The following is a 71,801-nucleotide window of genomic DNA, read 5'->3' as shown; positions in this document are numbered from 1 at the left end:
TCGGCTCCACCGACCCGATGCTAGTCGACTCCGACACGGCATCGCTTGACGCCTTCCCCACCAACATGGTGATCATCGACGACCCTCTTCCTCGAGCCGACAGCGGCAGCAGCGCTGTCACTGAGGTGCTAGTCATCAGCCACGGCGCCGTATCCGGCGAGAACGCCCACGACGCCCTACAAGCGGCACTGCACGACTTGTCCATCCCCATCCCGGCAGACGCCGACGCCGAGACACTGGAGGCACGCCGCCTCGCCCTCGTCACGGAAGGCAAGAAGATAGCATCCATGAGACGAGTCACTGAGGCTCACCAGCGCGAAGTCGACCGCGCCGCCTTCGGCACGCCGCCTCCTGGCGGGCTGAGCCGAGACGGCTTCGTCAAGAAGCGCGGCGCAGCCATCGCCAGCATGCTAGGAGCAGACCGCCCAGTCTACGCCACGTCGCTCGAGAACCTGCGTGGCGCCCAGGCGGCCGCAGACGAGCTGAACGGGCTGGGGGCCGACGAGCTTCCCTACATGACTAGACGCATCCAGCAGCTGATCGACGCGGCCGCAGAGCGGCATGAAGCCAGCGCCCGCGCCGAAAGTCCTCCCCAACGCAGAGAGCACGACGCGACATCCCGGACGCCAACTGCGGACGACGCCCGCGCAAGAAAAGACAAGGAACCGGCTGCTAGCCGCAGCCGGACTCGGCTCACCATCGAGCGCGACGCAGAAGGCCGCCCCCGAGCTGTGGAACGACGAGGCGATCCGCCTCCTCCCCTGCCTCGTGGGGAGAGATATCCCACCCCGCCACCTGTCACGCATCCGACTCTCGGCGGCCGACTAGGCCACCGCGAAGGAGTCGGCGAGAATGACGCCCGCCACCGGATCGACCGCCTAGCGCGATCCCTGGCGCTAGAGGAAGAAGATGATGTTGGCCCGCCTTGCTTTGGCCCCCGCATCCGCGATGAACCCTTCCCCAAAGGGTTCTCGCTCCCAAGAGACACGCCAAAATACAACGGCTCCGTGAAGCCGGAAGACTGGTTGATCGACTACTCCACCGCAGTCCGCATAGCAAACGACAATAGGCACGTTGCCGTGAAGTACGTCTCGCTCATGCTTCAAGGCACGGCACGCACTTGGCTGAACAGTCTCAAGCCCCACGGCAACAACAGCTGGCTAGACTTCACGGAAGTCTTCATCCGCAACTTCACCAGCACGTACAAGCGGCCTCCCAAGCCCCGCCAGCTCTCCTTGTGCGTCCAAGGGCCCAACGAATCAACTCGCGACTACCTCACGCGTTGGGCCGAGCTCCGCAACTCCTGCGAAGGGGTGCACGAGGTTCAAGCCATAGAGTACTTCACCACCGGGTGTCGAGAGGGCACCTCCTCAAGCACCGACTCCTCTGCGACGAGCCGACTACCCTCGACGAGCTGCTGATCATAGCAGACAAGTACGCCACGGCCGACTCTTCAATGAAGACCGAGCTTCGAGTGGATGCCTGTGGAAAGGTGCTCGCTCCGGCTACCAAGACGCCAGCTGGTGACTCCAACCGACGCCCTTACCAGAACGACAACAAGCGCAAGGCCCCTATGCCGCCTTCCACCAGTCGGCAAGTAGCCACAGTCGAAGACGAACAACCTGAAGAGCAGCCCGTGCCCAAGAAGCAGAAGGGCGGCAGGCCAGCAAGTTCCACAGTGGCGCAAAGCTGTCCAACCACACGACCCGGAAATGCTATTGGCTCACGCGGATCTCCAAAGGTGAGGGGCTGGTGCCGCCTCCGCCTGCTGGCCCGCCGCCTCCCGCCCCTCAGCAGCCGGCTGTTCGACCAGCAGTCGGAGCCATTCAACATGAGTTCCTAGATGAGCACGCCGCCTACGTCGTCTTCACAAGCCAAATTGAAGACAGGCGAAGTCGGCGCCGACAGCACCAAGAAGTCAACGCGGTCGCCTCCAACAACCCCGAGTTTATGCATTGGTCTGAGAAGCCCATCAGCTGGAGCCGGGCCGATCACCCAGAGGCCATGCCGTCTCCCGGCTCTTATGCATTGGTGTTGGACGCCACCCTCGCGACAGAAAAGCGAGCTGCCCATTTCTCCCGTGTGCTGATTGACGGTGGAAGCAGCATCAACATACTGTACTGCAACACCATGGAGAAGTTGAACCTCAAGACGAAGCAACTCATGCCAAGCCGGACTGTGTTCCATGGCATCGTACCCGGCCTGTCCTGTTCCCCAATCGGCAAGATCAAGATGGATGTTCTCTTCGGAGACAAGGATCACTTCCGCCGAGAAGCGATCTGGTTTGAAGTAGTGGATCTAGAGAGCCCTTACCACGCATTGCTTGGCCGACCAGCCCTGGCCAAGTTCATGGCTGTCCCTCACTACGCCTACCTCAAGATGAAGATGCCGAGTTCGAAGGGGATCATCACCATAGCCGGAGACTACAAGAAATCCTCCGAGTGTGTTGCAGCCAGCAGCCGGCTAGCCAAGTTCCTCGTGATTGCTGAAGAGAAGAAGATGCTGGACCGAGTCGTGGCCATGGCCGGCAAGCAGCCGGCCCTGTCCCCTGACCCCAAGGAATATGACGCTCAAGGCTCCTTCCAGCCAGCCAAGGAAACAAAGAAGATACCGCTGGACCCGGAGAACCCGGAGAGGTTTGCTGTCATGGGGGCAAACCTGGACAACAAATAGGAAGGTGAGCTCGTCGACTTCCTCCGTGAGAATCGGGACATCTTTGCATGGTCCCCAAAGGACATGCCATGTGTTCCGAAGGATTTCGCCGAGCACAAGCTACACGTCCGAGCGGACGCAAAACCAGTCAAGCAACCTCTCCGCCGACTGTCGGAGGAGAAGAGAAGGATCGTAGGGGAAGAGATAGCCCGGCTCCTGGCAGCCGGCTTCATTATGGAGGTGTTTTTTCCAGAATGGCTTGCCAACCCGGTCCTGGTGTTGAAGAAAAACAATAAATGGCGCATGTGCATAGATTACACCAGCCTCAATAAAGCCTGCCCCAAAGATCCGTTTGCCTTACCACGAATTGATCAAGTGATAGACTCCACAGCCGAATGCGAGCTGTTGAGTTTCTTGGATGCTTATTCAGGCTACCACCAGATCAAGTTGGATCCAGCCGACCGCCTGAGGACTGCCTTCATCACACCATTCGGAGCTTCCTGCTACCTGACTATGACATTCGGCTTGAGAAATGCCGGTGCCACCATTCAGCGTTGCATGCAGAAATGCCTCCTCAAGCAACTCGGCAGAAATGCCCACGTCTATGTAGACGATATTGTGGTGAAGACGGAGAAGCGCGGCACCCTGCTGGAAGACCTCAGAGAAACATTTGCCAACTTACACCGGTTTCAGATCAAGCTCAACCCTGAGAAATGCGTGTTTGGAGTATCAACCGGCCAGCTTCTAGGCTTTTTGGTCCCCGAACGCGGCATCGAGTGCAACCCAGTGAAGATCAAGGCCATAGAGAGAATGGAGATTCCTACCAAGCTACGAGACGTTCAGAAGTTTACCGGGTGGCTGGCCTCCCTAAACCGCTTCATCAGCCGGCTAGGAGAGAAGGCTCTCCCCTTGTACCGACTCATGAAGAAGTCCACCCACTTCGAGTGGAACGACCAAGCATACCAAGCTTTCCACGAGTTGAAGAAGATGCTGACCACACCACCTGTCCTGGCAGCGCCGACTGAGAAAGAGCCCATGCTCCTTTACGTCGCCGCGACTAGCCGAGTGATCAGTACAGTTATCATGGTCCAACGCCCAGAAGAAGGCCGGGCTCAGTTAGTCCAGAGGCCGGTATATTATTTGAGCGAAGTACTGTCCACCTCGAAGCAAAACTACCCGCACTACCAGAAGATGTGCTATGGAGTATACTTTGCCGCCAAGAAGCTGAAGCCCTACTTTCAAGAGCGTCCCATCACGGTCGTATGCACTGCCCCGCTTGCCGAGATCATAGGCAGCCGGGATGCATCCGGCCGGGTGGCTAAGTGGGCCATTGCGCTGGCTCCTTACACGATCTTCTACCAGCCTCACACCGCCATCAAGTCCCAAGCATTGGCCGACTTCCTTGTCGACTGGGTCGAGACCCAGTACCTACCGCCGGCTCCCGACTCCACTCATTGGCGGATGCACTTCGATGTGTCCAAGATGCGCACCGGCTTGGGAGCCGGCATCGTCCTTACCTCTCCCAAGGGCGACAAACTCAGATACACACTGCAAATTCATTTTGCCGCCTCCAACAATGTGTCCAAGTATGAGGCGCTCATACACGTGCTCCGGCTAGCCAAAGAGCTCGGCATCCGCCGAATCTTGTGCTATGGCGACTCGGATCTGGTGGTCCAACAATCATCCGGCGACTGGGACGCCAAGGACGCAAACACGGCGAGCTACCGATTCCTTGTTCAGCAAATCAGCGGATACTTTGAAGGATGCGAGTTCCTCCACGTGCCACGGGCCGACAACGAGCAAGCAGATGCCCTGGCATGGATCGGCTCCACCAACAAGCTATACCAGCCGGCGTCTCTCTCCAACGCCTCCTCAAACCGTCTGTCAAGCCATCTCCAGAATCAGACTCCATCTTCGTACCGCCTGCCCCTGACACAGTCGGATCCGACTTGGGGAACCCAGCAGGCGGCTCGGGGACTTCGACAGGCGGCCCGGGGACTGCCGTAGTCGCACCCGTCCCGGGGACTTCAGAACCTGGCCCGGGGACTGCAATGACACAACAGGCGGTGGCCGACTCCAACTCTTCACCACCCAACCCACCCACCCGGGTCACAGTAGTCGTATTGGCAATAGAAGAAGTCACAGCTCCATCATGGGCCCAACCCATCCTCAACTTCTTGGTAAACAGAGAGCTGCCGATTGACGAGATCTCGATGAGACAAGTTCAACACCGAGCCGGAGCATACACAATAATAAACATAGAACTCGTTAAGCGCTGTGTCACTGGAGTCTTCCAGCACTACGTCGAGCCAGAGAAGGGCATAGCAATCCTCAAGGATATCCACCAAGGCGAATGAGGCCACCACACGGCCTCAAGATCACTTGTCGCCAAAGCTTTCCGCCATGGTTTCTTCTGGCCGACTGCTTTGGAAGATGCCAAGGAATTAGTCAAATGCTGCAAAGGGTGCCAAGTCTTCAGCTCCAAGCAACACCTGCCGGCTTCTGCACTCAAGACCACCCCCCTCACCTGGCCCTTTGCCATCTGGGGGTTGGACATGGTGGGCCCATTCAAGACGGCGCGCAACGGCATGACTCATCTGCTTGTCGTTGTGGACAAATTCACCAAGTGGGTTGAAGCGAAGCCAATCAAGAAGCTGAACGGGCCGACTGCCGTGACATTCATCGCAGATATCAGCACCCGGTATGGCATACCACACAGCATCATCACCGACAATGGCACGAATTTTGCCAAAGGAGCACTGGCACGTTTCTGCGCGACATAGGGCATCCGACTGGACTTTGCGTCCGTTGCCCACCCGCAGTCAAATGGCCAAGTCGAGCGAGCAAACAGCCTCATCCTCTCCGGCATCAAGCCCCGACTGGTCGTACCACTTGAGTGTTCGGCCGGCTGCTGGCTCGATGAGCTGTCGGCTGTCCTCTGGAGTCTGCGTATTACCCCGAACAAGTCAACCGGCTTCACCCCTTTCTTCCTTGTATATGGTGCCGAGGCTGTCATCCCAACTGACATCGAGTTCGACTCACCTCGGGTCACCATGTACACGGAGGTAGAGGCCAAGGAAGCGCGAGAAGACGGCGTTGACCTGCTGGAAGAGGGCCGGCTGTTAGCACTCAGCCGGTCCGCCATCTACTAGCAGGGTTGCGCCGTTACCACAACCGGAAGGTCAAGCCAAGATCCTTCCAAGAAGGCGATCTTGTGCTCCGGCTGATCCAGCGAACAGCCGGCCAACACAAGCTCTCGGCCCCTTGGGAAGGCCCCTTCGTCATCAGCAAGGCCCTAGGCAACGACTCCTACTACCTGATCGACGCACAGAAGCCGAAGGCACCCAAGAGAGATGATTCCGGCAAGGAGTCAGAATGACCATGGAACGCCAATCTCCTTTGAAGATTTTACAGTTAAAAAGCAGTATGTACCACGCTACCTTTTGTATTAAGCACAAGACAACGGGCCCCCCGAGGTGCACTCGGGGACTACCCTCTTTTATTTATGTATGACGAGTGTCATACCTATGAATGTATTATTACATTTGATTTTCTGTCCGGCACCGGGTTCGATCAGTCGGCCTGGGGACTCGCCGCCTTGAGTTATATTAAAGTTCTGCCTGCAGTCAGACAAGTAGTGTGCCGGCACCCGAGCCCTCTCTTGTTGAAAGTCGGAGCTCGAAGAACCGACTGTCCGACTAGCAAGAGCCAAAGGCAGGAAAGGACGCCCACACGAAAAACGGCTAAGGACTAACGAACTTATATAACACAAGCCGGCCTCCCACCCCGCCTACCGGCTGTCAGAACAGCCGGTTGGCCGGCTTCCCATTCCCTTTGCTACAATCCAAGAAAGCTAGAGTACTTGCACTCCCAACCGGCCAAGCACTTCTCCAGCCACAGACTGCAGAGCAGCTGTCCGGCTGGGAAGCCGGCGACCAAGGGAGGGCGGCAAAGGAAACAGCCAAAGGATGAAAAGCAAGGGAAATTGGAAGCCAAACACATGCATGGTTATATTTACACAAAAGGCTTTCAAAAGGCCGGCATTCAACATAGTTTGAATACACCCCCAGTGGGTGGAACTGCGCAAATTTAACAAAATATTGTTCAAAGAGTAATAAAGCAGGAAAGTAAAGGCGGCGGATTAGGCTAAGGGTGCAACAGGCGAGCCGGGCTGGTCGGTGGAGACGGCAGTGCCGGCTGGAGGAGTGGCCGGCTGGCGAGTCTCAGCTTGATCATCACCGGCTGCAGGCGGCACGCTCGCACGCGCCTCGTTGCTGGAGGCACGATCAAGCTGAGGCTAGCCGGTTGCTCCACCGTCTGGCACGGTGTCTTCACGATCCTCTCCCTCCTCCTCTTCGCCCTCGTCGCTGGAGTCGATCTCCTCCGCCGAGTCCTCACCATCCGCCGTGTTCAGCCCGAACCATTCCACCGGCTGAGCAATGCCGTCATCATCCACCTCAGGAGCAAAGGCGTTGGTGTCGGTGTAGTCGGCAATTGCCGAGGCGCGTTGGATGATATCTGGCCGCACCGCCTCCAGCTCCTCATCGGCCTCCTGCCGCCAGGTGGCCAGTTGGTCCAAGCTCAGCTCGGGATACCAAGCTTTGACGAACTCCAGAGCCCGCCTGGCGCCTGACCGAGCTGCAGAAGCCTTCCAGGCCTCGAAGCGGCCAACCGCTACCTCCAGCCAGTCGACAGTCCGACTAGGGGTACGGGGAACCACCTCGCCGGGCCAGAGGTCGGCCAGCACTTGCGCCCTAGCGCGCTGAAGACGGTGGAGCATGCGGTGAGCCGGCTGGAGGCGGGCTTGGATCGCCAGAAGCTGCTCCTCAAGCGACCGACGAGCATTCGGCGATATCTCAACACCAGCCTGCCTTTGCACCTCGCGGTGGGCCTCGATGACCTGGTTGGCAGCAGTAGAGTAACCAGGGAAGTACTCTGCTCAAGAAACAAAGGAAGAGAAAAAGAAAAAAATAAACACAAAGTCAGAGAATGGACCAAATGGCAAGCGGCAAGCGAAGGAGCGAAGAAGAAGAAGGCCTACCGTCAACCAAGTCTTCGATTTGGCCGTAGCCGTTGATCAGCGATTGCCTTGCCTCAGCCCAGCTCGCCGCCTCGGTCTCGTACTCGGCTTGGAGGGCGGCCTCACTGTCCTGCACCGCCTTCAGGGCCGCCTTGTGGCTCTCCTCCTGGTCGGCCAGCCTCTTGACCAAGCGGTCACGCTCCTAAACCAAGGCGTCGAACTCGGCTTCCTTGGCGCGAAGGGCGGTCTGGGTCCCGCCCAGCTGCTCCCTCAGGTTGGCATTGTCCTCTGCAGATATGGCAAAGAAGAAAAAAGCAATAAGAAAGAAGTCGCCAGGAAAGATCCGACCCGACTGCTCAGCAGTCGGCCCGAATCTCGGGGACTACACCCAGTGGGTGCGCTGACGCGCCCCCACGTGAGATAAAAGATGAAGCACTTACTCCGGCTCTCAGTTAGATCAGCGGTCTTCTGGGTCAGCTCCCGAGCCTAGGAGTTGAAGGCAGCCGCGCGGAGGTTATGGTAGTCCTACAAGTCGGACAGAGAAGCAAACAAGAGCAAGATAAGCAATCAAAGTCTACTAAGAAGTTCCTAGCCGCCTGCTCAGTAGCCGACTCGGAACTCGGGGACTAAACCCAGTGGGTGCGCTGACGCGCCCCCATGGAAGAAACCAAGATCAAGAAACAGAAAAGCGAGAAGACTCACCCGAATGGCCGTCCGTGTCGCGAGGAACTCTTGATTGTACTGCCTCAGCAGGCGGCCTGGGACTGAAGCCGGTTCCGGACTTCTTGCGCCGCCACGTTCACCACGGCCGTCCCACCACCCGGCGTCCACCCCGAGCTGGCGCTGGCCGTCCCTAGATCCTGGGTCGACGAGCTAGAGCCCGCGGCCTTCTGCGGGTCCGGCGCCGAAGTCGCCTTCCCCGCGCGTTGGCGCGATGGCGATCGGACCACCAGGTCCGTACTGGCAGTCGGCTCGCCTCCAGCCGGCTGCCTCGGTCCGCCACAGTCAGCGATGGCGGTGCCGCCTCCCTCTCCCGGACGACGATGTCGTCCTCCTCCCTCTCCATCCCCGGCAGGTCGCCACCGGCTTCCTCCGGCGGGGGCTCCGGGATCTCGGGCGCCACGGCGCGCAGGGGGATGACAAACAAGGCCCCGGCCGCTGTCTCTGCGGCTGCAGCCTCCGCCTGAGCCTTGGCCGCCGCGTCGGCTTGTGCCTTCGCCGACTCCTCCGCCATCTCCTGCGCCGCCTTGGCAGCGGCCGCCCTCAGCTCCTCCGCCTCCCGCTCCTCCCGCGCGTTCCGCTCCGTCGCCGCTTGAAGCTCGGCACGGGGGTCCACGCGGCGGGTGCTTGCGGATCCTCCCGCTGATCCAACCACGGAGGCGGCAGCGGTCCGCTCAAGAGAGAGTGGAGCCCTGTTTGATGAATCAAGACAAAGACTTAGAAGAAGAGTATCGACGAAAAAGAAGAAGGAATACGCGAGAGAATCGACACTTACGCCGAAACCTTTTGTGGCTGCTTCACCACCTTGCGGAAGCGGGCCGCCTTTGCGGCTGCCTCGTCCCGCTTGGTCGCCGCCGCCGTGCTCCCGGGCCTCTTCGGCCGACTGCCGAACAGGATCGGCGCGGCCCGGCGCTTCTGCGCGCCGCCTCGGGCAGCCGGCACGGTAGACGATCTCGCCCCATGGTCGGACGCCGGCTAGTGGCGCGGGACGATTTCCGCCTCGTCATCATCCGGCCAGTCGTCGAAGCTGGCTCCAAGCCCGGAGCCTCCTGCTTCGCCGCCTCCCCCCTCGGTGTTGTCGTCCATAGCGGCCGCCCCCAAGTCGGGGTCGTCCAAGTCATGCGTCACCCGGTCGGGGAGAAATTGGCGATCCGCCCCCGCTGCCCCGGCCGCCGGACGAAGGAGAGGGCTCTGCCGTGACAAACCGACTAGTCAGAGTCGCGAAGAGAAACTTGGTGACAAAAGTAAAGAAGAGAAGATAAAGAAAACTTACCATAGGCGGGGGATTGGCACGGGAGTACGGCTCCTTGCCAAACTGCCACTCGTCGGTGAGCTTGCAGTTCGCGAGGTAGTTCACCAAGAGAGCTACCTCGGAGTGAGGCATCTCCTTGGTGCACATCTGACTCGGATCGAGTTGGCCGCTCATTTGACAGATCAAATGAGGGCGGCTTTGGAGCAGGAGCACCCGGCGCACCACGAAGGCGGCCAGCAAGTCGGACCCAGTCAGGCCCTCCGACTGGATCATTACCCGGAGTCGGGCGACGGCGGCGGCTCCAGCCGGCGACAGCGTCCTGGCCCGATAGGACCACTGGGGCTTCCTCCCAGTCGGCGGGCCGGCTACGTAAGCCGGCAAGTTGACGTAGTCGCCTTGCGGGGCTACGTTCTTCACGTAGAAGTATGATTTCTGCCAGAGCTTCACCGACTGGATCAGCGTGATGGCAGCGAACGGGTTGTCAGCTACCGGCCTCCGCACCGCGATGAAGGCGCCGCTCTGAGCCAGCACGCCCTGCATGCGGGTGCCGAGCTTGGATTGGAAGAATTCCTCCCAGAGCTCGAGGGTGGGAAGGACGCCGAGGAAGCCCTCACACAGAGTGACGAAGGCGGACAACAGCACCACCGTGTTTGGAGTGAGGTGGTGCGGCTGGAGCTAGTAGAATTCAAGGAAGGAGCGGAAGAAGGCACTCGCGGGCAGGCCGAGGCCGCGCAGGAAGTGCGAGCGGAAGATTACCCGCTCACCTTCCTCCGGCGCCGGCGAGATCTCCTTCTTCGGCGCAAGATGGACCCGCACCTGGTCCTCGCCGAGCAACCGCCGCGTCTTGCGAAGGAAGTCGATGTGGTCCACGTGGACGTTGGAGCCGTCCCAGTCTCCGCTGTGCTGCATGACGACAAGAAGCTGATGAAGAAAGGGCGCTGCGACGACGAAACCACGGCCCCGCGGCGGCGAAGCTGCGGGGTAGTGCGAAGACTAGAGGGACAGCGCGACGGCGAGGGGCTACAGCGACGGAGAGAAAGAAGAAGAAGATGGCGGAGCGAGGGTGAGCGTGCGAGCGTCCGCCGCTCCCCCTCCTCCCCCTATTTATAGCCTCGTGCGGCGGAGCCGAGGGGGCGAGGAGTGGGGGAGAACGTGGGATTAACTGCGCCCACTCCCCCACGTCCCGCGATCATTGCGCCCTAAACGACGTGCGGAAACTGCCATCGGAAGGCGAGCGGCCCGCTTTGGGCCACAGAAAATCCACGCCTGGGCCTAGCCGTGGGAGTGGTGGGCCCGGACCTGCGGCGGCGTCCCGTCACGCGCGTGGCTGGCAGGCTTTTCCAGCCGGAGGGTGCCACGTGGCGCGCGGGCGGCAAGCGGCTGGCCCGCAACCCAGCGTGCGCACCAACCGGCTCCCGCTTTCAGACTTCGAAACCACGCCAAGACGGCGCACCTGACCAAAGCCGGCTCCTAGCTGCTGGCTCTTCAAGATAGGAAGCTGATTGAGCTTCTCGTCCTCCTTTCAGCCTCGAAGCCCAACCAGCTTTGGGGACTACTGTCGGAGTAAATGGCCACGAGTAGCCTAACCGACTCCCCCTGGCACTTCAAGAAATTATCAGCCGATCGAGCCTTCAAGCATCCAAAACACAGGGCCGCCTTCCCCTGGTCGGCTATCTCACTGGCCGACTACCGGAAGGCGACCCGACCTCAAAAACCTCCCCGAAGAGAAACACAAGATGGCCGACTCTAGGAAGCCGGCCCTAAGGGGACCAACTCCCAGAAGCCGGCCACGAGAAGACCGACTCCCAGAAGCCGGCCGCAAGAAGACCGACTCCCAGAAGCCGGCCAAGACTGCACCCTCAAGGGCTGCACCCACATAACGGTGATGAGACGGGGCATGGCTACAGTACAGCCTGCCACCCCCGAATCCCGGAGCGCGCGTGGCCACAGTGCGCCGTACGGGTCGGCCATCCCCCGTCCGGCGCAGCATTGTTGCCATGTTGACCATAACGCCACCCACGACAGGCATCAGCACGGCCCGCGGGCGGCGGGCCCCTTTAGCCAGAGAGATGCTCGAAGGCGGCCAAGCCTCCCCCAGTCGGCCTGGGGCTTAGCCAGCTCCCAATAGCCGGCCACCCCCTCCCTCAAAGTATGTGCATCATTAAGGAGACAAGACGAGGTAAGGCTACAGTGAGAGCCCGCCAGGCGGCGGCACTGTAGCCATGCTTACCTCGACAAAGCCCTCGTCATCAGGGGCGAGGCTACAGTAACCAGCCACCGACAAGACCCCCAGGCGGTGGGGTCGGCCTGTCGGCCAAGTGGCCGGCAGCCGGCGGGACCCACCAGTCGGCGGGCCCCAGTGGTCGGCGGAGAAGCCGGCGAATATAGGCACTGACAGCTAGGACCCGCGTCAGGACGGATTACCATTGTACCCCTGGGGGTAGGCCTATATAAACCCCTCAGGGCACCCATGCAAAGGGTTGATCTCTTAGAGTTTTAGACGCCACATAGAGAGAAAAGGAGAGCTAGCCTTGCCCTTCTTCTTCCTCTAGCAAAACAGCTCAAGGAGCCATTTGTAGCCACTTGTGTTGATCTAGTGAGCATGCGGAGACCCTGCAGAGCAGGACTAGGGGTGTTATCTCCACAGAGAGCCCCGAACCTGGGTAAGATTCCCCGGCGTGCATGTCTTCGCCTCATCCCGTTTCCAGGCACCGGCGATGTCTTACTGGCTCCCACAATGATAAGCCACCCGTTGGCATATGTCGCACCTACCACCCGACAAGTGTAACTTGGCTAAGAGAATCATTAGTGGAATCAAGAGAACTACTATATGCAACAACATTGGATTTAGCATGATTGTTGTTACTACTAGATGAATAATCTTTCTTGCTCTTGTTGCTAGATTTAACTTGTGGCATGTAAGTAGACAAGAGTAAACGCTTGGTAATGTAAGAAGAACTTTTCTTGCAAAGATCATCATTGATTGCCTTTAAATACTCATGTTCTTGCTCAAGGTTGAGCTTTTCAAAGCATAGCTTATCATGAGTCTTTAAAAGTTCACGATGATCTTCCAAGGTAGTTTCATGAGCTAACTTAAGAGTGTTTAGTTCTTTAGTTGGACGCTCAATCTCCTTCTTATCATCGTCATTCGTTTTATCTTGATTAGCATGATTAATTGACGTTTCATCATAGTTTTCATAACTAGAGTTGTCAACAAGTAAATCATCATCACCTAGCAAATCATCTTCATCACTATTGAAATCAACATACTCGGGGTGTGTTACCTTTGGACCTTTAGCCATGAAACATCTTCCAATTCCTTCATTTGGTGAGTCAAATATGTCGTAGGAGTTGGTTGTCACAAGTGCTAGTCCGGGCAACACCTTCATCTTGAGTATATTCGGAGTCGGAGTGATAACTTCTTTCGGAGTGATGGTCGGAGTCGGAACCAGATACCCATTCACCAACATGAGCTTGATGTCTTCCTTTTGTGTAGCTCATTGATGACTTGTTCTTCCTTTCCGAATCTTTGCTTCTCCGAGAGGGTCTTCGTTCATAACGATCATCTCTACTCCTTCTTTCTCTTGGTGGTGATTCTTCTCTTCTACTTCTTCTTTTGTGAGAATCTTCTCTTCTTTTGTAGGGAGCCGTACACTCATTGGAGTAGTGTCCGGGACTTCCACAATTGTAGCAATTAAGCTCACGACTAGAAGATCTTTTGTCATCGTAGGACCTTGACTTGGAACTTCTTTCCTTGCTTCTACTCTTGTTGAACTTGTTGAAGTTCTTCACCATTAGACTCAATTCTTCATTACAGGTTTGCTTCTCACTTGATGATGTGGGAGCATCACATGAGGCTTTGTAAGCACCACTTGACTTGTTGTGAAGCTCTTCCTTATCCTTGAGTGACATCTCATGAGCAACAATTCTTCCAATGACTTCCGTTGGCTTGAGATCTTTGTAGTTGGGCATCATTTGGATCAATGTGCATACGGTATCATATTTTCCATCCAAGGCTCTTAGGATCTTCTTGATGATGAATCTATCGGTCATCTCTTCACTTCCTAAGCCGGCAATCTCATTTGTGATGAGAGCAAGCCTAGAGTACATTTCAGCGACACCTTCGCCATCCTTCATTTTGAACTTGTCAAGTTGACTTTGAAGCACATCCAATTTGGATTCCTTGACGGAGTCGGTACCTTCGTGCATATCAATCAAAGTATCCCAAATTTCCTTTGCATTCTCAATACGGCTGATTTTGTTGAATTCTTCGGGGCACAATCCGTTGAAGAGAATATCACAAGATTGAGCATTGTATTGTAGCATCTTCAACTCTTCAGCGGTAGCTTGACGGTTTGGTTCTCTCCCATCGAAGAATTCATCTTGCAAGCCAATACACACAATAGCCCAAACGGCGGGGTTATGTCCAAGAATATGCATTTTCATCTTATGCTTCCAACTAGCAAAATTTGTACCATCAAAGTAAGGACCGCTACGGTGGTAATTTCCCTCGCTGGACGCCATACTCTCCTAGGTTATGAAAGCAAGGCTATGACCACCAAAAGCTGCGGAAATCAAGACAAATGGAGACCAAAGCTCTGATACCACTTGTAGGATCGAAAGTATGTCTAGAGGGGGGTGATTAGACTACTTGACCAAATAAAAATCTAGTCTTTTCCCAATTTTAGTTCTTGGCAGATTTTATCAACTTAGCACAAGTCAAGCAATCAACCTACACATGCAATTCTAAGAGTATAGCAGCGGAATGTAAAACAATCGTATATGAAGGTAAAGGGAGGAATTTAAGGGAGCAAACGGAATGTTGACACAGACATTTTTTATCCGTGGTTCCGATAGGTGGTGTTATCGTACATCCACGTTGATGGAGACTTCAACCCACGAAGGGTAACGGTTGCGCGAGTCCATAGAGGGCTCCACCCACGAAGGGTCCACGAAGAAGCAACCTTGTCTATCCCACCATGGCCATCGCCCACGAAGGACTTGCCTCACTAGAGTAGATCTTCACGAAGTAGGCGATCTCCTTGCCCTTACAAACTCCTTGGTTCAACTTCACAATCTTGACAGAGGCTCCCAAGTGACACCTAACCAATCTAGGATACACCACTCTCCAAGAAGTAACAAATGGTGTGTTGATGATGAACTCCTTGCTCTTGTGCTTCAAATGATAGTCTCCCCAACACTCAACTCTCTCTCACAGGATTTGGATTTGGTGAAAAGAAGATTTGAGTGGAAAGCAACTTGGGGAAGGCTAGAGATCAAGATTTATGTGGTTGGATTGAGATATCTTGACCTCAACACAAGTGTAGGTGGTTCTCTCTCAGAAAATATGTGTTGGAAGTGTAGGCATGTTCTGATGGCTCTCTCCATGAATGAAGAGTGGGTGGAGGGGTATATATAGCCTCCACACAAAATCTAACCGTTACACATAAATCACCAAACTCGGTGGGACCGATTCAAAGAACTCGGTGACCGACTTGGTTCATAATGTGACCGTTAGATGTTTCGGTGGGACCGACACGTCAACTCGGTGAGATCGATTTCGTTAGGGTTAGGGCATAACGTAATCTCGGTGAGACCGATTACACAAACTCGGTGAGACCGATTTTGGTAATAAACAAACAGAGAGTTGGTCAGGCAAACTCGGTGGGACCGATTCGCTCATCTCGTTTGGACCGAAACGTTACGAAAAGGAAACAGAGTGTTTGCATTGCAATCTCGGTGGGACTGGTCGCTTATCTCGGTTTGACCGAAACGTTACGAAGGGAAACAGAGAGATTACAATCCCATCTCGGTGAGACCGAGATCCCTATCGGTGAGACCGAAAAGACTAGGGTTTCTGGCAGCGGCTATGTCAACTGAACTCGGTGGCTCCGGATATGAAATTTCGGTGGGACCGAGTTGGAATTTTTGGTTTGGGACATATGTGGATGTGAGAAAGTAGTGGAGGGTTTTGGAGCATATCACTAAGCATTTTGAGCAAGAACCTCATTAAGCAACACCTCACCCCTTCTTAATAGTATTGACTTTTCCTATAGACTCAATGTGATCTTGGATCACTAAAATAGAAAATGTAGAGTCTTGTGCTTTGAGCTTAAGCCAATCTTCTGTCCTTAGCATTTCAAAGGGTCCACTTTCTAATCCATGCCATGCCAATCATTGAGCTTTCCTGAAATATTTATCTTGAAATAGTATTAGCTCAATGAGCTATATGTTGTTAGGAATTACCAAAACCGCTCAGGGATAGTTGCACTTTCAACCCGCCGGCTTAGCCTATGTGAACATCCGTGTATGTACTTTTTTTTCTAATAAAACTCGTCAATTCCTTGATGTTATGGCTAATGATGTTCTCCTAGCACCACAAGCACCATAAGTACACGGAGCAAGACACAAGTGGGCGCTTCAGCCACCTCTTATTTTGCATACATACCGTTGAAAATCAATGCACATCATATTGTCATGGGTTCTTGCTCACACATTTAACAGAAATGAATTTGTCACGAACTAACCACTATCAAGATTTCTTGTCAAAATTGTGGTTTGCATTGATTTTCGCATACCAAATACAATAACTTTTATAAGTCCCCCGAGTTCTTTCCATGGTGCCAGATCCCATGCGTGCGTTGTGAATTATTATCCTATGCGTTTACAAGGTTTCTCTGGGTTCATAAAATAGTCACCATTTCTGATGTGCTGAATTCAAAATAAATAATTTTTAAAAGAAAGAATAAAACGGTACTGGCTAGCTAAGCATAGCGAAGACTTCCATGAAAATTGATGCAAGTTTCTTGTCAAGTTCATAGAGTAAGAGACAGTAGAAAGCTAGTGTGGTCCAGATGGATGTTGGCTGGTATTAGCCGAAGACATCTCACGAAACCATGTGGAGACTCTGCACTACATGAGACACAAGTTGGAATGATTGTGCTACTCTTTTGTCTTTACTACACGTGTTGATTAATGACACTAATATTGTTCCGACAAAGTAAAGAGAAGTGAAGCCACTACTAGTATCATTTGTGTTACTAAGTTCTAGTACAATTTAGATTGGCTCATCCTATTGGCACACTCGTGAGATTTATTCATACTGGTCGCTTGTCTTAGATGAAATGGATAAAAAAATGCTAGCAGAGGAAGCCTAGCATTTTGTAGCATTTAGCCTTCGGTAAACCTATAGTGGTAGGAAGCATCCGAAAAATAAAATTTATCACCATTGTGAGTAACAATAGTTTAATACTATAAAAAGGAAAAATAATCTAAGACCATTTTAAGAAGTTTTTATTGGTTTTACAGGGCTACGGGGCTGGTAGATATGTTAGTTTAGGCAGCGGATTGCTCGAGCACTTATAGAAGTTCAAGGTGTCATATAAGTAAATGAAAGTTTCAAATCATTAATTCCATGATTGTTCAGTTGGTGAGGCACTTCGGATGCACAGCTATTCTCTCACACCTTCATGTATTGGTTGATAAATAGTCCTCACCTGTAGTGTTGAGAAATCAAAACAAACATATTTTTATAGATAGAGGTGCCAGTTATATGTTCATAGAAATTGATGCATGTTCTTCACTTGTGACAAAGAATACTTGGAATAGGAGGTAGTGGTAAACTAAGTCCGTGGGCAACATTTTATAGATAGTTCTTATCTAGGCAATATGTTTGAAGGATGCGTACACATAGAAATAGTCCCTTGGCATCCATTAGTACGTGTCCAAGAACGTGTTCATGCTCGTGTCCATCCTCTTCTCCGGCTGGACGTCCGACATCCTAGGCCGCCGTGCCACATTTGTGATCGCCAACGCCTTCCTCATGGCCGGCGCGCTCGCCTTGTTCCTCGGCGGCAACTACACTGGCCTGATGGCTGCACGCTTCGTCACCAGCATCGGCATGGGTTTCGCCCTCGTCGACGTCGCGCCGGTCTACAACGCCGAGATCTCTTCGCCGTCCACGCGCGGCGTGCTCTTGTCGCTGCTCGAGGTACGTATGTGCCGGCGTTTCGTGGACAAGATTGGATTTAACTTGTGGGCTTGGTTGGGCCTTGGCATTTTTACATAAGAAGCAAGCAGCGGGCTGGATCGGTTCGTTGCATCTCTATGAGCTCGCACCCTCAAAATACGTCAACAATCGTGTATTGATGACTAATCCTAGGTATTTCTAAAAACCAACACTACTGCCCTCTGTCATCATCTCCTTTACATACATATACCCAATACTATACACCCACCCAATGCTTCAGCCAAAATGTAAATTCAGAGGAAGATGGTTTTATTTGGTAAGCAAATAATTTATGTAGGGAATTCAGAAATTCATTCATGCATGCCGTCAAAATCAAGAATTATGCTCGATGGCTTGGGATTGCTCGGAATTTGGCAAGGGCGAAATCTCAGCAGCTTATGCCGGCAGCGGCGACATATACGGATGCCGTCTCCTTCTTGAAGGCGCTACCATGGCCATCTTCTGGGCCCCTCTTCGAGCTTCGGGGGAAACCCTAGGTCCGGTTTTCTGGACCGGACAACGCGGTGTCTCGGTGTCGTTCTCCTTCGTGAAGGTGCTGTCTTGTTTTGCTCGTGGCATCCTCGGTGCTACTTCTGGAGATGTGGGTAGTTTGGTTGTCAGTTGGATAGCTTCTCTCGTAGGAGAGTTTAGCTGTGTTCCTTTTTGCTTGGGTCGAGCATCTCTCTTCTTTCCGCTTTAGGCACCATGTCGGGTGGTAGGTGCGACATATGCCAACGGGTGGCTTATCATTGTGGGAGCCAGTAAGACGTCGCCGGTGCCTGGAAACGGGATGAGGCGAAGACATGCACGCCGGCGGATCTTACCCAGGTTTGGGGCTCTCCGTGGAGATAATACCCCTAGTTCTGCTCTGCGGGGTCTCCTCATGATCACTAGATCAATACAAGTAGCTAGAAGTGCTCTTTGAGCTGTCTGGCTAGAGGAAGAAGAAGGGCAAGGCTAGCTCTCATTTTCTCTCTATGTGGTGTGTGAAACTCTATTAGATCAACCCTTTGCATGGGTGCCCTGGGGGGTTTATATAGGCCTACCCCCAGGGGTACAACGGTAATCCGGCTGGGCGCGGGTCCCAGCCGTCAGTGTCTATGCTCGCCGGCTTCTCCGCCGGTCATTGGGGCCCGCCGACTGGTGGGTCCCGCCGGCTGCCGGCTTCTTGGCCGGCAGGCCGGCCCCACCGCTTGGGGGCTGTGTCGGCGGCTGGTTTCTGTTGCCTCGCCTCTGATGACGAGGGCTTTGTCAAGGTAAGCGTGGCTACAGTGTCGCCGCCTTGCAAGCTCTCACTGTAGCCTTACCTCGTCTTGTCTTCTTAATGAGGCACATGTTTCGAGGGAGGGAGGTAGCCGGCTATTGGGAGCCGGCCACACCCCTGACCGACTAAAGGAGGCCAGGCCGCCTTCGGACGTCTCTCTGGCAAAAGGGGCCCGCCGCCTGCGGGCCGTACTGGCACCTGTCGTGGGTGACATCAAGGCCAACACGGCTATAGTGCGGCGCCGGACGAGGGATGGCTGGCCCATACGGCGCCCTGTGGCCATGCCTGTCCCGGGATTCGGGGGTAGTGGGTGGTACTGCGGCCACGCCCCGTCCTATCGCCGTTATGTGGGTACAGTCTTAGTAAGCGCAGTCCTGGCCGGCTCATGGGAGCCGGCTTTCTTCATGGCCGGCTTCTGGGAGTCGGCTTTCTTCATGGCCGGCTTCTGGGAGTCGGTCCTCTTGGGGTCGGCTTCCTGGAGTCGGCTATCTCGTATCTTCCTTGATTGAGGTTTTACGAGGTAGGGTCGCCTTCTGGGAGTCGGCCCTGGGACAGCCGGTCGGGGCAAGGCGGCCCTATGCTTTGTATGCTTGAAGGCTTGAATGTCTTGATAATTCATCAGTGAGCCAGGGGGAGTCGGTTAGGCTACCCGTGGCCATTTACTCCGACAGTAGTCCCCGAAGCTGGTTGGGCTGCGAGGCTGAGAGGAGGTCGAGAAGCTCGGTCAGCTTCCCATCTTGACGAGCCAGCAGCTGGGGGCCGGCGTCGGTTGGGCGCGCCGTCTTGGCGAAATTTTTGAAGTCGGAAGGCGGGAGTCTGTTGGCGCGTGCGCCGAGCCGCGGGCCGGCCGCTCGCCGCCTGCGAACCACGTGGCGTCCCTTGGCTGAAAAGAGCTTGCCAACCCACGCGCGCGACAAAACGTCGCCGCAGGTCGAGGGCCCACCACTCCTACGCCCAGGCCCAGGCGCGGATTCATTGCGGCCCAAAGCCGTCCGCACGTCTTCCGGCGGCGGTTTCCGCACGCCGTTAGGGCGCAAAGATCGCGGGTCGTGGGGGAGTGGGCACAGTTAATCCCACGTTCCTCCCCACGCCTCGCCTCCTCGGCTTCGCCGCATGAGGCTATACGTAGGGGGTGGAGGGGAAGCGGCAGACGCTCGCACGCTCCTCTCTTCTCCGCCATCTTCTTCCTCCTGCTTTCCCTCGCAGCAGCGCCTCGCCGCCGCGCCATCCCACCATTCTTTTCTCCGCGGCCGCACCCATTCTTGCCGGCCTCACGCCGCTATGCAGTACGGCAGGTGTTGGAAATATGCCCTAGAGGCAATAATAAAATGGTTATTATTATATTTCCTTGTTCATGATAATTGTCTATTGTTCATGCTATAATTGTGTTATCCAGAAATCGTAATACATGTGTGATTACATAGACCACAACATGTCCCTAGTGAGCCTCTAGTTGACTAGCTCGTTGATCAACAGATAGTCATGGTTTCCTGACTATGGACATTGGATGTCATTGATAATGGGATCACATCATTAGGAGAATGATGTGATGGACAAGACCCAATCCTAAGCATAGCACAAAGATCGTGTAGTTCGTTTGCTAGAGCTTTTCCAAATGTCAAGTATCATTTCCTTAGACCATGTGATTGTGCAACTCCCGGATACCATAGGAGTGCTTTGGGTGTGCCAAACGTCATAACGTAACTGGGTGGCTATAAAGGTGCACTATGGGTATCTCCGAAAGTGTCTGTTGGGTTGGCACGAATCGAGACTGGGATTTGTCACTCCGTATGACGGAGACGTATCTCTGGGCCCACTCGGTAATGCATCATCATAATGAGCTCAATGTGACCAAGTGTTTGGTCACGGGATCATGCATTACGGTACGAGTAAAGTGACTTGCCGGTAACGAGATTGAACAAGGTATTGGGATACCGACGATCGAATCTCGGGCAAGTAACGCACCGATTGACAAAGGGAATTGTATACGGGATTGATTGAATCCTCGACATCGTGGTTCATCTGATGAGATCATCGTGGAACATGTGGGAGCCAACATGGGTATCCAGATCCCGCTGTTGGTTATTGGCCGGAGAGTCGTCTCGGTCATGTCTGCATGTCTCCCGAACCCGTAGGGTCTACACACTTAAGGTTCGGTGACGCTAGGGTTGTAGAGATCTTAGTATGCGGTAACCCGAAAGTTTTTCGGAGTCCCGGATGAGATCCCGGACGCCACGAGGAGTTCCGGAATGGTCCGGAGGTGAAGAATTATATATGGGAAGTCCAGTTTCGGCCACCGGGAAAGTTTCGGGGGTCACCGGTATTGTACTGGGGACCACCGGAAGGGTCCCGGGGGTCCACCGGGTTGGGCCACCTATCCCGGAGGGCCCCATGGGCTGAAGTGGGGAAGGGAACCAGCCCCTGGTGGGCTGGTGCGCCCCCCTTGGGCCTCCCCTGCGCCTAGGGTTGGAAACCCTAGGGGTGGGGGGGGGCCCCACTTGACTTGGGGGGCAAGTCCCCCCCCCCCTTGGCCGCCGCCCCCCCTTAAGATGGGATCTCTGGGGTCGGCGCCCCCTGGACCCCTATATAAAGAGGGGGGAGGGAGGGCAGCAGCACCCAAGCCCCTGGCGCCTCCCTCGCCCTCCCGTGACACCTCTCCCTCTCGCTGAGCTTGGCGAAGCCCTGCCGAGATCCCCGCTACTTCCACCACCACGCCGTCGTGCTGCTGGATCTCCATCAACCTCTCCTTCCGCCTTGCTGGATCAAGAAGGAGGAGACGTCTTCCCCAACCGTACGTGTGTTGAACGCGGAGGTGCCGTCCATTCGGCGCTCGGTCATCGGTGATTTGGATCACGACGAGTACGACTCCATCAACCCCGTTCACTTGAACGCTTCCGCTCGCGATCTACAAGGGTATGTAGATGCACTCCTCTCTCTCGTTGCTAGATGACTCCATAGATTGATCTTGGTGATGCGTAGAAATTTTTTAATTTCTGCTACGATCACCATCAGTGGCATCATGAGCTAGGTCTATGCGTAGTTTCTATGCACGAGTAGAACACAAACTTGTTGTGGGCGTAGATGTTGTCAATTTTCTTGCCACTACTAGTCTTATCTTGTTTCGGCGGCATCATGGGATGAAGCGGCCCGGACCGACCTTACACGTACGCTTACGTGAGACAGGTTCCACCGACTGACATGCACTAGTTGCATAAGGTGGCTAGCGGGTGTCTGTCTCTCCCACTTTTGTCGGATCGGATTCGATGAAAAGGGTCCTTATGAAGGGTAAATAGAAATTGGCATATCACGTTGTGGTTTTGGCGTAGGTAAGAAATGTTCTTGCTAAGAAACCTATAGCAGCCACGTAAAAACATGCAACAACAATTAGAGGACGTCTAACTTGTTTTTGCAGCATATGCCTTGTGATGTGATATGGCCAAAAGGATGTGATGAATGAAATATATGTGATGTATGAGATTGATCATGTTCTTGTAATAGGAATCACGACTTGCATGTCGATGAGTATGACAACCGGCAGGAGCCATAGGAGTTGTCTTTATTTTTTGTATGACCTGCGTGTCATTGAATAACGCCATGTAAATTACTTTACTTTATTGCTAAACACGTTAGCCATAGAAGTAGAAGTAATCGTTGGCGTGACAACTTCATGAAGACACGATGATGGAGATCATGATGATGGAGATCATGGTGTCATGCCGGTGACGAAGATGATCATGGCGCCCCGAAGATGGAGATCAAAGGAGCAATATGATACTGGCCATATCATGTCACTATTTGATTGCATGTGATGTTTATCATGTTTTACATCTTATTTGCTTAGAACGACGGTAGCTTAAATAAGATGATCCCTCGCAATAATTTCAAGAAAGTGTTCCCCCTAACTGTGCACCGTTGTGAAGGTTTGTTGTTTCGAAGCACCACGTGATGATCGGGTGTGATAGATTCTAACGTTCGAATACAACGGGTGTAAGCCAGATTTACACACGCAATACACTTAGGTTGACTTGACGAGCCTAGCATGTACAGACATGGCCTCGGAACACGGAAGACCGAAAGGTCGAGCATGAGTCATATAGAAGATACGATCAACATGAAGATGTTCACCGATGTTGACTAGTCCGTCTCACGTGATGATCGGACACGGCCTAGTTGACTCGGATCATGTTTCACTTAGATGACTAGAGGGATGTCTATCTGAGAGGGAGTTCATTGAATAATTTGATTAGATGAACTTAATTATCATGAACTTAGTCTAAAATCTTTACAATATGTCTTGTAGATCAAATGGCCCACGCTAATGTTGCCCTCAACTTCAACGCGTTCCTAGAGAAAACCAAGCTGAAAGATGATGGCAGCAACTATACGGACTGGGTCCGGAACCTGAGGATCATCCTCATAGCTGCCAAGAAAGATTATGTCCTAGAAGCACCGCTAGGTGACACACCCATCCCAGAGAACCAAGACGTTATGAACGCTTGGCAGCAGCGTGCTGATGATTACTCCCTCGTTCAGTGCGGCATGCTTTACAGCTTAGAACCGGGGCTCCAAAAGCGTTTTGAGCAACACGGAGCATATGAGATGTTCGAAGAGCTGAAAATGGTTTTCCAAGCTCATGCCCGGGTCGAGAGATATGAAGTCTCCGACAAGTTCTTCAGTTGTAAGATGGAGGAAAATAGTTCTGTCAGTGAGCACATACTCAAAATGTCTGGGTTACACAACCGCTTGACTCAGCTGGGAGTTAATCTCCCGGATGACACGGTCATTGACAGAATCCTTCAGTCGCTTCCACCGAGCTACAAGAGCTTTGTGATGAACTTCAATATGCAAGGGATGGAAAAGACCATTCCTGAGGTATATTCAATGCTGAAATCATCAGAGGTGGAGATCAAAAAGGAACATCAAGTGTTGATGGTGAATAAAACCACTAAGTTCAAGAAAGGTAAGGGTAAGAAGAACTTCAAGAAGGACGGAAAGGGAGTTGCCGCGCCCGGTAAGCCAGTTGTCGGGAAGAAGCCAAAGAATGGACCCAAGTCTGAGACTGAGTGCTTTTATTGCAAGGGAAGTGGTCACTGGAAGCGGAACTGCCCCAAGTACTTAGTGGACAAGAAGGCCGGCAACACAAAGGTATATCTGATATACATGTTATTGATGTGTACCTTACCAGCACTCGTAGTAGCTCCTGGGTATTTGATACCGGTGCGGTTGCTCATATTTGTAACTCAAAGCAGGAGCTGCGGAATAAACGGAGACTGGCAAAGGACGAGGTGACGATGCGCGTCGGGAATGGTTCCAAGGTCGATGTGATCGCCGTCGGCATGCTACCTCTACATTTACCTATGGGATTAGTTTTAAACCTCAATAATTGTTATTTAGTGCCAGCTTTGAGCATGAACATTGTATTAGGATCTCGTTTAATTCGAGATGGCTACTCATTTAAATCCGAGAATAATGGTTGTTCTATTTATATGAGAGATATGTTTTATGGTCATGCCCCGCTGGTTAATGGTTTATTCTTAATGAATCTCGAACGTAGTGTTACACATATTCATAGTGTGAATACCAAAAGATGTAAGGTTGATAATGATAGTCCCACATACTTGTGGCACTGCCGTCTTGGTCACATTGGTGTCAAACGCATGAAGAAGCTCCATGCAGATGGACTTTTGGAGTCTCTTGATTACGAATCATTTGACACGTGCGAACCATGCCTCATGGGTAAGATGACCAAGAATCCGTTCTCCGGAACAATGGAGCGAGCAACCAACTTATTGGAAATCATACATACTGATGTGTGCGGTCCAATGAGTGTTGAGGCTCGCGGTGGCTATCGTTATGTTCTCACTCTCACTGATGAATTGAGTAGATATGGGTATGTCTACCTAATGAAACACATGTCTGAGACCTTTGAAAAGTTCAAGGAATTTCAGAGTGAGGTTGAGAATCAACGTGACAGGAAAATAAAGTTCTTACGATCAGATCGTGGAGGGGAATATTTGAGTCACGAATTTGGCACACACTTAAGGAAATGTGGAATAGTTTCACAACTCACGCCGCCTGGAACACCTCAGCGAAATGGTGTGTCCGAACGTCGTAATCGCAGTCTATTGGATATGGTGCGATCTATGATGTCTCTTACCGATCTACCGCTCTCATTTCGGGGCTATACTTTAGAGACTGCCGCATTCACTTTAAATAGGGCTCCGTCGAAATCCGTTGAGACGACACCGTATGAATTATGGTTTGGGAAGAAACCTAAGAACTGTCATTTCTAAAAGTTTGGGGATGCGATGCTTATGTCAAGAAACATCAACCTGAAAAGCTCGAACCCAAGTCGGAAAAATGCGTCTTCATAGGATACCCTAAGGAAACCATTGGGTATACCTTCTACCTCAGATCCGAAAGCAAGATCTTTGTTGGCAAGAATGGGTCCTTTCTGGAGAAAGAGTTTCTCTTGAAAGAAGTAAGTGGGAGGAAAGTGGAACTTGATGAAGTACTACCTCTTGAACCGGAAAGTAGCGCAGCTCAGGAAGATGTTCCTGTGGTGCCTGCACTGACTAGAGAGGAAGCTAATGATGATGATCAAGGTACTTTGGATCAAGTTACTACTGAACTTCGTAGGTCCACGAGGACGCGTTCCACACCAGAGTGGTATGGCAACCCTGTCCTGGAAATCATGTTGTTAGACAACGGTGAACCTTCGAACTATGAAGAAGTAATGGCAGGCCCATATTCCAACAAATGGCTTGAAGCCATGCAATCCGAGATAGGATCCATGTATGAAAACAAAGTGTGGACTTTGACAGACTTGCCCGATGATCGGCGAGCGATAGAAAACAAATGGATCTTTAAGAAGAAGACGGACGCGGATGGAAATGTTACCATCTATAAAGCTTGACTTGTCGCTAAGGGTTATCGACAAGTTCAAGGAGTTGACTACGATGAGACCTTCTCACCCGTAGCGAAGCTGAAGTCCGTCCGAATCATGTTAGCAATTGCCGCATTCTACGATTATGAAATATGGCAAATGGACGTCAAAACGGCATTCCTTAACGGCTTCCTTAAGGAAGGATTGTATATGATGCAGCCGAAAGGTTTTGTCGATCCTAAGAATGCTGACAAAGTATGCAAGCTCCAACGCTCAATCTATGGGTTGGTGCAGGCATCTCGGAGTTGGAACATTCGCTTTGATGAGATGATAAAAGCGTTTGGGATTACACACACTTATGGAGAAGCCTGTGTTTACAAGAAAGTGAGTGGGAGCTCGGTAGCATAACTCATATTATATGTGGATGACATACTATTGATGGGAAATGATATAGAATTTTTGGAAAGTATAAAGGCCTACTTGAATAAGTGTTTTTCAATGAAGGACCTTGGAGAAGCTGCTTATATATTAGGCATCAAGATCTATAGAGATAGATCAAGACGCCTCATTGGTCTTTCACAAAGTACGTACCTTGACAAGATATTGAAGAAGTTCAATATGGATCAGTCCAAGAAGGGGTTCTTGCCTGTATTGCAAGGTGTGGAATTGAGCACGGCTCAATGCCCGACCACGGCAGAAGATAGAGAAAAGATGAGTGTCGTCCCCTATGCCTCGGCCATAGGGTCTATTATGTATGCCATGCTGTGTACCAGACCTGATGTAAACCCTGCCGTAAGTTTGGTAGGAAGGTACCAAAGTAATCCCGGCATGGAACACTGGACAGCGGTCAAGAATATCCTGAAGTACCTGAAGAGGACTAAGGATATGTTTCTCGTTTATGGAGGTGACGAAGAGCTCGTCGTAAAGGGTTACGTCGATGCTAGCTTCGACACAGATCTGGATGACTCTAAGTCACAAACCGGATACGTGTATATTTTGAATGGTGGGGCAGTAAGCTGGTGCAGTTGCAAGCAAAGCGTTGTGGCGGGATCTACATGTGAAGCGGAATACATGGCGGCCTCAGAGGCAGCACAAGAAGCAATCTGGGTGAAGGAGTTCATTACCGACCTAGGAGTTATTCCCAATGCGTCGGGCTTGATGACTCTCTTCTGTGACAACACTGGAGCTATTGCCCTTGCCAAGGAGCCCAGGTTTCATAGGAAGACCAGGCATATCAAGCGTCGCTTCAACTCCATTCGTGAAAATGTTCAAAATGGAGACATAGATATTTGTAAAGTACATACGGACCTGAATGTAGCAGATCCGTTGACTAAACCTCTCCCTAGAGCAAAACATGATCAACACCAGAAATCTATGGGTGTTCGATTCATCACAATGTAACTAGATTATTGATTCTAGTGCAAGTGGGAGACTGTTGGAAATATGCCCTAGAGGCAATAATAAAATGGTTATTATTATATTTCCTTGTTCATGATAATTGTCTATTGTTCATTCTATAATTGTGTTATCCGGAAATCGTAATACATGTGTGAATACATAGACCACAACATGTCCCTAGTGAGCCTCTAGTTGACTAACTCGTTGATCAACAGATAGTCATGGTTTCCTGACTATGGACATTGGATGTCATTGATAATGGGATCACATCATTAGGAGAATGATGTGATGGACAAGACCCAATCCTAAGCATAGCACAAAGATCGTGTAGTTCGTTTGCTAGAGCTTTTCCAAATGTCAAGTATCATTTCCTTAGAACATGAGATTGTGCAACTCCCGGATACCATAGGAGTGCTTTAGGTGTGCCAAGCGTCACAACGTAACTGGGTGGCTATAAAGGTGCACTACGGGTATCTCCGAAAGTGTCTGTTGGGTTGGCACGAATCGAGTCTGGGATTTGTCACTCCGTATGACGGAGAGGTATGTCTGGGCCCACTCGGTAATGCATCATCATAATGAGCTCAATGTGACCAAGTGTTTGGTCACGGGATCATGCATTACGGTACGAGTAAAGTGACTTGCCAGTAACGAGATTGAACAAGGTATTGGGATACCGACGATCGAATCTCGGGCAAGTAACGTACCGATTGACAAAGGGAATTGTATACGGGATTGATTGAATCCTCGACATCGTGGTTCATACGATGAGATCATCGTGGAACATGTGGGAGCCAACATGGGTATCCAGATCCCGCTGTTGGTTATTGGCCGGAGAGTCGTCTCGGTCATGTCTGCATGTCTCCCGAACCCGTAGGGTCTACACACTTAAGGTTCAGTGACGCTAGGGTTGTAGAGATACTAGTATGCGGTAACCCGAAAGTTGTTCGGAGTCCCGGATGAGATCCCGGACGTCACGAGGAGTTCCGGAATGGTTTGGAGGTGAAGAATTATATATAGGAAGTCCAGTTTCGGCCACCAGAAAAGTTTCGGGGGTCACCGATATTGTACCGGGACCACCGGAAGGGTCCCGGGGGTCCACCGGGTGGGGCCACCTATCCCGGAGGGCCCCATGGGCTGAAGTGGGGAAGGGAACCAGCCCCTGGTGGGCTGGTGCGCCCCCCTTGGGCCTCCCCTGCGCCTAGGGTTGGAAACCCTAGGGGTGGGTGGGCGCCCCACTTGACTTGGGGGGCAAGTCCCCCCCCCCCTTGGTCGCCCCCCCCCCCTTGAGATGGGATCTCTGGGGGCCGGCGCCCCCCTAGACCCCTATATAAAGAGGGGGGAGGGAGGGCAGCAGCACCCAAGCCCCTGGCGCCTCCCTCGCCCTCCCGTGACACCTCTCCCTCTCGCTGAGCTTGGCGAAGCCCTGCCGAGATCCCCGCTACTTCCACCACCACGCCGTCGTGCTGCTGGATCTCCATCAACCTCTCCTTCCCCCTTGCTGGATCAAGAAGGAGGAGACGTCTTCCCCAACCATACATGTGTTGAACGCGGAGGTGCCGTCCGTTCCGCGCTCGGTCATCGGAGATTTGGATCACGACGAGTACGACTCCATCAACCCCGTTCACTTGAACGCTTCCGCTCGCGATCTACAAGGGTATGTAGATGCACTCCTCTCTCTCGTTGCTAGATGACTCCATAGATTGATCTTGGTGATGCGTAGAATTTTTTTAATTTCTGCTACGATCACCAACAGCGGGGACTGGGACGGCTCCAACGTCCATATGGACCACGTCGAGTTCCTCCGCAAGACGCGGCGGCCGCCCGGCGCGGACAAGGTGCGGGTCCGCCTCGCGCCTGCAAAGGAGATCACTCCGGATCCGGCGGAAGGCGAGCGGGTAGTCTTCCGCTCGCATTTCCTGCGCGGCATCGGCCTGCCGGCGAGCGCTTTCTTCCGCTCCTTCCTCGAATTCTATCATCTCCAGCCGCACCACCTCACCCCGAACACGGTGGTGCTGCTGTCCGCCTTCGTCACCTTGTGCGAAGGCTATCTTGGCGTTCTCCCCACCCTCGAGCTCTGGGGGAGTTCTTCCAATCTAAGCTGGGCACCCGTATGCAGGGCGTGCCGGCCTAGAGTGGCGCCTTCATTGCGATGCGGAGGCCGGCAGCCGACAACCCCTTCCCCGTCATCACGTTAATCCAGTCGGTGAAGCTCTGGCAGAAGTCATATTTCTACGTGAAGAACGTCGCTCCGCAAGGCGACTACGTCAACTTGCCGGCTTCGTAGCCAGCCCGCCGGCTGGGAGGCGGCCCCAGGGGTCCTATCGGGCCGTGACGCTGTCGCAGGCTGGAGCCGCGGGCGTCGCCCGACTGCGGGTGATGATCCAGTCGGAGGGCCTGACTGGGTCCGATTTGCTGGCCGCCTTCGTCGCGCGCCGGGTGCTTCCGCTTCAGAGCCGCCCTCATCTGATCTGTAAGATGAGCGGCCAGCTCGATCCGAGTCGGATGTGCACCAAGGACATGCCGCACGACGAGGTGGCCCATATGGTGAATTACCTCGCGAACTACAAGCTCTCCGCAGAATGGCGGTTTGGCAAGGAGCCATATTCCCGGGCACATCCGCCGCCCACGGTATGTTCTCTTTTTCCCTTTCTTCTCTTGGTTTTGTCGCCGAGTTCCTTTTGGCCGACTCTAACCAGTCAGCTTGTCTCGGCAGAGACCTCTCCTTCGACCTGCAGCCGGGTCGGAGGCGGAGCGCCGATTCCTCCCCGACCGGGCGGAGCACGACTTGGGGGCGGCCGCCATGGACGACAACACCGAGGCGGGTGGCGGTGAAGCCGGCGGCGAGGCAGGCGGCTCCGGGCTTGGAGACAGCTTCGACGACTGGCCGGACGACGACGAGGCAGAAATCGTCCCACGCCGCCAGCCAGCGTCCGGCCACGGCACGGGTTCCTCCGCTACGCCGCCCGCTCAGGGCGGCGGGCAGAAGCGTCGTGCCGCGTCGGGCTTGTTCGGCAGTCGGCCGAAGAAGCCCCAGGGCGGGGCGGCGGCGACCAGGCGGGATGAGGCGGCCGCGAAGGCGGCCCGCTTCCGCAAGGTGGTGAAGCAGCCGCAGACGGTGTCGGCGTAAGCGTTTACTCCTTTGTACATTCTTTCTTCTCTTCTTTGCTGATTTCTGAATCCTTGTCCTTTCTCAAAAAATCAGGGCTCCGCTGTCGCTCGAGCGGGTTGCTGCCGCCACCGTCGTTGGATCGCCGGGAGGATCCGGGAGCACCACCCGCCGCGTAGATCCCCGTGCCGAGCTTCAGGCGGCGACGGAGCGAAACACGCGGGAGGCGCGGGAGGCGGAGGAGTTGAGGGCGGCTGCCGCCAAGGCGGCTCAGGAGGAGGCGGCGGCGAAGGCGCACGCCGACGCAGCGGCCAAGGCCCAAGTGGAGGCTGCGGCCGCGGCGATGGCGGAGGGGGCCTTGCTCGTCACCCCTCTGTGCGTCGCGGCGCCTGAGGCCCCAGAGCCCCCGCCAGAGGAAGCCGGCGGTGACCAGCCGGGATTGGAGAGGGAGGACGACGTCGTCGCCCCGGAGAGGGAGGCGGCACCGGCCCCGCTGACTAGGGCGACCCAAGGCGGCCGGCCTAACTTGCCGCCTGCGCAATCGGCCGGAGGCGAGCCGGCCGTGAGGACGGATCTGCTGGTCCAGTCGCCATCGCGCCAGCGCACGGGGAAGGCCGCATCGGAGCCGCAGAAGTCCGCGGGCTCCAGCTCGTCGGATCAGGACATGGAGGCGGCCAGCGCCAGCTCGGGGTGGACGCCGGGTGGAGGGACGGCCGTGGTGAACGTGGCAGCGCAGGACGTCCGGAACCGGCTTCAGTCCCAGGCTGCGGCGCTGAGGAAATATAATGACGAGTTCCTTGCGACGCGGGCGGCCATTCGGGTTAGTCTTCTTATTTTTGCTTCTTTTTTCTTGGTTTCTTCCGTGGGGGCGCGTCAGTGCACCCACTGGGTGTAGTCCCCGAGTTCCGAGCCGGCTGCAGAGCAGGCGGCTTGGAACTTCTTAGTGGGCCTTGTTTTGCTATTCTTGTTCTTATTCGCTCCTCTGCCTGACTTGCAGGACTACCACAACCTCCGCGCGGCTGCCTTCAACTCCCAGGCTAGGGAGCTGACCCAGAAGAACGCCGACCTATCTGAGAGCCGGGGTAAGTGCTTCGTCTTTTATCTCACGTGGGGGCGCGTCAGCGCACCCACTAGGTGTAGTCCTCGAGATTCGAGCCGACTGCTGAGCAGTCGGGTCGGATCTTCCTTGACGACTCCTTCCTTACTGCTTCTTTCTTTTCTGCCATCCCTGCAGCGGCCAACGCTGGCCTGAGGGAGCAACTGGGTGGGGCTCAGGCCGCCCTCCGTGCTAAGGAGGCCGAGTTTGTCGCCTTGGCACAGGAGCGTGACCGCCTGGCCAAGAGGTTGGCCGACCAGGAGAAGAGCCACAAGGCGGCCCTGAAGGTGGTGCAGGACAGCGAGGCCGCCCTCCAAGCCGAGTATGAGACAGAGGCGGCCAGCTGGGCCGAAGCGAAGCAGACGCTGATCAACGGCTATGGCCAGATCGAAGACTTGGTTGATGGTAGGAGGCCTTCTTCTTCGTCCTTGCTTGCCGCTTGCCGTTTAGCTCATTTTCTGACTTGGTGCTTTTCTCTTCTTTCTCTTTCTTCCTTGCGCAGAGTACTCCCCTGGCTACTCTACTGCCGCCAACCAGGTCGTCGAGGCCCACCGCGAGGCACAAAGGCAGGCTGGCGCCGAGATCGCGCCAAACGCTCGCCGGTCGCTGGAGGAGCAGCTCTTGGCGATTCAAGACCGCCTTCAGCCGGCTCACCGCATGCTCCACTGGCTTCAGCGTGTTGGGGCGCAGGTGTTGGCCGCCCTCTGGCCTGGTGAGGTGATTCCCCGCACCCCCAGTCAGACTGCCGACTGGCTGGAGGTGGCGGTCGGCCGCTTCGAGGCCTGGAAGGCTTCGGCGGCTCGGTCCGGCGCCAGGCGGGCGCTGGAGTTCGCCAAGGCTTGGTATCCCGAGCTGAGTCTAGACCAGCTGGCCACCTGGCGGCAGGAAGCTGACACGGAGCTGGAGCCGGCGCGGCCGGCTATCATCCAGCGGGTTTCGGCGATTGCCGACTACACCGACACCAGGGTCTTCGCTCCTAAGGTGGACGACAACGGCATTGCCCAGCCGGAGGAGTGGTTCGGGCTGAACTCGGCAGACGGCGAGGACTCGGCGGAGGAGACCGACTCCAGTGACGAGGGCGAGGAGGAGGAGGAGGAGGGTGAAGGCGCCGGGCCAGATGGTGGAGCGGCCGGTCAGCCTCAGCTTGACCGTGCCTCCAACAATAAGGCACGCGCGGGTGCACCGCCTGCAGCCGGCGATGATCAAGCCGAGACCCGTCAGCCGGCCACTCCTCCAGCCGGTGGCGCCGTCTCCACCGACCAGCCCGGCTCCCCTACTGCGCCCTTAGTCTAGTCTGCTGTTTCTACTTTCCTGTTTTACCACTCTTGGCACAGTATTTTGTTAAGTTTGCACAATTCCATCCACTGGGGGTGTATTCAAACTATATTGACTGCCGGCCTGTTTGGGGCCTTATGTGTAAATATAATTATGCATGCGTTTGGCTTTCCCTTGTTCTTTGCTTTTCATCCTTTGGTTGTTTCCTTTGCCGCCCTCCCTTGGTTGCCGCCTTCCCAGCCGGACAGTTGCTCTGCAATCTGTGGCTGGAGAAGGGCTTGGCCAGTTGGGAGGGCAAGTACTCTAGCTTTGTTGGATTATAGCGAAGTGACTAGGAGGCCGGCCGGCCGGCTGTTTTGACAGCCGGTAGGCGTGGTTGGAGGCCGTCTTTGCGTTATATAAGTTTGTTAGTCCTTAGCCGTTTTTTGTGTGGGTATCCTTTCTGCCTTTGGCTCTTGCCAGTCGGGCAGTCGGTTCTTCGAGCTGCGACTTTCAACAAGAGAGGGCTCTGGTGCCGGCACACTACTTGTCTGACTTCAGGTAGAACTTTTAATATAACTTAAGGCGGCTAGTCCCCGGGCCGACTAGTCAAACCCGGTGCCGGACAGAAAATCAAATGTAATAATACATTCATGAGTATGACGCTCCTCATTCATAGATAAAGGAGGGCAATCCCCGAGTGCTCCTCGGGGGGCCCGTTTGTCTCGTACTTAATACAAAAAAAGGGTAGCATGATACATACTGCTTTCAACTGTAAAATCTTCTCAAGAGGTTGGCGTTCCAGGGTCGTTCCGACTCCTTGCCGGAATCATCCCTCTTGCGTGCTCTTGGCTTCTGTGCATCGATCAGGTAGTAGGAGTCGTTGCCTAGCGCCTTGCTGATGATGAAAGGGCCTTCCCAAGGGGCCGAGAGCTTGTGCTGGCCGGGTATTCGCCGGATCAGCCGGAGCACAAGGTCGCCCTCTTGGAAGGATCTTGGCTTGACCTTCCGGTTGTGGTAATGGCGCAAACCCTGCTGGTAGATGGCGGACCGGCTGAGTGCTAACAGCCGGCCTTCTTCCATCAGGTTGACGCCGTCTTCTCGTGCTTCCTTGGCCTCCGCCTCCGTGTACATGGTGACCCGAGGCGAGTCGAACTCGATATCAGTTGGGATGACGGCCTCGCCGCCATATACAAGGAAGAACGGAGTGAAGCCGGTTGACTTGTTTGGGGTAGTACGCAGACTCCAGAGGACAGCCGGCAGCTCATCGAGCCAGCAACCAGCCGAACGCTCCAGAGGTACGACCAGTCGGGGCTTGATGCCGGAGAGGATGAGGCCGTTTGCTCGCTCGACCTGGCCGTTTGACTGCGGGTGGGCAACAAACGCTAAGTCCAGTCGGATGCCTTGTGTCGCGCAGAAACGTGCAAGTGCTCCCTTGGCGAAATTTGTGCCGTTGACGGTGATGATGCTGTGTGGCACACCATACCGAGTAGTGATGTCGGCGATGAATGTCACGGCAGTCGGCCCGTTCAGCTTCTTGATCGGCTTCGCTTCGATCCATTTGGTAAATTTGTCCACGGCGACAAGCAGATGTGTCAAGCCGCCGCGGGTTGTCTTGAATGGGCCCACCATGTCCAGCCCCCAGACGGCAAAGGGCCAGGTGAGGGGGATGGTCTTGAGTGCAGAAGCCGGCAGGTGTTGCTTGGAACTGAAGACTTGGCATCCTTTGCATCTTTTGACTATCTCTTTGGCATTTTCCAAAGCAGTCGGCCAGAAGAAACCATGGCGGAAAGCTTTGGCCACAAATGATCTTGAGGCTGCGTGGTGGCCGCATTCGCCTTGGTGGATATCCTTGAGGATTGCTACACCCTTCTCTGGCTCGACGCAGTGCTGGAAGATTCCAGTGACGCTGCGCTTGAAAAGTTCTCTGTTTATTATTGCATATGCTTCGGCTCGGTGTTGCACTAGTCTTGCCGAGATCTCATCAGTCGGCAGCTCTCTGTTGACTAGGAAGTTGAGGATGGGCTGGGCCCATGATGGAGCTGTGACTTCTTCTACTGTTAGTACGGCCACTGTGACTCGGGTGGGTGGGTTGGGTGGTGGAGAGTTGGAGTCGGCCACCGCTTCTTGTGTCGCTGCAGTCCCCGGGCCGACTGCTGCAGTCCCCGGGCCGGGTTCTGAAGTCCCCGAGCCGGGTGCGACTACGGCAGTCCCCGGGTCGCTTGTCGAAGTCCTCGAGCCGCCTGATGGGTTCCTCCAGTCGGATCCGATTGCATCAGGGGCAGGCGGTACGAAGATAGAGTCCGACTCTGGAGACGGCTTGATAGACGATTTGAGGAGGCGCTGGAGAGAGACACCGGTTGGTATAGCCTGTCGGGTGGAGCCGATCCGTGCCAGCGCATCTGCTTGGTCGTAGTCGGCCCGTGGCACGTGAAGGAACTCGCACCCTTCGAAGTACCCACTGATCTGCTGGACGAGGAATCGATAGCTCGCCATGTTTGCATCCTTGGCATCCCAGTCGCCAGATGACTGCTGGACCACCAAGTCTGAGTCGCCATAACACAGGATCCGGCGTATGTCGAGCTCTTTGGCTAGCCGGAGCCCATGTATGAGCGCCTCGTATTCAGCCACATTGTTGGAGGCGGCAAAGTGGATTTGCAGCGTGTATCTGAGCTTGTCGCCTTTGGGAGAGGTGAGGACGATGCCGGCTCCCAAGCCGGTGCGCATCTTGGACCCATTGAAGTGCATCCGCCAATGAGTAGAGTCGGGAGCCGGCGGTAGGTACTGGGTTTCGGCCCAGTCGACGAGGAAGTCGGCCAATGCTTGGGACTTGATGGCGGTGCGGGGCTGGTAGAAGATTGTGTAAGGCGCCAGCGCAATGGCCCATTTAGCCACCCGGCCGGATGCATCCCGGCTGCCTATGATCTTGGCAAGCGGGGCGGTGCATAGGACCGTGATGGGATGCTCTTGAAAGTAGGGCTTCAGCTTCTTGGCGGCGAAGTACACTCCATAGCACATCTTCTGGTAGTGCGGGTAGTTTTGCTTTGAGCTGGACAGTACTTCGCTTAGATAATATACCGGCCTCTGGACTAGCTGGGCTCGGCCTTCTTCTGGGCGCTGGACCACGATGACTGTACTGACCACTCGGCTAGTTGCGGCAATGTAGAGGAGCATGGGCTCCTTCTCAGTCGGCGCCGCCAGGACAGGTGGAGTGGTCAGCATCTTCTTCAACTCATGGAAGGCTTGGTCGGCTTGGTCATTCCACTCGAAATGAGTGGATTTCTTCATGAGTCGGTACAGTGGGAGAGCCTTCTCTTCTAGCCGGCTGATAAAGCGGTTTAGGGAGGCCAGGCACCCAGTGAACTTCTGTACGTCTCGCAACTTGGTGGGAATCTCCATTCTCTCAATGGCCTTGATCTTCACAGGGTTGCACTCAATGCCGCGTTCGGAGACCAGAAAGCCTAGAAGCTGGCCGGCTGGTACTCCGAACACGCATTTCTCGGGGTTGAGCTTGATCTGGAATCGGCGCAAGTTGGCAAATGTTTCTTTGAGGTCTTCCAGCAGGGTGCCGCGCTTCTCTGTCTTCACCACAATATTGTCTACGTAGACGTGGGCATTTCTGCCGAGTTTCTTGAGGAGGCATTTCTGCATGCAACGCTGAAAAGTGGCACCGGCATTCCTCAAGCCGAATGTCATAGTCAGGTAACAGAAAGCTTTGACTGGTGTGATGAAGGCGGTCTTCAGGCGGTCTGCTGGGTCCAACCTAATCTGGTGGTATCCTGAGTAGGCATCCAAAAAACTCAACAGATCGCATCCGGCTGTGGAGTCTATTACGTGATCAATCCGTGGCAGAGCAAACGGATCTTTGGGGCAGGCCTTTTTGAGGCTAGTGTAGTCTATACACATACGCCATTTGTTATTCTTCTTCAACACCAATACTGGGTTGGCAAGCCACTCTAGGAAAAACACTTCCATAATAAAGTCGGCGGCAAGGAGCCGGGCTATCTCTTCTCCTACGATTCTTCTCTGCTCTTCTGACAGTCGGCGGAGGGGCTGCTTGACCGGCTTCGTGTCCGCTCGGACATGTAATTTATGCTCGGCGAAATCCTTCAGAAGACCCGGCATGTCCTTTGGGGACCATGCAAAGATGTCTCGATTCTCACGGAGGAAGTCGACGAGCTCGCCTTCCTATTTACTGTCCAGGTTTGCACCAATGACTGCGAACCTCTCCGGGTTCTCTGGGTCCAGAGGTATCTTCTTCGTCTCCTTGGCTGGCTGGAAAGAGCCCTGCGCATCATATTCCTTGGGGTTGGGGGACAAGGCCGGCTGCTTGCCGGCCATGGCCACAACTCGATCCAGCATCTTCTTCTCTCCTGCCACTACGAGGGACTCGGCCAGTCGGCTGCTGGCTGCAGCGCACTCGATGGACTTCTTGTAGTCACCAGCCACTGTGATGATCCCCTTTGAGCTCGGCATCATCATCTTCATGTAGGCGTAGTGGGGCACAGCCATGAACTTGGCCAGAGCAGGTCGGACAAGCAAGGCGTGGTAAGGGCTTTCTAGATCCACCACCTCGAACCAGATTGCTTCTCGGCGAAAGTGATCCTTGTCTCCGAAGAGAACATCCATCTTGATCTTGCGGATCGGGGAACAGGACAGGCCGGGTACGATGCCATGGAACACGGTCCGGCTTGGCATGAGCTGCTTCGCCTTGAGGTTCAACTTTTCCATAGTGTCGTGGTACAGTATGTTGATACTGCTTCCGCCATCAATCAGAACGCAGGAGAATCGGGCAGCCCGCCTCTCTGTCGCGAGGGTGACATCCAACACCAATGCGTAGGAGCCAGGGGATGGCATCACCTTTGGGTGATCAGCCCGGCTCCAGTTGATAGGCCTTTTGGACCAATTCATGAACTCGGGGTTGCTGGAGGCGACTGCATTGACCTCTTGGTGCTATCGGCGCCGGCTGCGCTTGTCTTCAACTTGGCTCGTGAAGACGACATAGGCGGCATGCTCATCAGGGAACTCATCTTGAATGGCTCCGACTGCTGGTCGAGCAGCCGGTAGCTGGGGGGGCTGGAGGCGGCGGGCCGGGTGGCGGAGGCGGCGTCAGCCCCTCGCCCTTGGAGATCCGGGTGAGCCAGTGGCACTTTCGGGTCGTGTGGTTGGATGGCTTCGCGCCGCTGTGGAACTTGCAGGGGGCATCGAGAGTCTGCTCGTAGGGGAAGGCCGACTGCCAAGCCGGCCTGCCGCCCTTCTTCTTGGGAGCGGGCCGCTCTTTGGGCTGCTCGTCTTTGACCGTGGCCACCTGCCGACTGGTGGAAGGTGGCATTGGGGCCTTGCGCTTGTGGTCGTTCTGGTAGGGGCGCCGATTGGAGTCGCCAGCCGGCGTCTTAGGAGCCGGGGCGAGCACCTTCCCAGAGGCGCCTACTCGGAGCTCGGTCTTCATCAAGGAGTCAGCGGTGGCGTACTTGTCTGCAATGATCAGCAGCTCGTCGAGGGTAGCCGCCTCATCGCAGAGGAGTCGGTGCTTGAGGAGGGTGCCTTCTCGGTTCGCGCGGTGAAGTATTCGATGGCCTGCACCTCGTGCACCCCCTCGCAGGAGTTGCGGAGCTCGGCCCACCGCGTGAGGTAGTCGCGGGTCGACTCGTTGGGCCCTTGGACGCATAGGGAGAGCTGGCGGGGCTTGGGTGGCCGCTTGTACGTGCTGGTGAAGTTGCGGACGAAGACTTCCGGGAAGTCCAGCCAGCTGTTGACGCTGTAGGGCTTGAGGCTGTTGAGCCAGGTGCGTGTCGTGCCTTGCAGCATGAGAGGGACGTACTTCACGGCTACGCGCCTGTTGCCGTTCTCTATGCTGACAGCGGTGGAGTAGTCGGGGAGCCAATCCTCCGGCTTCACAGAGCCGTTGTACTTGGGTGTGTCTCTGGGGAGCGAAAACCCTTTGGGGAAGGGCTCGTCGCGGATGCGGGGGCCAAAGCATGGCGGGCCGACATCGTCTTCTTCTTCAAGCGCCAGGGATCGAGCTAGGCGGTCGATCCGGTGGCGGGCGTCGTTCTCGCCAACTCCTTCGCGGTGGCCGGCTCGGATGTGTGACAGGTTGCGGGGTGGGATATCTCTCCCCCCGAGGCGGGGGAGGAGGCGGATTGCCTTGGCGCTCCACTGCTCGAGGGCGGCCTTCCGCGTCGCGCTCGATGGTCAGCCGAGTCCGGCTGCGGCTAGCAGCCGGCTCCTTGTCTTTCCTCGCGCGGGTGCCGCTCGCAGTTGGCGATCGGGATGTCGCGGCGTGCTCGCGGCGTAGGGGAGGACTCTCGGCGCGGGCGCCGGCTTCATGCCGTTCTGCGGCCGCGTCGATCAGCTGCTGGATGTGCCTTGTCATGTAGGGGAGCTCATCAGCCCCCAGCCCATTTAGCTCTTCAGTGGCCGCCTGAGCGGCTCGCAGATTCTCGAGCAGTGTGGCGTAGACGGGGCGGTCTGCCCCCAGCATGCTGGCGATGGCCGCACCGCGCTTCTTGACGAGGCCGGCTCGGCTCAGCCAACCATGAGGCGGCGTACCGAACGCGGCGCGGTCGACTTCGTGCTGGGGAGCCTCGGTGAGGCGTCTCATGGAGGCTATCTTCTGGCCCTCCGCGATGAGGGCAAGGCGGCGTGCCTCCAGGGTCTCGTCGTCGGCGTCGGCCGGGATGGGGACGGACAAGTCATGCATCGCCGCTTGTAGGGCGTCGTGGGCGTTCTCGCCCGAGTCGGCGACGTGGCTGATAACCAGCACCTCAGTGACAGCGCTGCTGCCGCTGTCGGCTCGGGGGAGAGGGTCGTTGAAGACTACCACGTCGGAGGGGTAGGCGACGAGCGATGCCGTGTCGGAGTCAACAAGCATCGGGTCGGTGGAGCCGACCGACTCCAAGTCTACAGCAGGCTCACTGGAGACGTGAAGTTGGTCGAGGAGGCTGACGAGGCGACTCTCGGGGTAGTCCGTGCCCGCGTCGGACGCGGGCTCGTCGGAGATGTGAGTCTCGCCAAGAAGATTGGCGAGGCGGCTCGCCGCGCTGGCGTCGTCTACGCCTTGCAGCGCGTCGGGGCAAGCGCCATCGGGTGCAGCAGGCTGGCTGCGCTCGCGGGGAGGAAAAGGGTTCCAGTCCAGAACAGGTCTCCGAACGACGGTGCACCTGGCCCCACGGTGGGCGCCAAATGTCGGGTGGTAGGTGCGACATATGCCAACGGGTGGCTTATCATTGTGGGAGCCAGTAAGACGTCGCCGGTGCCTGGAAACGGGATGAGGCGAAGACATGCACGCCGGCGGATCTTACCCAGGTTCGGGGCTCTCCGTGGAGATAATACCCCTAGTCCTGCTCTGCGGGGTCTCCGTATGATCACTAGATCAATACAAGTAGCTACAAGTGCTCTTTGAGCTGTGTGGCTAGAGGAAGAAGAAGGGCAAGGCTAGTTCTCCTTTTCTCTCTATGTGGTGTGTGAAACTCTATTAGATCAACCCTTTGCATGGGTGCCCTGGGGGGTTTATATAGGCCTACCCCCAGGGGTACAACGGTAATCCGGCTGGGCGCGGGTCCCAGCCGTCAGTGTCTATGCTCGCCGGCTTCTCCGCCGGTCATTGGGGCCCACCGACTGGTGGGTCCCGCCGGCTGCCGGCTTCTTGGCCGGCAGCCGGCCCCACCGCTTGGGGGCTGTGTTGGCGGCTGGTTACTGTTGCCTCGCCTCTGATGACGAGGGCTTTGTCGAGGTAAGCGTGGCTACAGTGTCGCCGCCTTGCGAGCTCTCACTGTAGCCTTACCTCGTCTTGTCTTCTTAATGAGGCACATGTTTCGAGGGAGGGAGGTAGCCGGCTATTGGGAGCCGGCCACACCCCTGACCGACTAGAGGAGGCCAGGCCGCCTTCGGACGTCTCTCTGGCAAAAGGGGCCCGCCGCCTACGGGCCGTACTGACACCTGTCGTGGGTGACATCAAGGCAAACACGGGTACAGTGCGGCACCGGACAAGGGATGGCTGGCCCGTACGGCGCCCTGTGGCCATGCCTGTCCCGGGATTCGGGGGTAGTGGGCGGTACTGCGGCCACGCCCCATCCTATCGCCGTTACTTGGGTACAGTCTTAGTAAGCGCAGTCCTGGCTAGCTCATGGGAGCCGGCTTTCTTCATGGCCGGCTTCTGGGAGTCGGCTTTCTTCATGACCGGCTTCTGGGAGTCGGTCCTCTTGGGGCTGGCTTCCTGGAGTCGGCTATCTCGTATCTTCCTTGGGGGAGGTTTTACGAGGTAGGGTCGCCTTCTGGGAGTCGGCCTGGGACAGCCGGTCAGGGGAAGGCGGCCCTATGCTTTGTATGCTTGAAGGCTTGAATGTCTTGATAATTCTTCAGTGAGCGAGGGGGAGTCGGTTAGGCTACCCGTGGCCATTTAATCCGACACACCATGTTCACGCCTCTCGCGCTCGTGTCATGCGTTGTACCACCACATGATGTACTCAATCTATCTTCTTCTATCAATGATATGATACGCATGCTATGCGTATTCCCCAAAAAATAATCAAGAATTAACACCGGCTGTTTTCGAATATATTTTCTCTCATGCCATGCTTTGTAAAAGCTAACCCATTCCAAATCATCATGAAAAGAAGGCAAGAAACATGTTCCACAAAAAAAAACACGGCTATTCACGAGCATTCTGAAAATAAGAAGTTGTTGAATCTAAATCCGAGACGGCCAACTTCTGCTACTCGTCACCAGCAATGCACCCCATCATGATAGCCTCATTGTTCACCACACCATCCTTATTTAGGGGGGTCTAGTCTGGATGGTTACAGGTCATCGGTGCAACTCTCGTAAATAGCCTCGGTGTTCACCACGCCGGCCCACAGAAGAGTAATAAGATCTTGCATTGCAAATATATGACACTTGAATACAAAATTTCTACAGTGGGCAACAAAACAAGAACCCATCAGGCACTCGTCAGAACTGATCCACGCCACCATAACGACATCACATTCAACAGCAACCAAATGCAAGTAGCTCAGATTTACAGATGCTGGAAATATAAAGGAAACCAAGTGACGTGCAAGCTCCATCGTCCAGTCTTCTCACCCTCCATAAGATCGAAAATAACCTTAACTACTACTCCTCAATCTCTACAATTTAACAACAGGAGAAAGGCATGCACAGGAACACTACGCACTACAATTTATAGCAAAATCACAGCAACCTAAGTTTACATACGCACCACACTGATTGAGAAAATTATCAACAACGGACAACAACACTAGTTACTCCATCACAACAACCTAAATTCAGTACCAAGCGGAGCTACAAGTTCCATCGAGAGGTACTCGCCCTTCGTAAGATCAAAAAACCTTACCTACTATTCCACGACTCGCTAGCCAGCCATGGCTCGATGGTCGGACCATCTCTGAGAGAGAGAGAGAGAGAGAGAGAGAGAGAGAGAGAGAGAGAGAGAGAGAGGGCTCACTTGACCTGAGGAAGAGGTGTCCGCCACTGTCACGTTTGTGGAGACCAAAGCTCTAGAAGGTTAAATGACCTCAACAGCTGCATTTTCTGAAAATAAGAACATGATGAAACAAAATAGGACTACAAAAAAATTCCCAGGAAACTACATATGAGCTAGAATTATTCATTTTGTAAAGATATATAATTAAATATAGTTCATACAAGCAGGAGTAGTAAATCCATCTAACATGGCATACTTTTAAGCATTTCTGCATGTAGAATTATAAAAATAATCACAACTAACAAAATGTAGAATCTAACACGGCAAAATGTGATAGTATGGTTGCTCCTTAACACATATTAGGAAAACAGTTACACTGTCTAGATCATACATAAACTAACTATCTACCTAAAGAAACCTCATCATTTATCAAGTCAACAACAAGTTAACACACCAATAATCCTAGAATTTAGACAAGTCAAATGTAAAAAATTACTTGCAAATCTGGTAAAGCAAGCTCATCAATCAATCCATTCAAAGAAAATGCCTAGATTTAGCATGAAATAGTTATATGTAATCTGCGCCATTGCGAAATTATATGCAATGAAAACACGGCTGTACATGCTCAAGCACATACTAATCAATCATAGTTATCCAAAGATAGTTGAGAAAAACATAATGACAAAAACAATGTAAAGGCGAAGATATTTGTAGCTCTCTTGAGTCTTAACTAATCACAGCTAGCATAATGACAAAAACAATGTAGTACATGTCATAACTCTAGCATATTCATATAGGCAGAATGGAATCCTATAACATCACGCATAGGCAGCTCAACATAGTAGCTACAGAATCTGGCAAACACAGATATATTGACACATTTTATCGACAAGAAAGATGATCACAATGACAAGCACTATATCATCGTATGAATGGCCAGAGCAGAGCACGACACAGTATGACCAGAGCTTGAACAGAGGAACAAGTAGACCAGTGGCTCGCATAAATAGTTGTAGCCAGAAGGTAATGATGGGAGCACATATCATCAGACCGTGTACAAAGGACATCCGGCAATCCAAAGGGTGATTTATTTCTGTCGAGAACCAAGATCTGAGCAGGTCTGCCTCGTGTTAATTAGGTGACAATCACCTGTCATTTCCACGAGCTAACAGACAAATAAAAACTAGCCACACTGAAACCTGTGGGGTGGCAGATCTCACCGGCTAGCTTGCTCGTCGTCTTCTGCAAGTGCACCAAGTTGCAGATCTCTTTAAGGAAAAAGGAGGTGTGGCCAAACCTGCGGCCGGCGAGGAAACAGGGCGGCGCCATGACGCATGATGCAGCCGCCGAAGCCACCACCACGAAGCTGCTCGCCGTGCTCGAGAAGCCACGACGGCGGAACATGTACGCCTTCGCCTGCGTCACGCTCGCCTCCATGACCACCATCCTTACAGGCTACAGTACGTATATCATCGCCATCGTCCATGGCTCGCATTTGTACGTGACCAATGCTCTGGCGCGTGATCGTCTACGTCCGCTGCACTGCAGATCTCGCCTTGATGAGCGGCGCGGAGCTCTTCATCCGCGAGGACCTGGGCCTCACCGACACGCAGGTCGAGGTCCTCGCGGGGTCCATGAACGTCTTCATGCTCGCGTCCATCCTCTTCTCCGGCTGGACGGCCGACCTCCTGGGCCGCCGCGCCACGCTCGTGGTCGCCAACGCCTTCTTCATGGCCGGCGCGCTCGCCATGTCCCTCGGCGGAAGCTACGCGGCGCTCATGGCTGCACGCTTCGTCACCAGCATCGGCATGGGGCTCGCCCTCGTCGTCGCGCCGGTCTACAACGCCGAGATCTCGCCGCCGTCCACGCGCGGCATGCTCTCCTCGCTGCTCGACGTACGTATGCCCGGCGTTTCGTGGACAGGAACAGGATTCGATTTGACTGGTGATGAAGGAGCTTAATCTGTTCTTCTTGGTATTATGCTTTGGCCAGATTTTTACCAACGTCGGCATCCTTCTCGGCTACACGTCCAACTACGCCTTGGCAGGCCTGCCGGTGCACCTCGCCTGGCGCATCATGTATGCCATCGGGGTGCTCCCGCCCGTGCTCCTAGCCGTCGGGGTGCTCGCCATGCCGGAGTCGCCTCGATGGCTCGCCATGCGCGGACGCCATGCCGACGCGCGCGCGGTGCTCTTGCGCACCTCCGACACCGCCGAGGAGGCCGACCTCCGCCTAGAGGACATCAACCGGGCCCTTGATGCGCCGCAGCCTGCTGGCTCTGTGTGGCAGGAGATGATCGTCCGGCCGTCGGCGACAGTCAGGCGAATCCTCATATGCGTTGTCGGGTTGCACTTCTTCCAGGAGGCGTCCGGCATCGACGCCGTCATTCTGTACAGCCCGCTGGTGTTTAAGAAGGCCGGCATGTCGACGAATAGCTCCGTACTGGGCGCCACCGTGGCCGTCGGGGTCGTCAAGACGTGCTTCATCTTCGTGGCCATGCTCCTGGTCGACCGCGTCGGCCGGCGCCCGCTCCTGCTGGCCAGCGCCGGCGGCGTCGCAGTGTCCTTCACCGCTCTGGCGCTCACGCTGTGCGTCCGCGAGACATCGTCGGCGACCGCGGCCGCGTGCGTGGCGTCCGTGATGGCGTTCGTGGCCGCGTTCTCGCTCGGGTTCGGGCCGCTCGCGTCCACGTACGCCGCGGAGATCATGCCGCTGCGGCTGCGCGCGAAGGGCGCGGGCCTCGGCATGGCGGTCAACCGGCTGACGTGCGGGGCGGTGAGCATGTCCTTCATATCGCTCGCCGGATGGATATCGATGCCTGGGTGCTTCTTCCTTTACGCCGGCGTGGCGGCCACGGCGTGCGTGTTCGTGCACGTGCGGCTGCCGGAGACGAGGGGCCGGAGCTTGGAGGATATGGAGGCCCTCTTTGCCAAATGACAGACATGTCAATTCACTTCATTGTATACTACTTCAGAGCTAAAAATATTGGGGCAGACAATATGTCAGGACCCCGAGAAAAAAAAGCCCAGCGTCATTGGAATTTTCGGGGTCCAACGGCTGGCCTTCTTCTCCCTTTTCTTTTCCTCTGCCTTCCTCATCCGACACCTCCCACCGATAGACCGTCGGTAGGGCGGCCGCCACCCGCCCCGCCCTCCCCTCCCCTCTCCTCGCCGCCGCCCGCTGCCGTCCCTCTAAAGCCTCCAACCTCGTGTTCTTCGAGCCAAAAGCCCAACCCCGCACATGAACAGCTAAGCCTCTGACCCCCTTCCATTGGCGACATTGATGACGCGTTGTCACGGGCTCTGGCTGTTCCTATTGAGGCCTCGACTGCAGTCGCCGGGGCGCCACCGTCTCTGCCTCGAGGTTGCGCTATACGACTCGACTGATGTGAATTCAAAATTCAGGTAACTAGTTCATAGCAAAGGTGAAAAATATTTCTACAACGTGGCGAAGAAAATTCGAAATTAAAATATCTTGGGCCACTGCCTCGCATGTTGGCTTGTCTACTGCTAGCAGCACTTTCTGCTCGGATTGTGGGACATAATTGAGAGACTAAGGGCATCTCCAAGGCGGATCCTCAAACTTGACACCGTATCGGTTCGCGGATCAGGGGCCAGTCTATGGACACTGATGCGGGAACCGGCCATCCAAAGCTATTCGCATATGTCCGGTTATATTTCAGAATAAATTTAACGAAGGTGGACAAATTTGATGCATATTTAAACAAACCGAACATGTTCATTTATACGTACGTGGATATTTTTACATAAAACCATATGCTTTTCATCTAAACCGAAGCAAATTCATTATATTTTGACATTTTCAACTAAACCGTACTCTAAACCTAGTCTAAACGATCGTCGGCGCCCGTTCCCCATGTCCGTCAGGCCATGAGCCCCAGGAACTGAAGCTCCGCTTCATGTTGTACACTTCATCTGCCGCCTCTCGATCTCCTTGAAGACGGCTTCTAACTCATCATGATGGAGGCGGTACCGCTAGCGGTCTCGTGGTGGATGTCGCAGGCGGAGCGATAGGAGTCGAGCAACACCTCCTGCTCGGCGACGTCCACATGGCCGTGCCGGCGGTGAGTTGCTCCCCCGTGAGCTGGTGCTCGTTGAGGAGGCGAAGTTGTACTCCTAGCCAGCTTTCGCCTGCCGGAACATGGCCCACCCCTCTTCCAACATCATCTCAATGGAGTGAGCACGGGTCTCGCCCATGGAGGGCAGCATTGGTTAGCGAGGACGAGGGTGTTGGCCCGTCGTTAGCCACCTCTTCTATTGGGGTGTCCGCAACGTTGGCCTTCGTCTCCCTGCTAGACTGCCAGCCGGCTGCAATGACGGCGATCTTCTACTTCTGCTTGGATGAGAGGCTGTCCCAGACGGCTTTGGAGCTCGAGGAGGCCATGGCGAGTGTGGTGCAGAGAGGAGAAATGAGCACAGGAGGTTGGATGCAGCTATGGTTAGGCTTGAAGTTTTTATAGCGGCCGGATGGCAGGTAACCGACAAGATAGTTAATGGTGGGCGGCAGATGGACAGACGTGTGGTGTTGGAGCAAGTTCTCGACATCCGCACATGTTTAACGTAGGTAGGCAAAAGGGCAGGATGACACTTGAACGCGGAGCAGTTGCATGCATTGTGAAAGGTGGCACGGGCGGCACTTCAATACCGGAGTGACGTGAGAGGTCACATCCGCTCTGGGCCGGCATAAATTGTTGGGGAACGTAGTAATTTCAAAAAAAATCCTACGCGCACACAGGATCATGATGATGCATAGCAACGAGAGGGGAGAGTGTGTCCACGTACCCATGTAGTCGTACGTCTTCACGATCCGACCGATCCAAGTACCGAACGCACGGCACCTCCGAGTTCAGCACACGTTCAGCTCGATGACGTCCCACGAACTCCGATCCAGCAGAGCTTCGAGGGAGAGTTCCGTCAGCACGACGGCGTGATGACGGTGATGATGATGCTACCGACGCAGGGCTTCGCCTAAGCACCGCTACGATATGATCGAGGTGGATTATGGTGGAGGGGGGCACCGCACACGGCTAAGAGATCAAGAGATCAATTGTTGTGTCTATGGGGTGCCCCCTCCCCCGTATATAAAGGAGTGGAGGGGGGCACCGCACACTTTTATTTTCAACTGTTTCAGTTTCATTAAGTAGATATACCCATATCTTCTCAAATCATCTGTGAAGGTCAGGAAATAACGATACCCACCGCGAGCCTCAACACTCATCGGACCGCATACATCGGTATGCATTATTTCCAATAAGTTAGTAGCTCGCTCCATTCTTCCGGAGAACGGAGTCTTAGTCATCTTGCCCATGAGGCATGGTTCGCAAGCATCAACTGATTCATAATCAAGTGATTCCAAAAGCCCATCAGCATGGATTTTCTTCATGCGCTTTACACCAATATGACCTAAAACGGCAGTGCCACAAATAAGTTGCACTATCATTATTAACTTTGCATCTTTTGGCTTCAATATTATGAATATGTGTATCACTACGATCGAGATCCAACAAACCATTTTCATTGGGTGTATGACCATAGAAGGTTTTATTCATGTAAACAGAACAACAATTATTCTCTAACTTAAATGAATAACCGTATTGCAATAAACATGATCAAATCATATTCATGTTCAACGCAAACACCAAATGACACTTATTTAGGTTCAACACTAATCCCAAAAGTATAGGGAGTGTGCGATGATGATCATATCAATCTTGGAACTACTTCCGACACACATCGTCACTTCACCCTTAACTAGTCTCTGTTCATTCTACAACTCCCGTTTCGAGTTACCAATCTTAGCAACTGGACTAGTATCAAATACTAAGGGGTTGCTATAAACACTAGTAAAGTACACATCAATAACATGTATATCAAATATACCTTTGTTCACTATGCCATCCTTCTTATCCGCCAAGTATCTAGGGCAGTTCCACTTCTACTGACCAGTCCCTTTGCAGTAGAAGCACTTAGTCTCAGGCTTAGGTCCAGACTTGGGCTTTTTCACTTGAGCAGCAACTCGCTTGCCGTTCTTCTTGAAGTTCCCCTTCTTTGCTTTGCCCTTTTCTTGAAACTAGTGGTCTTGTCAACCATCAACACTTGATGTTTTTCTTGAATTCTACCTTCGTCGATTTCAGCATCACGAAGAGCTTGAGAATCGTTTCCGTTATCCCTTGCATATTATAGTTCATCACAAAGTTCTAGTAACTTGGTGATAGTGACTAGAGAACTCTGTCAATCACTATCTTATCTGGAAGATTAACTCCCACTTGATTCAAGTGATTGTAGTACTCAGACATTCTGAGTACATGCTCACTAGCTGAGCAATTCTCCTCCATCTTGTAGGCAAAGTATTGTCAGAGGTCTCATACCTCTCGACACGGGTATGAGTATGAAATACTAATTTCAACTTTTGGAACATCTCATATGCTCCGTGGTGTTTCAAAAAACGTCTTTGAAGCCCCGATTCTAAGCCGTAAAGCATGGTGCACTAAACTATCAAGTAGTCATCATATCGAGCTTGCCAAACGTTCATAACGTCTGCAGTTGCTCCTGCAATCGGTCTGTCACCTAGTGGTGCATCAAGGACATAATTCTTCTGTGCAGCAATGAGGATAATCCTTAGATCACGGATCCAATCCATATCATTGCTACTAACATCTTTCAACTTAGTTTTCTCTAGGAACATATAAAAAAAACTGGGGAGCTAAACGCGAGCAATTGATCTACAACATAGATATGCTAATACTACCAGGACTAAGTTCATGATAAATTAAAGTTCAATTAATCATATTACTTAAGAACTTCCACTTAGATAGACATCCCTCTAATCATCTAAGTGATCACGTGATCCAAATCAACTAAACCATGTCCGATCATCACGTGAGATGGATTAGTTTTCAATGGTGAACATCACTATGTTGATCATATCTTCTATATGATTCACGCTCGACCTTTCGGTCTCAAGTGCTCCGAGGCCATATCTGCATATGCTAGGCTCGTCAAGTTTAACCCGAGTATTCTGCGTGTGCAAAACTAGCTTGCACGCGTTGTAGATGAACGTAGAGCTTATCACACCCGATCATCACGTGGTGTCTCGGCATGACGAACTTTGGCAACGGTGCATACTCAGGGAGAACACTTTTATCTTGAAATTTAGTGAGAGATCATCTTATAATGCTACCGTCAATCAAAGCAAAATAAGATGCATAAAAGATAAACATCACATGCAATCAATATAAGTGATATGATATGGCCATCATCATCTTGTGCTTGTGATCTCCATCTCCGAAGCACCGTCATGATCACCATCGTCATCGGCGCGACACCTTGATCTCCATCGTAGCATCGTTGTCGTCTCGCCAAATATTGCTTCTACGACTATCGCTACTGCTTAGTGATAAAGTAAAGCAATTACAGGGCGATTGCATTGCATACAATAAAGCGACAACCATACGGCTTCTGCCAGTTGCCGATAACTCGGTTACAAAACATGATCATCTCATACAATAAAATATAGCATCATGCCTTGACCATATCACATCACAACATGCCCTGCAAAAACGAGTTAGACGTCCTCTACTTTGTTGTTGCAAGTTCTATGTGGCTGCTACGGGCTGAGCAAGAACCGTTCTTACCTACGCATCAAAACCACAACGATAGTTCGTCAAGTTAGTGCTGTTTTAACCTTCACAAGGACCGGGCGTAGCCACACTCGGTTCAACTAAAGTTGGAGAAACAGACACCCGCCAGCCATCTGTGTGCAAAGCACGTCAGTAGAACCAGTCTCGCGTAAGCGTACACGTAATGTCTGTCCGGGCCGCTTCATCCAACAATACCGCCGAACCAAAGTATGACATGCTGGTAAGCAGTATGACTTGTATCGCCCACAACTCACTTGTGTTCTACTCGTGCATATAACATCTACGCATAAACCTGGCTCGGATGCCACTGTTGGGGAACGTAGTAATTTCAAAAAAATTCCTATGCGCACACAAGATCATGGTGATGCATAGCAACGAGAGGGGAGAGTGTGTCCACGTACCCTTGTAGACCGAAAGCGGAAGCGTTAGCACAACGCGGTTGATGTAGTCGTACGTCTTCACGATCCGACCGCGATCCAAGTACCGAATGCACTGCACCTCCGACTTCAGCACAGGTTCAGCTCGATGACGTCCCATGAACTCCGATCCAGCAGAGCTTCGAGGGAGAGTTCCGTCAGCACGACGGCGTGATGACGATGCTACCGACGTAGGGCTTCGCCTAAGCACCGCTACGATATGATCGAGGTGGATTATGGTGGAGGGGGGCACCGCACACGGCTAAGAGATCAAGAGATCAATTGTTGTGTCTATGGGGTGCCCCCTCCCCCGTATATAAAGGAGTGGAGGAGGGGAAGGGCCGGCCCTCTCTATGGCGCGCCCTAGGGGAGTGTAACACCCCGAGAATCATGCTACAGTAGCTCTCTGTGATTAAGCTAATCATGTTGCTAAGCAGGGCTTGATCACATTGGAATCACATTTCCTTTCAAACTCCTAACTCAAACTTCAATTAAATTTAAAGTGGAAAATAAAAGTTATCAAAATTGAAAACTAAAATGTTCATTAAATGACAAATAATTCTGAAGCAATTATAAAATTGTAACTAAACTTAAATGGATTAGTTAAGTGACCCTAACAACCTCAAACTTTGGCGAGCAACAACATTTAATAACCTTTTAATTAATCTAAATTCAATATGAATTAGTATTTCACCCAAACTAGTTTTTGGTGCAAGGATCTGATGCACTGCAACTTATAAGCTAGCTCCCATATTTTATAAATACCATTTAGGTGCTAAACATTTTTGCAAACAAAAAAAATAATAAAGAAAAGAAAAGAAAAGAAAAGGAAGCCCCCCCTGCTGGACCGCGGCCCCGCTGGCCATCGGGCCAACCAGGCCGGCCCAGGTCGGCCCCCACTCCTCTCCCTTATCCACCCCACTCCCCCACCGACAACCCCCACCTCCCCACTCCCTCGCTGCCCCACTCCCCGATCCCATCTGGATCGGGGCAACGACCGCGACGCCGCCGCCTCGCCCACGTCGCCGGACGCCCCCATCGCCTCGACGCCCGCGTGGACCCCCTTCCCCGCGCCCCGACGCTGGTGCTGCCCTTCGCCGGACCTCGACCACCTCCTCCGCCACCTCGCCTCCCCGTGTCGGCCTCGACAACCCCGGCCCGAGCCACCACCCATGACCCCATCACCGGACCGCCGCTGCCCGGAGCTGACCTCGCCTGACGCTGCCCCGCCGTCGCCGCGTCCCCGTCCTCCTCCCCGCCGGACTGCGTCCGCCTCCCCGACACGGCGACGACGCCTCGTCCCCATCCTCCTCCACAACGGTCGCCCCCGAGCCTCGCCGCCCCGCTTCTCTCCAACGCCGGTGAGGCCACCTCCGGCCTCCAGTCCCTTCTCCCTTCCCCGCGCCGTACCCGCCCGCTGCCCGCCTCGCATCGCCCCACCGCGCCTGTTTCGGTAGCCGCCCGTGCCGCCGCGGATGTCGACTCCGCCGTCGACGCCGGCCAAGTCCGGCCGCCCCGCGACCACCGGTCGACGTGGTCGACCACTAGCTACCCATCGGTCCCCTTCGCGCATCGAACCGACGCCCGTAGCGCAAGCCCCGGCGGGTTCCCGCGTTGCTGCCGTCGCCGGCGCACTGTAACTCCTCGCGGGCGTTAACCACGATGACGTGGACGTCATTAACCCCCTAACCAAATCCCTAACAGCCACTGACATCGGACCCCACAGTCCTAATTAATCTCATCGGTTTTGTTTAAAAGTCTGTTAAACAAATCACTCAATGACACTCGGGCCCCACTAGGCCCTTTGACCAGTCAAACTACTGACTAGGACTAGCCCAGTCAATGGTAGGTGGGACCCCGTGGCCCACTTTGACCAGTCAACAGGGACCAGTCAACTGCTGACTGAGCAGTTAACTGGGACCCACTGTCATCCTCACATACAAATAGCTGGGTACACTCTCTGTGTACCCGTAGCAATTTAACATTTAATTTTGAATTAAAACAATTTAGAAAATGTTTTAAAACTTTAAATATTAATAATAAATAATAAAAATAATAAATTAAATTAATAAAAATAAATAATTAAAATAATAAATAAATAATAAAGATAATTAATCCTGTTAAGTTAAACTAATTAAACTTAATTAACCTAATAACTAGTTAACCTAATTAATCACTGTTAATTAGCTAAACAGTCCCTGACAGGTGGGACCCATCTGTCAGGTTGACCAGGTCAACGGTCAATGTTGACTGCTGACGTCAGCATGACATCATGCTGATGTCATAAATCCATTTTTGAATTAAAATTAAATAATTAATTAAAATCCAGAAATTATTAAAATCTTTAGAAAATCATATCTTTTAACCAGTAACTCGGATTAAATTATTTTCAACATGAAAGTTGCTCAGAACGACGAGACGAATCCGGATACGCAGTCCGTTCGTCCACCACACCTCCCTAACCTATCGAACTCGCAACTTTCCCCTCCGGCCCATCTGTCCAAAAACGCAAAACATCGGGAATACTTTCCCGGATGTTCCCCCCCTTCGCCGGTACCACCTACTGTCGCGTTAGGACACCCCCTAGCACTGCTCATTGTCATGTCACGCATCGTCATGCTTATGTTTGCATTATATTTACTGTTTCCTCCCCCTCTTCTCTCCGGTAGACTACGAGACCGACACTGCTGCTGCTCAGTTCGACTACGGAGTTGACGACCCCTCCTACTTGCCAGAGCAGCCAGGCAAGCCCCCCCCCTTGATCACCAGATATCGCCTATTCTTCTCTATACTGCTTGCATTAGAGTAGTGTAGCATGTTACTGCTTTCGATTAATCCTATTCTGTTGCATAGCCTGTCATTGTTGCTACAGTCGTTTCCCTTACCTGCTATCCTACTGCTTAGTATAGGATGCTAGTTTTCCATCAGTGGCCCTACATTCTTGTCCGTCTGCTGTGCTATACTATCGGGCCGTGATCACCTGGGCGATCTCGGGTATATACTATATACATTATATACATGACACATGTGGTGACTAAAGTCGGGTCGGCTCGAGGAGTACCCGCAAGTGGTTCTGATGAGGGGGCTGAAAGGACAGGTGGCTCCACCCAGGTAGAGGTGGGCCTGGGTTCCTGACGGCCCCCGACTGTTACTTGTGGCGGAGCGACAGGGCAGGTTGAGACCGCCTAGGTGAGAGGTGGGCCTGGCCCTGGTCGGCGTTCGCGGATCCATAACACGCTTAACGAGTTCTTGGTATTTGATCTGAGTCTGGCCATTTGGTCTATACGCACTAACCATCTACGCGGGAGTAGTTATGGGTATCCCGGCGTCGTGGTATCGCCGAAGCCTTCGTGACGTCAGCAACTGAGTGGCGCTCGTCGTGTTGGACCGCTTTGACGTAACCGCCGTGATCGTGTGGGTTGCTAGGTCTGCTCGTGGCCGCGTTCGCAACGTGCAGGTGTGCATAGGGCGATGGGCCCAGACCCCTGCGCGCATAGGGTTAGACCGGCGTGCTGACCTCTTTGTTGTGCTTAGGTGGGGCTGCGACGCGTTGATCTTACGAGGCCGGGCATGACCCAGAAAAGTGTGTCCGGCCAAATGGGATCGAGCGTGTTGGGTTATGTGGTGCACCCCTGCAGGGAAGTTTATCTATTCGAATAGCCGTGTCCCTCGGTAAAAGGACGACCCGGAGTTGTACCTTGACCTTATGACAACTAGAACTGGATACTTAATAAAACACACCCTTCCAAGTGCCAGATATAACCCGGTACTCGCTCTCTAACAGGGCGACGAGGAGGGGATCGCCGGGTAGGATTATGCTATACGACGCTACTTGGAGGACTTCAATCTACTCTCTTCTACATGCTGCAAGATGGAGGCTGCCAGAAGTGTAGTCTTCGACATGATTAGCTATCCCCCTCTTATTCTGGCATTCTGCAGTTCAGTCCACTGATATGGTCCTTTACACATATACCCATGCATATGTAGTGTAGCTCCTTGCTTGCGAGTACTTTGGATGAGTACTCATGGTTGCTTTTCTCCCTCTTTTCCCCTTTCTATACCTGATTGTCGCAACCAGATGCTGGAGTCCAGGAGCTAGAGATCCCGAGGATGATGCTACATGGAGTTCGGCTTCGAGGAGTAGTTAGGAGGTCCCAGGCAGGATGCCTTGCCTTTTCGATCGTTGCTACTTTTGTGCTAGCCTTCTTAAGGCAAACTTGTTTAACTTATGTCTGTACTCAGATATTGTTGCTTCCGCTGACTCGTCTATGATCGAGCAATTGTATTCGAGCCCTCGAGGCCCTTGGCTTGTATTATGATGCTTGTATGACTTATTTATGTTGTAGAGTTGTGTTGCGATATCTTCCCGTGAGTCCCTGATCTGATCGTACACATTTGCGTGCATGATTAGTGTACGGTCAAATCGGGGGCGTCACAAGTTGGTATCAGAGCCAACTGCCTGTAGGAATCCCCCTTTCCAACTCCTTGGCCGAAGTTGAGTCTAGTCAGTGAAAACTGTTTTACTAACATGGCTGTGTGGCTTACGGGCCCACGTCGCCATTGGGTGGTATTAGGATCTTTTACTCCTTGTCTATACTCTGGGACTCTGATCTCTCTTCTATTCGGGTTAAGTGAATTTTACTAAATCTAACATTAGGATCTCGTTATCACTTTCACCCGGAGAGCCCCTTATTACTGATGATCGTCTGCTGCACGTGAAGACCCTGAAGATACTCTCCGCTAATAACCCAAGAACTTGTGTTCATTGCGTTTGCAATTCCCTTTTATCGATAAACTCCTATGAATAACCACGTATACTCGCCATTCATACAATGTTTCCCAGTTGATCTTGTTATTACAAGATACCCCGAAATTCTCTCTGTTGTTCCGAGAATCCTTTGAGCTTACTGCCTTGCTGTTCTTTGTCACCTGAATACCCCTACGGATAATTCTCGCACTTACCGAGTATCCGGTCATCCCCAGTTGTTTCAAGTATTCCACAATAGTCTTCAAAATACTATTCGATCTTCCGAAAATCCTCAGGAGCCTATTGCTCTTGAAATTCTTGTTTGCTTACATTATGGTTAGTCCCAAAATTCTCGTAATCTTATTGGCATCTCTTGTCATTATCATTTTGAGTCCGTTGATTCAATTTGTTGCGAATGCTCGCAATCCTCAATCATATCCTAGAATTCATTCTTCCGGATCAGATGTCATTTTAAACGTGAGCTGGATCTCGACCTATCAAATTGCCATCGATTGTACCCCTAAGCCTACTCAACTTATCCATCCATGATCAGAGCGTTGCTTCTGACCCCCCTGAGTTGGAAATCATAATTCTTTTGCATTTGAACTTTGAGTTAGTCGGTTATTTCTATAATCAGATCTCCTGGCATTCTTCTTCCTCTGGTTGAGTACCGATGCCCACATCAGATCCCTTGTGGACCATCGGTTCCTTTGTTGGATTTTATCCGACAGTGTCCTTCCTATTGAATAACCTTGTGAGCCTTTCCATGGGTATATAATGCCTTTGGTAAATTGTATCATCTGATTTTGAACAATGCTCTTCTTTCGAGCTTGTAATATTTACTCCGAAGTTTGTGGTATATGTTCCTAAGATGCCTTGATGGGTTGAACCTATGCCTTTCATAATACGTGTGAACTCGAAAGTTTTCATGAGTCATACTCTTCTGGTATTTTGCCAGATAAAATTTTTCCACACTGCAACTTCATCAAACGCGAGAAGTGAATGAAATGTTATGCATTGAAGAAGTGGGAGTCGACCTTGAACTTTGTGTTCATGCCCATGGACACGATGTATACCTTATCATGGAAGCTTCTCTTAAAATAATTGTCCCCTTGTAATAAGTTCATCTGGTATCCGTGGACGTCATTCCGACCATGCTCTCCTTTAAATACCATTTCTCGTACAAGTTTAAGCACTTGTCTTCTGTAAGAGCAATACCCCAATCCAACCTCTACTTTGGTTTGTCGTCGAGTATTACCCCCTGGTATCTCGAGATTATCATGGAACTGCATAACTTCTTATGAGTTCTTCATCAAGTGCTACATTCTCATTGATTCCAAATTTTCACGGGCTTTGAGTTTTTTTTAAACACTCAAAACCACCGATAATTGAATCGAGTCCACACTACGGTTCAACAACTTTTAGTAATGCTCCTTACTTACGAGTTTGTACCCGATCGCGTCATTCCTAGCCTGTTTGGCTATATCATTATCTTGATGATTTTAACTGTGCTACCTGGTCCTTATTCCCGGAGCACCACTTTCGACGATGAGCTAAGCTTACGTCGATTTTCCTCGTCATATCGTTTCACCTCGAACAACAAACTTGACCCCGAGTTTGTGTGCTACCCGTGGTTCCAATAACCTCTCGCTTTCACCATTCCTTTGACTTGATGTCATCATCGATCAATTACATCTTCTTGAAAACCTCTCGACAAATTTGTCGTGATCATTGTCAACAATTTGACTTCTTCCAAGTTGTGTGTCGAAATTCAGGATGAGAAATACCATCCTTGCCCCTCGATGAATTATGTTATCATCGACAATATTCTTACCTTCCCCCCCAACACGAACTTGTTCATATTTTGTGATGTATCTTGATTTCCCCTGCTACCCAACTTATTTTATGTTCTACCGTGGAGTATTACCATTTTTGATGTCAAGAATGTCGTGAACATTACTCCACCTTTTAAGAATTCTTGGTACAGTGATACTTCTCACCATCACCATTCTTTCTTGGTCCCCGTGTAGTTTCTAAATGAAATACCGACAAATGGTCTGTGATGTGTAGATTTTAAACTCCTAGCAACCGTATTGCTTTGAAGTTATTGGTCTATAGTTTCATTCTACGTCTATGGCTTAATGAATCATCATTCGGACATTGATTGTGCTACCTAGCACATTTTTCGGGTGCACATTTCAACCAATGTTTAACTGTGTATGTTTTCCTCGAGCATACATCATTAAGTCATTCGATCTAGCTAATGTTATCTCCTTGTTCACATAGTGATGGAAATCCATCTTTTGGAAATCTCAATGGATTGTCGCTGAGTCAATCAGTCACCTCCTCACCTCTCCTTGAGGTAATGATGAACCCTTGTCCGGAACTCGCTTCCATAGTTCATCTCCCGAGAATCTCCTATGTCGTTTCGACAATTTGTGTTGCACCTTTCTTCTCAGGCATCCTGAGTCTGAGTTATCCTGACACCAATCAGATCTGAATCCCGGTCAGATATGATGGTTGGAACATATTTCCAAGAGTTATAACATTGGCCTATTTATGACCCGGTAAGGTGATGATACCCAGCACCCCTGGCGGGAGGACCTATTGTTATAAGTTTTCCCTTTTAGCAAGGTTAGCTATTCTTCCATGAGGAAATTGTAAGACTTATTCTATAAGTTGTTCCTGATGGATCCTTTTTGTTTCCAAAGTCTGATCTTCACCTGTTGACCATGTCAATGCTATCTCGAAGCATGTCTATGGTACTCCGATTTTCAACAGGAACATTTGAAGCCCAATGCTAAATGTTCCTGCTCAATTATCCAAACACCGTTGTATGGGTAATGTCATGAAATTTCTCTCCCCTACCTAAAGAGTTTTCTACATTATATCCTGAATATCATGCTCAGCTTGTCCTTGGGAAGGATATAACCTTGAAATATGTGTTTAAACACATTTTCCTTTCCATTCTTCTGTTTAATCTGATAATCATATTTTCCTTTCCATTGTTTGGTTTAACCTTTCTGGTGATCTATATGACCTAAGCAGTAATATTCTCCTGCTTATGTAAACACCTCGGTGTACAACTCTGTCAGTAAGACCCTGTTATTATTGTTGGTGACATTTCGGTAACCACCGATGGACGAGAACTTTGCCTAATGGTCCGCCTCGTTTCAACGAGCAGGAAAATGGTTCTCTTCGTCCCTCGCCCTTGGTACCGACGATGTTGCTGACATATAACTGACAGGCTACCCTCTGACATGCCTTGCTATCATGATCGTGCAAGATGTCAACGCCCTTCCTACTTTTAACCCACATGGTGGGCCCATAACCCACAGTTCCACAGGATCGAAACCTGACTCTCCTATACACCCTGTTGTCGAAGTTATTCCTCGAGCTTGACTTTGTATGTGATTCACGGGCCACCTGCCTAGTGATCTATTCTGGTACCAGACATAATACTTATTCTGATTGCTTTGAACCCCTTTCACACTTTGTTTCAGGCTTCGAACGATTGCCTACCCGTTTGAAACTCCTCATGGTACTTTCTTACTTGCTCTCGGCTTTTCTTAAGATTTAGTTCGAGAGTTACTTTCCGCCGCCTTCCCCGATGATATTGACCAGATAGTAAACCTTGCAGAAGTCCGTTCTTCCAGAATACCCCCTTACTCTGTCGTAAGTACGATGTAGTTCCCGAAGAAAGGACGACAACTTTATCATAACGACCTGAAGCAGAGAAATGAAGACATCAACGTAGTGGATAGACCTCTTCGAGAAGAGCAACCAACACCGAGGAGACCCATTAGAATTTCGTAACCAAATCCCTTCCCCCTTGCTCCCGCTCCTAAATCTCGGAACGAGATTTCTTCTAGTGGAGGAGATTTGTAACACCCCGAGAATCATGCTACAGTAGCTCTCTGTGATTAAGCTAATCATGTTGCTAAGCAGGGCTTGATCACATTGGAATCACATTTCCTTTCAAACTCCTAACTCAAACTTCAATTAAATTTAATGTGGAAAATAAAAGTTGTCAAAATTGAAAACTAAAATGTTCATTAAATGACAAATAATTCTGAAGCAATTATAAAATTGTAACTAAACTTAAATGGATTAGTTAAGTGACCCTAACAACCTCAAACTTTGGCGAGCAACAACATTTAATAACCTTTTAATTAATCTAAATTCAATATGAATTAGTATTTCACCCAAACTAGTTTCTGGTGCAAGGATCTGATGCACTGCAACTTATAAGCTAGCTCCCATATTTTATAAATACCATTTAGGTGCTAAACATTTTTGCAAACAAAAAAAATAATAAAGAAAAGAAAAGGAAGCCCCCCCCCCTGCTGGACCGCGGCCCAGCTGGCCATCGGGCCAACCAGGCCGGCCCAGGTCGGCCCCCACTCCTCTCCCTTATCCACCCCACTCCCCCACCGACAACCCCCACCTCCCCACTCCCTCGCTCCCCCACTCCCCGATCCCATCTGGATCGGGGCAACGACCGCGACGCCGCCGCCTCGCCCACGTCGCCGGACGCCCCCATCGCCTCGACGCCCGCTTCGACCCCCCTTCCCCGCGCCCCGACGCTGGTGCTGCCCTTCGCCGGACCTCGACCACCTCCTCCGCCGCCTCGCCTCCCAGCGTCGGCCTCGACAACCCCGGCCCGAGCCACCACCCGTGACCCCATCACCGGACCGCCGCCGCCTGGAGCTGACCTCGCCTGACGCTGCCCCGCCGTCGCCGCGTCCCCGTCCTCCTCCCCGCCGGACTGCGTCCGCCTCCCCGACACGGCGACGACGCCTCGTCCCCATCCTCCTCCACAACGGTCGCCCCCGAGCCTCGCCGCCCCGCTTCTCTCCAACGCCGGTGAGGCCACCTCCGGCCTCCAGTCCCTTCTCCCTTTCCCGCGTCGTACCCGCCCACTGCCCGCCTCGCCCCACCGCGTCTGTTCCGGTAGCCGCCCGTGCCGCCGCGGATGTCGACTCCGCCGTCGACGCCGGCCAAGTCCGGCCGCCCCGCGACCACCGGTCGACGTGGTCGACCACTAGCTACCCATCGGTCCCCTTCGCGCATCGAACCGACGCCCGTAGCGCAAGCCCCGGCGGGTTCCCGCGTTGCTGCCGTCGCCGGCGCACTGTAACTCCTCGCCGGCGTTAACCACGATGACGTGGACTCATTAACCCCCTAACCAAATCCCTAACAGCCACTGACATCGGACCCCACAGTCCTAATTAATCTCATCGGTTTTGTTTAAAAGTCTGTTAAACAAATCACTCAATGACACTCGGGCCCCATTGGGCCCTTTGACCAGTCAAACTACTGACTAGGACTTGCCCATTCAATGGTAGGTGGGACCCCGTGGCCCACTTTGACCAGTCAACAGGGACTAGTCAACTGCTGACTGAGCAGTCAACTGGGACCCACTGTCATCCTCACATACAAATAGCTAGGTACACTCTCTGTGTACCCGTAGCAATTTAACATTTAATTTTGAATTAAAACAATTTAGAAAATGTTTTAAAACTTTAAACATTAATAATAAATAATAAATTAAATTAATAAAAATAAATAATTAAAATAATAATAATAAATAAATAATAAAGATAATTAATTAAGATAATTAATTAACTTAATTAATCCTGTTAAGTTAAACTAATTAAACTTAATTAACCTAATAACTAGTTAACCTAATTAATCACTGTTAATTAGCTAAACAGTCCCTGACAGGTGGGACCCATCTGTCAGGTTGACCAGGTCAACGGTCAATGTTGACTGCTGACGTCAGCATGACATCATGCTGATGTCATAAATCCATTTTTGAATTAAAATTAAATAATTAATTAAATTCCAGAAATTATTAAAATCTTTAGAAAATCATATCTTTTAACCCGTAACTCGGATTAAATTATTTTCAACATGAAAGTTGCTCAGAACGATGAGACGAATCCGGATACGCAGTCCGTTCGTCCACCACACCTCCCTAACCTATCGAACTCGCAACTTTCCCCCTTCGGTCCATCTGTCCGAAAACGCAAAACATCGGGAATACTTTCCCGGATGTTCCCCCCCTTCGCCGGTACCACCTACTGTCGCGTTAGGACACCCCCTAGCACTGCTCATTGTCATGTCACGCATCGTCATGCTTATGTTTGCATTATATTTACTGTTTCCTCCCCCTCTTCTCTCCGGTAGACTACGAGACCGACATTGCTGCTGCCCAGTTCGACTACGAAGTTGACGACCCCTCCTACTTGCCAGAGCAACCAGGCAAGGCCCCCCCCCTTGATCACCAGATATCGCCTATTCTTCTCTATACTGCTTGCATTAGAGTAGTATAGCATGTTACTGCTTTCGATTAATCCTATTCTGTTGCATAGCCTGTCATTGTTGCTACAGTCGTTTCCCTTACCTGCTATCCTACTGCTTAGTATAGGATGCTAGTTTTCCATCAGTGGCCCTACATTCTTGTCCGTCTGCTGTGCTATACTATCGGGCCGTGATCACCTGGGCGGTGATCTCGGGTATATACTATATACATTATATACATGACACATGTGGTGACTAAAGTCGGGTCGGCTCGAGGAGTACCCGCAAGTGGTTCTGATGAGGGGGCTGAAAGGACAGGTGGCTCCACCCCGGTAGAGGTGGGCCTGGGTTCCTGACGGCCCCCGACTGTTACTTGTGGCGGAGCGACAGGGCAGGTTGAGACCGCCTAGGTGAGAGGTGGGCCTAGCCCTGGTCGGCGTTCGCGGATCCATAACACGCTTAACGAGTTCTTGGTATTTGATCTGAGTCTGGCCATTTGGTCTATACGCAATAACCATCTACGCGGGAGTAGTTATGGGTATCCCGGCGTCGTGGTATCAGCCGAAGCCTTCGTGACGTCAGCAACTGAGTGGCGTGCGCCGTGTTGGACCGCTTTGACGTAACCGCCGTGATCGTGTGGGTTGCTAGGTCTGCTTGCGGCCGCGTTCGCAACGTGCGGGTGTGCATAGGGCGATGGGCCCAGACCCCTGCGCGCATAGGGTTAGACCGGCGTGCTGACCTCTCTGTTGTGCTTAGGTGGGGCTGCGACGCGTTGATCTTACGAGGTAGGGCATGACCCCGAAAAGTGTGTCCGGCCAAATGGGATCGAGCGTGTTGGGTTATGTGGTGCACCCCTGCAGGGAAGTTTATCTATTCAAATAGCCGTGTCCCTCGGTAAAAGGACGACCCGGAGTTGTACCTTGACCTTATGACAACTAGAACTGGATACTTAATAAAACACACCCTTCCAAGTGCCAGATATAACCCGGTGGTCGCTCTCTAACAGGGCGACGAGGAGGGGATCGCCGGGTAGGATTATGCTATACGACGCTACTTGGAGGACTTCAATCTACTCTCTTCTACATGCTGCAAGATGGAGGCTGCCAGAAGCGTAGTCTTCGACATGATTAGCTATCCCCCTCTTATTCTGGCATTCTGCAGTTCAGTCCACTGATATGGTCCTTTACACATATACCCATGCATATGTAGTGTAGCTCCTTGCTTGCGAGTACTTTGGATGAGTACTCACGGTTGCTTTTCTCCCTCTTTTCCCCTTTCTATACCTGATTGTCGCAACCAGATGCTGGAGTCCAGGAGCTAGAGATCCCGACGATGATGCTACATGGAGTTCGGCTTCGAGGAGTAGTTAGGAGGTCCCAGGCAGGAGGCCTTGCCTTTTCGATCGTTGCTACTTTTGTGCTAGCCTTCTTAAGGCAAACTTGTTTAACTTATGTCTGTACTCAGATATTGTTGCTTCCGCTGACTCGTCTATGATCGAGCAATTGTATTCGAGCCCTCGAGGCCCCTGGCTTGTATTATGATGCTTGTATGACTTATTTATGTTGTAGAGTTGTGTTGCGATATCTTCCCGTGAGTCCCTGATCTGATCGTACACATTTGCGTGCATGATTAGTGTACGGTCAAATCGGGGGCGTCACAGGGAGTCCTACTCCCACCGGGAGTAGGATTCCCCCTTTCCTAGTAGAAATAGGAGCCCTTCCAAGTAGTAGGAGTAGGAGAGAAGGAAAGGGAAAAGAGAAGAGAAGGAAGGAGGGGGCGCCGCCCCTCCCCCTAGTCCAATTCGGACTAAGCCTTGGGGGGGCGCGCAGCCTCCCCTCTCTCTTTCCCCTAAAGCCCAATAAGGCCCATATACTCCCCGGCGAATTCCCGTAAGTCTCCGGTACTCCGAAAAATACCCGAATCACTCGAAACCTTTCCGATGTCCGAATATAGTCGTCCAATATATTGATCTTTACGTCTCGACCATTTCGAGACTCCTCGTCATGTCCCCGATCTCATCCGGGACTTCGAACTACCTTCGGTACATCAAAACACATAAACTCATAATACCGATCGGCACCGAACTTTAAGCGTGTGCGGGTTCGAGAACAATGTAGACATGACCGAGACACGTCTCCGGTCAATAACCAATAGCGGAACCTGGATGCTCATATTGGCTCCTACATATTCTACGAAGATCTTTATCGGTTAAACCGCATAACAACATACGTTGTTCCCTTTGTCATCGGTATGTTACTTGCCCGAGATTCGGTCGTCGGTATCTCAATACCTAGTTCAATCTCGTTACCGGCAAGTCTCTTTACTCGTTCCGTAATACATCATCTCGTAACTAACTCATTAGTTACAATGCTTGCAAGGCTTATAGTGATGTGCATTACCGAGTGGCCCCAGAGATACCTCTCCGACAATCGGAGTGACAAATCCTAATCTCGAAATACGCCAACCCAACAAGTACCTTCGGAGACACCTGTAGAGCACCTTTATAATCACCCAGTTACGTTGTGACGTTTGGTAGCACACAAAGTGTTCCTCCGGTAAACGGGAGTTGCATAATCTCATACTCATAGGAACATGTTTAAGTCATGAAGAAAGCAATAGCAACATACTAAACGATTAAGTGCTAAGCTAACGGAATGGGTCAAGTCAATCACATCATTCTCCTAATGATGTGATCCCGTTAATCAAATGACAACTGATGTCCATGGCTAGGAAACTCAACCATCTTTGATCAACGAGCTAGTCAAGTAGTGGCATACTAGTGACACTATGTTTGTCTATGTATTCACACATGTATTATGTTTTCGGTTAATACAATCTAGCATGAATAATAAACATTTATCATGATATAAGGAAATAAATAATAACTTTATTATTGCCTCTAGGGCATATTTCTTTCATCAATGTGGCACTGAAGCGGCACTGACTTCTTCAGGCGAGAAATGATGCGGTCGAGAAAGACTGTTTGAGTGGGCCCGGGTATCCAGATGTGTGCATGACAGCAGTTTGGACGCTTGCAAAGCCCTCCCCCTCCCCCTCCTTCCAGTTTGCGAGAAAAACGACGCCCGGACCACCGAGCGGATCGATACATGACCGCGCTGGATGGCAAAACATGTCCGAACCATGCGATCCGGAGGATCATGAATGGTTTGTGGGTCCGTGTTGGAATGGTAAAGATGGTGTTAATTTATGTTTTATTTGAAAGGAAGATGATGTTAATTTCGAAAACCTAAACTAAACACACTCCTCTATACCAACACGCAGGTCGAGGCCCTCGTGGCTGCACGCTTTGTTACCAGCATCGGCATGGAGTTCGCCGTCGTCGTCGCGCCGGTCTAAAATGCAAGATTCCACCGCCGCCCCCGCGCAGCGTGCCGTCGTCGTTGCTCCACGTACGTCCATGCCGGGTTTCGTGGACAGGACTCGATATGACTTGTGGTGGAGTTTTAACGTCTCTGGATATTATACTTTGGCCGGATATTTATCAACGTCGGAATCCTTCTCGGTGACACGTCCAACTACGCCGCCTTGCCCGGCCTGCCGGTGCACCTCGGCTGTCGCTCCATGTACGTCACCGGGACTCCGGGAGTGCTTCTAGAGTGTGAAGAAGCAACGTCTACAAACAATTATGTTACATGTCGACTTTGCCACCAACATTCACTTTCTTCTGAGATTGCCGGACATAATTGAGAGGCTAGTAACAGCTGAGATCATGTCAATTTCATTATTTTTGAGATAGCTCACCGTTCATGTCGATCATGTCAATTTCGAAAACCTAAACACACCAAATATCCTAAGCCTATCGTGACAGACGCGTGGAGTAAGGACGTGTCCCACTAAACATACTCCTATATATCATGACGCAAAAACTAAAGAAAAATAATAAGAAAAGCTAAGCAAAAATATCTATGCTAGCTTGGAGTAGTGCTACTGTCTCTGCATGCTGAGCTCCCTGCGGAAGTTGCCGATGAACCGCTCCGTGTTGGCAAACAGCTCCTCCCGACTCATCTTCACGTCGCCGTCCATGTCGACTTCACAATCTTCCTCCTCCTCCTCTTGACGTACCGTTTCCTCTCCACCGGCCTGGCTGCCGTTCAGCGCGCTGAGGAAGAAGATGCCCGCCGTCGACGGGCACTTCTTCAGCACCTTCAGGACCACCTCCTTGGTCTTCGTCTTCAGCTCGATTATATTACTCGCTACAAAGGCAGGTACCAGCACCACACGATCCCGATCGTCGGGCTGGACTGATCCAGCCCTCTGGAACGGCGAGGCTGCGATACCGACGGGCGCGACGGCCTCACCGGTACAGGAAGACCCGTGCCGGTCTTCGTCGTCGGCGATGGAAGCGCCGCCGCTGCCGACGAAGGCCTGGATGCCGAGCGCGAGGACGATGCCGTTGAAGAGGAGGTAGCCGTAGGCGACCCTGAGGAAGACGGGCAGCAGCAGCGCGAGGAGGAGGAGGGCGAGGAGGGAGCCCAGCTTGGCCACCTGGGAGATCAGTGCCGCCGGCGGGAGCGTGAGCTTTACCCCCATGGATCGACGAGCTTAATTTGCCGACGGTGCTAGCTAGTGGTTCAGGTGGACTGCCTCTATTGATTGTCTGGACTCTGGAGCAAGGATACTATCTATCGGTCTAGCCGTCCTGCCAAGTTTATATAGACAAAAATCAGATATTTTCCTGGCCGTGCAATAAATTTAAAAAACCAGATATTTTCTTGCTGGCTAAGAAAAATAAACATATCTGTCACTGCGCTGATGACGTAGAAGAATTTGTAGTGGGTATACCTACCAGTTGCTCCACTAGTAGACCAAATTAATTAGCGGGAAAAGACAAAGCCTTGGCGAAACATCACATTAAGCTAGCTAGCTGATCTTAGAATCAGTGCCGGTGCGTGCCTACGTATAGTGCACTGATCGAATACTTAGGGCGGTCCGATAAGGGATTCCCTACTCGAAAGCGGGCACCGTAGAAATTAGATGCATTGAATGAGTTAGCGCGTTGGACGGTGCTACGAGTACGTACAGTCGCGATCACCCGTAGAAGGGCGTGTATGTCAAAATCATGACGCGCTGGCTGCGGACGAGTCCATATTGGCCCAGTCGGCCAAGGTTTGTGGCAACAGTTACTTTTAGCCTCCAACAGGAGCCCTGCTCCGGTGCTCCCCTAACCTAATTTTCGAGGGGTATTTTAGTCCCTGTGAGTTTGTTTTTTATCCTGGCCCGTTGTAGTCTAGATCCAAGCCCTGTCTAGCCCTGTATAACCCAAACCATACAGTATCTTAGTTGAAAAAAAAACATCACGCGATCCCATGACCACGTAAGACCTGCCTCCAACAGATGAACGCACGTTACGCACGCACGCATGCACCCGTATGAGCACCTCGGGGGATATTTCTCTTCCACCAACGTTATAAAGTCTGATAGTAAATTCAGAAAAAGTGCAAGCATATGTGTCAAGTTTAGGAGAATGAACCCGAGTAATATTAATGGAAAATATATGTCTCTAAAAATGGAATCTTTTCGACATTTACATCATGTCAGATAGGGCACTCAAAAACAGTTATAGGGCACCACGGCTCCAACGAATGATGTAAAATAGAGGACCTAAAACTTGATCATTGCATACTTTAATTCAAACATCCAAACATACAAAGTTTTAAACATGCAAACTTAAACTTGATCATTCCATACTTCGATCCAAACATTCAAAAGTTTTAAACATGTGAACTTAAACATAGTACGATTGACTCCTATAGACACTACAGATAACTACTCATCATCCTCATCACTAGAGCGCAGAAGGTCGACCAAATCAATGTCATCATCTGTGTTGTCCTCCTTGATCGCCCTTGAGGCGCCACCCTCGTCCTCCTCATCCTTCGTCTTTTTGCACTGCGCAAAGAACCTCATACTCCGCCTGCACAAGGTGCAGATTTTCCACGACAAAACTCGCCATAGCCGCCTCATCGCTCTCATAGGTGTTGAGCTAATCCAGGACAATACGGGTTTCCCTCTTGTCCTGCTAGGACATGATGTTCACTTCTGGACTGATAATTCTACCACCTTTCAGGATTCGAATTCAAAAAAGTTCATCTCACACTTTGGCCAGTTGAGCCTCCAACGAGCAACGTCCAACGCACGCGTGGCGAGCTCTGCCATGTTGAAATCCAGAGCAAATGTCGCACCCCGTCGCACGTCAGCTAGGTGGCGTAGTGGCCGGACTGCCGCGACAAAATGCCACGGAAACCCATCTTGCTCCTCGGCTCGCGGCGCGTCTGCATCATCCGCTCGGTGGCAATGGTGGCCGACTCTCGCGAGGCACTGGTGCGGTACGGCGGTGGCCGATGGATCCGAAGACAGGGATGTGCGGCGGCGGCGGCAGTGACCGGATTTGGTAGCGGCGGCGGCATGGGAGGGAAGGCGGCTGCGTGGGCGGTGCGGTGGTGGAGGTGGCCGGAGGGACGGAGGGGGGCAGACCTATACCTTGTCCATTTTTGGAGTTAGCGTTGTAGATGCCCTAAGGATACATCCAACGACATTATTACATATCATACCAAACACCGTACAAGCCAAAGTCTCTGCCTTCTAACCCATACGCATGCTACCAAGAGATCCACACACAACAGCGTCTATGTAACTTGCGAGCCTGAGATGTGTTGCACGGGATGATCCACTAAGATAAATGAAGTTGAACGGGATTATTCTTTTGCATGTAGGGAAGAACGAAAGGAAAAACAAATACCTATGTGACAGCTGAGGTGTGTACAATGTGAAAAGAAATGAAGAGGGTAGTACATAATTCAGATGTTGGCGTCTATAAAGCGTTACCAATCCCTTTCATGAGATCAATGACAAACAGATCCATTTCAAAAAAATAAAATTAAAAACAGATGTATGCCAAATGTTTTTCAATAGAGCAAGCCATTGGCCATAATCACAACCTTGTCGAAGCTCGAATAAAAGAGACACCTATCAGGTTGATACTTACGTTTCCTTTTAGGAGATTGCTAAACTTCAGAGACTTAACCAAGTCTCACTCGATACTACATTCGTAAGATCTTACGTGAATATCCGTGCAAAATTTTCTTCTATTTTTTTTCATTATTCTTTTTTATACCTTATGTCACTTGACTAAGTCTCAGTCGACTGAGATCTAGCCACACTTTTTTTTTTATCGATTGCAGGCTATGATTTTTCAGTTCTAAAATCTCGATGGCCCTACATAATGTAAACTATTTGCTTAACCAAGGGCCATACATTCTAACGTGCCAATGTTCTGACTAAAAATGAAAGCACATGAAGCAATATGCTTAACCAGATTTCCATGTGCTCATGGTATTCATGGGTATTACCGAATGCACACCAAGCATCCAACCATCCCAATTGACATCCACCAATTCCATCCAGAATTCCTTGTATAATCAGATAGGAAGCAGGGAATCGTGACATAGAAGAAGAAGAAGAAGAAACTGATTTTGGTTGAATCTAGCTGATATCTGCGGGATAAAAAAAATGCTACCCCCTCCCCCGAATTTTAGGGTGGGCCCCTTCTCCACCCTATTTTCAATCACATAAAGGCATGTAAGCCTGTAGACTTTGACATGTATTCCACCTATTAATCTGTAGGTGTAGCATTGTCCCTCCAGAATCTATCCTTCCGTCCTCAAGTGGTGGTGCTAGGAGATGGTGTCCAATGGTGTTCGTAGGAGTGCGGAAGGCGGGGTATGAGTGCAGTATTACAACATATGAGGCCATTAGGCCCCGAGTAGCGCAACCCGCTTGGGGTATCTCCAAGGGCGAAGCCTATTTCTTCTCCATATGTCCAGGTGAATAGTCCAGACATGTTGGGACACAAAAATGCCCGCCGAGTCTTTCGAAGTTGACTCTCAGAGTTTTGTCAAATGTCTGGACTATCCAACTCCTAAACCCAGATCATATGTGGGGAAGAAATGAGGCTATCTAGACATGTCCGATACGTCGCCCTGACACTCAGGTTCATCCCAAACCCAACATAAATTCCCTTCAGTCCTCCCTTTCCTCATTCTATCCTCTCATCGCCGCTTCACCCCCAAACTCCAGTCTTGGTCTGCCCACCAGCCATCGTTGTCATGGACTACTTCGACCGCCATTGCCGGAGGGGTCGGGGGAACCCGACAATGTCAACCAGGAGCTCCTGGCAGCGGTGGATGAGAAGGAGCTCGCCCTCCGCCACTCCCTGCATCGGTCAACGGTTAATGGTGGACACAGAAGGCCGCACGACGTGCCTGCCACCCTGCGGCGGATTCAGTAGCTGCGATTCGTGGATAAGGGCTACGGTTGTGCGTTTACATTTAATGCGATAAGGACTGTTGAGGGCGGTTTCCAACACAAAACCGCCTATGCCGGCAATGCTTATTCCAGTTAGTCTCAAATAGAAATGCATTAAAAAGTAATTAATTGTGTTAGTTACACACACAGCTGACCATACACAGAAAATTCAAAGACACAAAAAAATACGCCATGGAAACTTATTTCTACGGGCCACCCCAAATTTAAAATAACACAATGTTATCCGATCCAAGACAGATCCTATAGATGACCTTAATACAACTATGAACTTTTTATTGCATGTGTTGTGAGCTTCTAACCAAAGTAAAGAAGCTATAAGCACACCAGGGCTTACATACTCAAACGACCTCATTGTAGGGATCAAAATAGGTGAATAAAATTTTTCTTTTTAAACCAGGCTAATCCTCTTTTCATTAAAAAACACAACAAAGAACAATGTACTGAGATTACAACAGACGAAAATGAAGGGAATGTGAATCCAAGCACGCCCATGAAACCCATTGCACACACTGGTCATTGAAACGTCCTGAAACATCCTCAAACCTCCAGCTTCATAGCATTTGAAAATACGATCCTAGGGCATACTCAAACATCCTCAAAGTAGCGGTCAAACAACTACATACTTGCAGTTCATGCAGTTCACAGTTCATCCAGCTGTGGCTCCAGCGCTTGCAACCCAAAATCTAATTGCTGCCCAAAATCCTTCATTTTTGCGACACTTTTTCCTTTTTGGGCACAAATTAAGTTTCCTGCTACCTCCTACTACCATGTATTCTTGTGTCTCAACATGTCAAACCTTGCATCAATTTCCATGGATATCTTCCCCATGCAACATAGAACACTTTCTTCTTCTTATGGACTCGTAGCACTAGAAGTGTCGATTATTTATTAGCTAGGAGACAAGGGAGAGTGTGGATAAGTGCCTTCACCCAACTGAATAACTATCATACAAATGCAATGAGAGAGATGGAAAAATAAACACAGATTCACTATATTGTAGATGATGGTTGATTGATGAATTTAAAGCAGCATGGACTTGTATTAACTAGACTCTCCTAAATTTATAAGCAGTACTATAATGCAGGAGCCATTTTAATTTTTCAGCCTTTTTTGTGTGTGTGCAAATGTGTTTAACTCATTTTGTTTTGTGAAGTTTCAGTTACTTTGTGATTTCAAATACTTGTGTAAGTTTGGGTCACTTTTCAGAACTTTCAGTCACCATTTTCATGTTACTCTTGTTGTTTTGTACTTGTTTTGATTACACTTTTCTTTTTGTGCAATAACACCTTGCATTGTAACGTTCTTGTTCCCTCGGCCTGCACTAAATGAGGTGACTGCGATGATGGAGCTCCTAACATGCTTCGGGGATGCCTCATGCCTACGTCGCAATCTGGCCAAGAGTTAACTCTCGCTGATTCGTTACACGAGCTTGGACCTCGCGTCTGTGATCGCGAAGCTCATCCGTCCACGGCGAGAATTCCTGATTAAATACCTTGGTCTCCCTTTGGCAGTTGCGGCGATGCCCCGCACGGAACTGCAAAACCCCTCATAGATTACGTCACCAACTACATCCCAATTTGGAAGGACAACCTCCTCATGCGCGGCAGCTGATTCTTGTCAATTCGACAATGACCGCCACATCAATCTACCATATGCTTGGTTTGGACCTCCCTCCTTGCGTGTTCAAGTGCTTAATGGGTAATAATTAAGACAAGAACTAAAGCCTGAGAAAATAAGCACCAAAATTGTTCCGAATTAATCCATAAGTATTCTGATTGGCTCCGGGAGGGTTTTAGGTATTCTGGAAAGGTATAGCATGTCTGAAAACAGAATATTTTAAGGGAGAGAAGTCTTTGTTGGGCCAACCCTAAAAGGCAGGCCCAAGTTGGCCTAAAGGCCGAAAAGGTAGGGGAGAGACCCCCCTTGAGACACACCAAATCTTAAGGGGATTTACTCCACATAGCTACGCTCTAATACCAATCAAATTTGTCTAAAACTTTAGACTTCCAATCAGACGAGCTCTAATCCCGCTCTGTTTGGTCTAACAAGATTAGACTCCTAATTAGATGGAAATGTTTCTAGGCTTTATCTCTCTAATTTACTCGGAGCTCTTCTTTCTGGGCGTCAGAGTGTTGGCGGATTACTACTATGGAACATGATACCTTGGAGGGGTTGTTTACTTCAACACTAGATCAGTGGATCGTCTCAAAAAAAATTATCACGGT

General features: G+C 51.9%; 2 protein-coding genes across 2 annotated transcripts; one reads left to right on the top strand and one right to left on the bottom strand.

Annotated features, from left to right (window-relative positions):
- Positions 1 to 43,282: 43,282 nt before the first annotated feature.
- LOC109765527 (polyol transporter 5) lies at positions 43,283 to 45,084 on the top strand. The gene is made up of 3 exons (XM_020324308.4): positions 43,283 to 43,561; positions 43,650 to 43,996; positions 44,094 to 45,084. Exons 1-3 carry the CDS (start codon positions 43,429 to 43,431, stop codon positions 45,036 to 45,038), a joined length of 1,425 nt encoding a protein of 474 aa, XP_020179897.1. The 5' UTR covers positions 43,283 to 43,428; the 3' UTR covers positions 45,039 to 45,084.
- Positions 45,085 to 64,946: 19,862 nt separating this feature from the next.
- On the bottom strand, positions 64,947 to 65,891 carry LOC109765528 (uncharacterized). The gene has a single exon (XM_020324309.4). It carries the CDS (start codon positions 65,779 to 65,781, stop codon positions 65,176 to 65,178), a length of 606 nt encoding a protein of 201 aa, XP_020179898.1. The 5' UTR covers positions 65,782 to 65,891; the 3' UTR covers positions 64,947 to 65,175.
- Between the last annotated feature and the right edge of the window lie 5,910 nt (positions 65,892 to 71,801).

Source organism: Aegilops tauschii, chromosome 7, assembly GCF_002575655.3.
Source record: "Aegilops tauschii subsp. strangulata cultivar AL8/78 chromosome 7, Aet v6.0, whole genome shotgun sequence".
Taxonomy (NCBI): Eukaryota; Viridiplantae; Streptophyta; class Magnoliopsida; order Poales; family Poaceae; genus Aegilops; species Aegilops tauschii.
This window is presented reverse-complemented; position numbering and strand designations above follow the sequence as displayed.

Bases quoted from the DNA above. Each gene is read 5' to 3' on its own strand.
- LOC109765527 (XM_020324308.4), top strand. From the start codon at position 43,429: ATGACGCATGATGCAGCCGCCGAAGCCACCACCACGAAGCTGCTCGCC. The intron at 43,562-43,649 runs GTACGTATATCA...GCTGCACTGCAG, and splicing joins CACCATCCTTACAGGCTACA to ATCTCGCCTTGATGAGCGGC. The intron at 43,997-44,093 runs GTACGTATGCCC...TGCTTTGGCCAG, and splicing joins TGCTCTCCTCGCTGCTCGAC to ATTTTTACCAACGTCGGCAT.
- LOC109765528 (XM_020324309.4), bottom strand. From the start codon at position 65,781: ATGGGGGTAAAGCTCACGCTCCCGCCGGCGGCACTGATCTCCCAGGTG.